General features: G+C 43.4%; 1 protein-coding gene across 2 annotated transcripts; it reads right to left on the bottom strand.

The window, feature by feature from the left end:
• Nucleotides 1-6,906: 6,906 nt before the first annotated feature.
• LOC141105286 (uncharacterized) lies at nt 6,907-60,595 on the bottom strand. Of its 2 annotated transcripts, none has more exons than XM_073595169.1 (5): nt 60,426-60,595; nt 21,018-21,227; nt 15,908-15,979; nt 11,093-11,380; nt 6,907-7,624 (listed from the first exon to the last, which is right to left on the bottom strand). In XM_073595169.1, the coding sequence occupies exons 2-5, from the start codon at nt 21,151-21,153 to the stop codon at nt 6,978-6,980; spliced, it is 1,143 nt and encodes a 380-aa protein (XP_073451270.1). In that variant the 5' UTR covers nt 21,154-21,227; nt 60,426-60,595; the 3' UTR covers nt 6,907-6,977. The 2 variants fall into 2 exon arrangements, with proteins under 2 accessions (XP_073451270.1, XP_073451269.1); XM_073595168.1 differs by lacking the exon at nt 60,426-60,595 and adding an exon at nt 26,247-26,354.
• Nucleotides 60,596-60,948: the final 353 nt, after the last annotated feature.

The raw sequence follows: 60,948 nt of genomic DNA, 5'->3' as shown, positions 1-60,948 counted from the left end.
TCATGGCCAAGACCGACATTGAGTCGGCTTTTCGCCTATTGCTGGTTCATCCGGATAGTGTGTGTTTGTTGGGTTGTTGCTGGGAGGGTCAGTTTTTCGTGGACAGGTGCCTTCCTATGGGTTGCGCTATCTCTTGCTCGTACTTTGAGTTGTTCAGTACCTTCCTTGAATGGGTCATCAAGGACTTGTCCGGCCTTAGTTCAGTCTTGCACTATCTGGACGATTTCTTGGTGATAGGTCCGCCAAGAGAGCGGGCTTGTTCCATTTTGTTTGTACAGGAGAGTGGGGAAATGGCGCTACCCTATATGGCACAGGATGTTTAAATGTGAAATGATAAGGTTAATTCTATTTAAGCATACAAGGTAAAAGATAAATAAAATCCCAGTGTACATATTCCTGAAAAGTGCATATAAATCTATAAAAAGTGTACAGGTCTTCTACCAATCGGTATATTAATTATTATAAAGTGAATAAGTGTTGTGGGTAGATGTGATTGGGCAGGGGTGCAATCCAACTGCATAGAATTCTGAAAAGCACGTCTGCCCTCATCCGTTCCATTTTGTTGGCCACGTTGCAACATGTCTTTCAGGTTTTTGGGGTTTCCCTGGCTAGAGAAAAAACGGAGGGCCCAACTACAGTCCTGAAGTTTTTGGGTATCATAATTGATACTACACTGATGGAGTGCAGGTTACCTAGTGATAAGCTGGAGGATCTTCGATCGACAGTAGCTGCGGTGGCTAGGCGTTATAAGGTTCAGCTGAAGGAGCTGCAGTCCTTACTGGGAAAACTGAACTTTGCGTGTAAAATTATGGCAATGGGGAGGGTCTTTTTGTAGGCGCCTGGCAGCCGCGACTGCGGGAGTCAAGGCGCAACATCATTTCATTCGGTTAAGTCAAGAGCATCGGGCGGATCTGCAGGTTTGGAATTCCTTCTTAGAGCAGTATAATGGTAGGTCTTTTTGGTTGGGGATGACGGTTCAGGCGGCTGAGCTGGAGTTGTTCACGGATGCGGCGGGGTCGGTAGGCTATGCTGCTTATTTCAATGGGAAATGATGCGCGGACCGGTGGCCGGTGGAGTTAGTGGGGTCGGCGCTAGTGCGTAACCTCATGCTGTTGGAGTTGTTTCCAATAGTGCTTGCGGTGGAACTGTGGGGCACGGAATTCACCAACCGGAGGGTTTGTTTTCATTGCGATAACTTAGGTGTGGTACAGGCCATCAATTCCCTGTCGGCTTCTTCTTTGCCAGTGGTGCGCCTGCTGCGACATCTGGTGTTAATATGTTTGTAATTGAATATTTGTGTGTCTGCTGTACACATCCCTTGGGTGGAGAATGAGGTGGCTGATGCACTTTCTCGTTTACAGTGGGAGGGGTTCCGTCAATTGACGCAGGGAGCGGAGCAGCTGGGAGTCCCGTGCCCCAGGCACATGTGGGAACTTGATACCGTGATGGCTTTGGTGCGTCGCTCGGTAGCAGATGCTACGTGGCGAGGGTATGAGCAGGTATGGCAGGAATGGCTGGAGTTGGTGAGTGATGTCGGCGGTTGTTCCAACAAAGAGGAAAGGCTTCAGGTACTTTTGTATTTGCTGGGTAAGAATTGCGAAGAAGGGGTGTCGGTTGCCGAGGTTAATAGGAAGATGTCGGGCCTTGCGTTCATGTTCCAGCTGAATGGGGTGGAGGATGTCACGAAGGCGTTTATAGTGCGGAAGGCTTTGAGGGGTTACAGACAGGGGCGAAGTAAGCCGGATTCAAGGAGGCCAGTGTCGTGGGGGATGTTAACTGCCCCTGGTTTGTTTTTCTTCATTTGAAGCACAGCTGTTCAGGACAGCTTTTGTGTTGGCCTTTTTTGGGGCCTTGAGGGTGGATGAATTGGTGAGCCCCTCGAAGTCGGTGGTTGGGGGTCTGGCACTGTCGGATGTATCAGTAGCGAACGATTCAATTACGTTGGTCATCCCTAGATCAAAAACTGATCAGTTGGGTAAAGGGGCTAAGGTGGTGTTGGGTGCAGTGACTGGGCTGGAGTTATGCCTGGTAAGGGTTATCCAGGAGTGGCTAGGAATACGGCCTTCCAGTGGGGTTTATCTTCTGGTACATGACAATGGTTCGCAGTTGTCGCAATATCAATTTGTGTCCGTGTTCAGGAAGTGTTTAGTGGCAGGGGGTTTCTGCCCTTGCGACTACTCATCTCATTCATTTAGGATTGGGGTGGCTACGGAGGCGGCAAGGTGGGGTGTCAGTGACCAGATCTTGCAACGGATTGGTCGCTGGGAATCTCAACGATTCCGACTCTATGTTCACCCTCATTTACTTTGAAGGGTTGTGGGGAAGGGTCTTTGGGTGGAGCCCGGATAGACGGGTTTTGTCTGGTGTTGTTTGTAATGTCTTTATGTGGTGTGGTATGGTAATAATGGGGTGGTATGAATGAAGATTGGTGTGTGTGTCTGTTTCCCTTTGTGTCTTTCTGTCTTTCAGGCCCGGTGTGCCTGATATGGATCATGGGGCACTCATATGTCTGTTGGGGAGCAAGAAAGGCCTTGGTCAGACGGGAAGGAAGGCAGTTGGGTTTCCCAAGGGAGGAAGCTTCGGTGCGGTGGATTGGGATTCCGGGCATGCTGTGGGCCCGCATCCCTCCTGAAGTGCAGCGGTACGCAAGGCTGGATAGGCCCCCGGATGTGCTGTTTATGCACATAGTGGGTAATGATTTGAGTATCAGGGCCTCGAGGGATCTTATTTGGGATGTAAAATAGGATTTCTTACGTTTAAGGTTAGCATTTCCGGAGACAGTGGTGGTGTGGTCAGATATGATTGGCAGGGCAACTTGGAGGGGTGCCCGGTCTGTTGAGCGAATCAACAAGACCAGGATATAGGTTAACAAGGCTGTGGCCAAATTTGTGGTTCGCAATGGTGGATTGGTGGTCCGCCATTTTGAGTTGGAACAGGACATCGGTCTGTAATTAAGGGCCGATGGGGTACATTTGTCAGCCGTCGGGATTGCCATGTGGTTCCTGGGGCTCCAGGATGGGCTGCAGCAGGCCTGTCGGCTGTGGCGGGCCTCCCACGTGTGAGGTGGTCACCGGTGGGAGTCTGTGGCATGAGTTTCTGGTTCATGTAGGTTGGAATGGTGGAAGGTAAACAGGATATGGTGTGGGGAGGGTTGGACCTATCTTGGTATGGTACCCTCCCTAGCTGAAAATAATGGGCTACCGGTCATCGGGCTGCAGTGGTATGAAGGTGGCAATGGTGCGTCCCTGTGCTAGTAGGATCATGGCTAAAGACCAAGGATACTGTGGTGGTGGTGGTGCAGCCGATGCGGTAGATATACCTTCCTTCACGAACCTCAGACAGAGCAGGAGTTTAAAAAAGTTGGGGTTTATTATAAGTGTTATATATATATAGTTCTGTTTTATATATACATTTATATATATGGTTATATATATTTAAATTGAGTTTATTTTTATAAAAATTGTTATTTGTTAATAAAGAAGGTGTGTGGTGATCATTTTAATAAGTAAGGTAAGGCAAGTAGTGGAATGGGTTTTGGTTAAGGGGAGCACACGAAAATCAGCTATACACCAGTCATGACTCTTATGCCCTGTACACACGGTCGGATTTTCCGATGGAAAAAGTGCGATCGGATTGTGTTGTCAGAAATTCCGTTCATGCGTGGGCCCCATCGGACTTTTTCCATCGGAGTTTCCGACACACAAAGTTTGAGAACAGGCTATAAAATTTTCCGACAACAAAATCCGATCGGTTAAATTCCGATCGCGTGTACACAAATCCGACGCACAAAGTGCCACGCATGCTCAGAATTAATTAAGAGATGAAAGCTATTGGCTACTGCCCCGTTTATAGTCCCGACGTGCGTGTTTTACGTCACCGCGTTCAGATCGATCGGATTTTCCGACAACTTTGTGTGACCATGTGTATGCAAGACAAGTTTGAGCCAACATCCGTCTGAAAAAGTCCATGGATTTTGTTGTCGGAATGTCCAATCAATGTCCGATCGTGTGTACAGGGCATTACAGTGCCTTGAAAACGTATTCATACCCCTTGAAATTTTCCACATTTTGTCATGTTACAACCAAAAATGTAAATGTATTTTATTTAAATTTTGTGTGATAGACCACACAAAGTGGCACATAATTTTGAAGTGGAAGGAAAATGATAAATGGTTTTCCAAATTTTTTACAAATAAATACCTGAAAAAGTGTGGTGTGCATTTGTATTCAGTCCCCTTTACTCTGATACCCCTAACTAAAATCTAGTGGAACAATTGCCTTCAGAAGTCACCTAATTAGTAAACAGAGTCCACCTGTGTGTAATTTAATCTCAGTATAAATACAGCTGTTCTGTGAAGCCATCAGAGGTTTGTTAGAGAACCTTAGTGAACAAATAGCATCATGAAGGCCAAGGAACACACCAAAGTTGTGGAGAAGTTTAAAGCAGAGTTAAAAAAATATCCCAAGCTTTGAACATCTCATGGAGCACTGTTCAATCCATCTTGAAAATGGAAAGAGTATGGTACAACTGCAAACCTACCAAGACATGGTTGTCCACCTAAACTGACAAGCCGGGCAAGGAGAACATTAATCAGAGAAGCAGCCAAGAGGCCCATGGTAACTCTGGAGGAGCTGCAGAGATCCACAGCTCAGGTGGGAGAATCTGTCCACAGGACAACTATTAGTCGTGCACTCTACAGATCTGTCCTTTATGGAAGAGTGACAAGAAGAAAGCCATTGGTGAAAGAAAGCCATAAGAAGTCCCATTTGCATTTTCAAGAAGCCATATGGGGGACGCAGCAAACATGTGGAAGAAGGTGCTCTTGTCAGATGGGACCAAAATTGAACTTTTTGGCCTAAAAGCAAAGCGCTATGTGTGGCAGAAAACTAATGCTGCACATCACACTGAACACACCAGCAGGGACAGGGAAGCTGGTCAGAGTTAATGGGAAGATGGATGGTCCAAATACAGGGCAATCTTAGAAGAAAACCTGTTAGAGTCTGCAAAAGAATTGAGAATGGGGCAAAGGTTCACCTTCCAGCAGGACAAGGACCCTAAACATACAACCAGAACTCCAATGGAATGGTTTAGATCAAAGAATATTCATGTGTTAGAATGGCCCAGTCAAAGTCTAGACCTAAATCCAATTGAGAGTCTGTGGCAAGACTTTAAAATTGCTGTTCATAGACTGATCCAATCTGACAGAGCTTGAGCTATTTTGTAAAGAAGAATGGGCAAACATTTCACTTTCTAGATGTGCAAAGTTGGTAGAGACATATCCAAAAAGACTTGCAGTTGTATTTGTAATTGCAGCGAAAGGTGGTTCTACAAGGTATTGACTCAGGGGGGCTGAATACAAATGTCAGCCACACTTTTCACATATTTATTTGTAAAAAAAAATGAAAACCATTTATCATTTTCCTTCCACTTCACAATTATGTGCCACTTTGTATTAGTTTTCTTTTTTTCTTTATTTTCACCTGGTGATCTAGCCAGTAAATCTGTTATTTATTTTTTTCAACCTCTTTTAAGAGACCAAACCCTCCAGACAAAGTGGCAGTAAGGCTCGGTTCACACTGGGGCGACTTGTCAGGCGACCTAGTCGCCTGACAAGTCGCCTCCCGTTCTGTGCTATGGAACCGTTCTAATTGGAGCGACGCAAGTCGCTCCGACTTAGAAAAAGGTTCCTGTATTACTTTGGGGGCGACTTGGGGCGACTTGCATAGACTTCTATGCAGAAGTCGTCTCGCAAGTCGCCCCGGCAGTCGTTTGCAGGTCGCCTCGCTGAGGCGACCTGCAAGTCGTGCCGCCCATGTGTGAACCGAGCCTTAGAAGGTTGAGACAAACCATCTAACATTAATTGGGTGCTTACAATGGTAAACGTTTATTTATTTATGTAGAAATTTCCTAAAGCATGAAAAAAACTTCCAAAAAGGAAACAAAATGATTGCAATAGCTGCTTTAAAAGTGTTAAATAGAATTTGACTTTAATTTGTTAAGTCCATCCAAATCTGCTAGTGCATCTAACACTACCCTCTAGACAGACAATGTTGCTGTCAAAAAGATGTCTCCAGTGGACTTCCATCCACCCTCCAGACACCCTAAGACATGAAAGTGTGTTACTGGTAGGATCACCAGGTGAAAATAAAGGAAAAAAAACCCTAACAAAGAAAATGAATGCAGCCACCAAATATAAGGATTGGTAAAAGCCGTATTATATTACATTTTTGCTTTGGGTTTAGTACCTCTTTAAATTATTTTTCTCAAAATAATTGTTTATTATAGTGGCTGTTGTATGTAATGGAAAGGTCATTTTAATAACTCTAAACTACAAAATGGTTTGAATAGCAGGTATTTTACAGTCCGTTTAATATGGGTAAATTGTTCAAAAGAGAACTTCAAGCAATAAACATGCAAAGGCAATGTCTATTAGTTTCTGCTTGATATTGGATGCAGCTTCTTGAAGAAAAAGTTGCAAACTGGACCTATGCAAGCCTATTATTATTATTATATTTATTATTATATACAGTTCCACCAGTGAGCCTCTTCTCATCAAAAATTAGCAGTCCGGAGTTATAACATGGACTGTGATCTTCATTGTGCAAGTACTGTTGCATCTAAAAGTAAACCAACAGGAACTCTTTTTACCTGCCTAAATATCCATAACTCTGTTTAGCCATCCTTCTGATTCACACTGCTGCTGCTCTTTGGTTGTGTTGTTTAATGAAGTCTGGAGTTTAGTTTCACTTATAATGCAAACTAATCTATAAGAAACAGATATGGCATGTATACAATTTAGCAATGCTGAACGTGTTATTAAACATTTACTATGATATGACAGGTGGTTATATAATAAGCAATAAAAGGACAAACATTGATGCTTTCAAAATTTTAATGCTTGCATTTTTTTCTACATATAACTAAGTTGTGGCCTGTGCTACATATCTTTAGGACAAATATTATTCCTCAGATTAATATTACTCTTCATCTTCTTTTTTTCCTTTTCCTTCTCCTCTGCCTCTTCCTTTGCCTTTCCCTCTTTTATTCTTTTTCCCTTTGCCCTTTTTTTTGCCTTTACAGTTTCCTTTTCCCTCTGCATTTGTTGGTCTGTGTTCATTTCCATTGTTTTGTTCATCTGATCCAAATTTAGCAAGCCGTTTTTCTCTTACGGTTTCAGCGCCCTCTTCAACCTCACCTTTATTTTCATGGCTTTCTGAGTCGTCATCATCATTCTCTAGTCCTTTACCATGACCCTTGCCATGCTTACGTCCTTTTCCATGGCACTTGCCATGCTTACGTCCTTTGCCCTCTTGTAACCCTTTCCCTTTGCCCTTGCCATGTTCTTTTCCTTTGTTGCAACCCTTACCATGCTTTGGTCCTTTGCCATGTTCACTTCCTTTCCCATGGCCCCTGCCATGTTCATCTCCTTCCTCAGATTCTTCTTCGTTGTCCCTATTATGGCCCTGACGTTTCTTATGGCATTTGCCATGTTTACATTTGCTGTGATCATGATCCAGTTCCTCTCCAGGAGGGCTGCCAGGTTTTTCTTCTTGCGTTTCTAGATCTCGTTTCTGCTTGTTCTCATACTTATCTCCAAACATTGACTTCTTATAATCTTCTTCAGCTGAAAAATTCAAAGAAACAAGTCCATTTCTTGTATCAGAATACAAATAAAATGTACTTTGACAACAGGAACACTGTAACAAGCTATTATGAAAGAACATATTTTGTGTTGATTTTTACAGCTTCTGAAGGAATTCTGTAACCTCTCTTGATTATTGGTTTAGAAGAAAGTGGTAGCAGATGCATGCAGCAGTCTTCATTCACCCAGTAGCTGATTGGCAGCAGTTGGTTAAGATTTACAGGGAACTGCCCTTTTACCATTCTAGGAGGATTTGTAATATTTAGGACTTTGTCAAACAGGGACTATGGTATAGAGCTATAGATAGAGATGTAATACCAGCAATCAACAACATTTGCCCACAGCTATGTGGTGTGACCATCCATCTGATTGCATTTATTACATTGATCTGCCAAGTCAAATGTCAAACAAAATCATTTTTTTAGGTAAATGGTAACTCCACTTTGTGGGGAAAAAATAGTAAGAGTAACATAGTAACTAAATAAATACTATCACATATACAATTGCTACACAGGCCATATTGAATGTTTTTAAAAATAACCTTTCCTGTAATTTTCTGTAAAATTCAAGGCAATATGGCAACCTGGAGGCACTCTGTACACAGTTGGGGTAGGGAATGCCCCCAGAAATGTGTGAATGGCTCACTTTTTTTCCAACAAGTCTGCACTAGGATACAAATCAGATTTTGGGCATCCTCTGTATTAAAAATTCAGTTTTGGTGAGATACTCCCAAAGGATTAATCACTTCTAAAGGAATGCAGACCCTGCCACTTTCTTATTTAGAACCATGCAAATGCAATAGCTGATCAATAATCAAAAAAGTTGCTTACATTTACACTGTACATATACAAAAAAACAACTTTTTCTTCAGAGCCAAAACAGGTAGGAATCTGCAACAAAATTAGTTAAAAGCCTTGCACATTGTTCACCCAGAGGTGAATGCTTCTTTCTCAGCAAAAGTGGAGTTACTATTTAATATTTGCATTGTGTGATTATTCTCCTTTAACGTAGCATCACATATGGGTCTATTTATAAAACATTTGTAGGATGAATATCACACATATTTGTGCAGGTTGCTTGAATTTTGGTGGTCATTTCTGAAATAGATTAATTTTTATGATAGTCATCTCCATCTGGTGGCCAAAATGAGGTATTAAGGAAAACTATATTGATTTTGACCACTAGATGAAGCTGACAATTATAAAAATACATCTATTACATAAATTACGGCCAAAATTCATGCAGCCTGCACAAATATGTACGATATTCATTTTGCAAATGTTTTATAAAATGACCCTATAATGAAGAAAACAGCAGATATTTTACATAGAACCAGGGCTGTTACAGTACAATACAAAGAAATCCCATATACATACATACAGTATATACACAGAACGAATGCACATGCACTTTCACTGGGTGAATTGCTATGTAAATGTTTTTATAAATACATCCCTAAATGCAAGGTGTCCTTAAAGGTCTAGGAAATTCCTTTTATATTAATTCATGAGGTTAATTAAAGTGATTGTAAAGCTTGAAATGTTATACTTACCTGCTCTGTGCAATGGTTTTGCACTGAGCAGCGCGGATGACCCCCTTCTTGGATTCCCACCGGTGCTTCTGGATCCTCCCCCACTGCGAGTGCCTCATAGGAAGCTGCTTTCCATGGGGGCACTCGTACGTGCTTGATCCCAAGCTGGGCTGTTTGTGTCTATTCAGACACACAGCCTGGCTCGGCTCCACACCCAGCTTTCTGCTCATAGGTTTTGAAGGACAGCAGTAGGAGCCAATGGCTCCCACATCTCTCAGCCAAGTCTGTGAGAGCAGGAGAGTGGAGAAGAGCTGCTGCAGATGTGCACAGCGCTGGACCAAAATCTGGTTTAGTTGAGTATTTGGAGGGGCTGGGGAGCCACCTTTTAAAAGGTTTTTTGCCTTAAAGCGGAGTTCAACCCAAAAGTAAAAGCTCCGCTTATCTGACTCCTCCCCCCCTCTGGTGCCACATTTGCCATCTTTCAGGGAGAGTGGGGAGTGGGTACCTGCTTTTGACAGGTACTTGTCCCCATTTCCAAGAGATCTCTCCGTGGCGAGATCTCACGGAAGTTTGGCCCCTCCCTCACCCCCCCTCCGGGCCATTGGGAAAGTGCAGCTCGCTATGCACATGTGTAGTAGGGAACCGGCTGTGAAGTCAAAAGGCTTCAATGCCGGGTTCCCTTACTATGAATGGCAGCGGAAAGATGGAAACATTGGCTGGGGGGCTGACATTGCTGGTAATCGCTGGATTCCAGGACAGGTAAGTGGCCTAGTATTTAAAGTCAGCAGCTACAGAGTATGTGTAGCTGCTGACTTTTATTTTATTGCTGGTGGGGGGGGGGGGGGGGGTGCAGAACTCCGCTTTAATGCAGTTTTTTTCCTTTTTCCTTTAGAACCACTTTAAATTGTGCATTGATAGATATCTGTGGTTATGAGGGCTGTGCTGTAAAATAACCTATGAGGAGTATAGTAAGATGGGACATTTTTATCTTGTATGTCAAAAGACAGGGCATACTGTACTGATGTAGGGCAAAGCAGAGGAGATGGGACAGATTGAAGTAGATGCTTTTAGTAGGTACGGTGCCAGTGGATCACATGTGGTACTCAGGGTGATGCTGCATCACATGTGATATTAAAGTATAACTAAAGGCAAAAACTTGTTAAGTTTTGAATAGAGTGGAGAGGAATTAGAACACCTGTTAAGGAGATTCACCCTATTTGTCCTGTTTACCATGTTCACCGAAAGCAAAAGTAAAAGAAAATCAAAAATTTTGTGTTGTCCCCAGAAAAGTAAAAGAGGAGAAATCTTCCAATGGGGGCACTAGTTCTGGTGGCCTGGGGGTCCCGAAAGAATTCCCTTAATTTGCAGGGATTTCCTCTCACTTCCTGTTTGGCTATGGGACAGGAAGTGAAGGGAAATCTCTGCAACGGGACATACATAACGGGAAAAAAAAATCTGACTCTATCCAAAATTTAAAAAAAGTTTTGCCTATAGTTCTACTTTAATGCTTCACACCCTGGTATTTTTTATTTCAGTAGTTACCACAAATCTTCTGTGACAAAATGATGACAAACCACATGGGGCTTATTTTCTCGAGCCAGTCCTGTATATTGAGGGGATAGGGTTGGGGACAGGCTATAATGATTGGTAAGGCCACCTGCTCTACAGTACATCAAATACATCAAATACAGTAGTACCATCAAATAAACGGACCTCTACTACAGCATACTAAGATTAATAGTATGCATTTTTGGCCTGTACTGGTTTACACTTCCTGTGGGAGAGGACAGTCACATCAGCTGGTTTTGTTGTTACTGTGTGATCTACTCCCAAATCCAGAACTGCGATTTTTGAATACAGCCTTTTAGAAAAGCCATTTTTAGCCACATTTGTTATATTAATTTCTACTAAATACTTACTGAACACTGGTTTCATGCACTTCTTCCCACATATGGTCCTGCAGCACCTCATTTGATCAGAACAGTCTCCATCCACGCTACAGTCAGCCTTGGCAGAAAATTTGTGAAAATGCTTTTGATATTTTTCTTTGTGCTTTTCAGAACAATCTGTGCCATTACACTGGCCATCATGTTGGTGCTGCTTGTGTTTTTTGAGGAATTTATTGTGCATTTTTTCTTTAAACTCTGGGTGTGTTCTGAGATAATTTTCGGGACACATCCCAAATTTCTTGTCATCTTCAGTCTCCTCTGGTGAAACAAAACCATAAAAAAGTAATATGACCATATTCTTGTATTTTTTAAACCTCTTAAATTATTTGCTTTCACAAATGATCAATAACCTAGTTGGCATAATGTAAACTTTATGAATACATTACAGATTAATCGAAAACTTACCTAATCAAATATTATAAACTCTAGATGAAGAAAAGCATACATGACTGACTGGGTTGGAATTTTTTGTCACATCTATAGATACCAGTCTGGTAGTTGTATAATACAGTAAGGAAAGATCCATATGTAGTTCTTGCATTTAGAACACACACATTTTTTTGCATGTGTTTCATGCACTGACGTGCATTAACGGGTGTTCCTGCGTTTTAAGATTAGATTAAATGTTGAAAGTTTAAAGTTAAGGATATCTAAACCCAAAAACAAAAAAATGTATTGCAACCTAAGAGCCCATTCACACAGGGGCAACTTTTGATCCGACTTCAAGTCGCCTCTAGTCGCCTCAAGTCGCGCTACATGAATAAATCAATGTAAGTGAATGGATTTGTCTTAATGCACACTACTGCAGTCGCTCCGACTTCAGAAAAGGTTCCTGTACTACTTCAATCCGACTTGAAGGCAACTTGTACCCATTGATTTCAATGGAAGTTGCCTCCAAGTCTGATCACTGTTCATACTGAGGCAACTTTACAGGAAGCAGAAAGGAAACAGAAAGTAATTTCCTCCACTAAACAGCCAGCCTCCTCCTTCTCACACACAGTTGATAAGCTCTGATTGGCCACTTGTAAAGTTCCCTGTCCCGGAGGCGACTTCAAGTTGTGTTGTGAGTTGCCCCAAGTCGTGCTGTGATTCATACTCAAGTCGTGTCCAAGTTGCTTCCCAAAGTCGTGCTGGAAGTCGTGTTGCCCCTGTGTGAATGGGCTCTAAGGCTCGATTCACACAGGGGCAACACGACTTTAACGCGACTTTGCACGGCGACTTCAATGCGGCTTCAACGCGACTTCGGCGCGACTTCAGCGCGACTTTAGCAAATTACAACGCGACTTCAAGGACAGGCGACTTTGGCTGTGGCCAATCACAGGACAATCAGCTCTCTGGGAGGGAGGGGTTTTCCCTGCAAAGTCGCTTGACTTTGAGAGAGAGATCCGACTTGGAGGCGACTTCCATTGATTTCTATGGTACAGGTCGCCTACCAAGTCGGATCCAAGTAGTACAGGGAGTACGCTCTGAAGTCGGAGCGACTTCAGTAGTGTCTATTAAGACGCTCCCATTCACTTAAATGTGAATCTCTTTCTGGGGCGACTTGGGGCGACTTGAGGGCGTACAAGTCGGATCCCAAGTCGTCCCAGTGTGAACCGACCCTAACTGTTTATAGAGGAGCGACTGCATTCGTTTTAATTTTTCAAGCTAACAGACAAGGAGTATAGAAAATACCTTTAAGGCTAGGTTCACACTTCTATGTGTGGCTGTGGGTGCAGGAATTGCAACCCCCGCAGTAAAAACACACTGCTCTACGAAAATGCGTGGGGCTGTCATTCATTCTGAATCACATGTAAAATCACAGTACATGTGCGGGAACCGCAAGGAAATCACATGGTCAAAAAGACTATGCGATTTCCCTGTGGATGCGTTTTTGAAAAAATTGCATGTAACTTTTTTTGTTGCTGAAACGCAGGCACAGCAGCCCATTCATTTGAATGGGCTGCCGTGCCTGCGCAAATGTGGTTTGCACAAAAATGCATAGGTGCGAACCTAGCGTTAATCCTGCCAGGATACAGTGTCCTTATTATTTCCTGTGAGCTGAACTGAAAACACAAACAATGTTATCTTCCTTCCAAGCTACCCATGGGCTTCCATTTCCTATCAATTGTCGACACTCCCTCCTCTCCCCTGCAGCCTTTGCTGGCTGACACAGAGGAGCCAAATCACGTGACTGGACTGCTGCGGGCTGAAAATAAATTAATATATACATCTTTCTTTCACAAGTTAGGCTAGGCTAGACTAGTTAGGTTTAGCCTGGTATTCTATGGTAAGAAGATTGTAGACACTTAGTGCACTTGAAACAAATTCCTTACCGAAGTGCAACATTTTCCTCATATGGACAGCAGAGAGGGAGATTACTTAATACATTTCACCCATCAATCAACACAGTTTCCATCAGGGATGACAAACTGCAGCCCAAAATATACAGAAAACCCATCAACTAATGCAATGTTTCTCAATTCCAGTCCTCAAGGCGCACCAACAGGTCATGTTTTCAGGATTTCCCTCAGATGACAGCTGTGGTAATTACTAAGGCAGTGAAACTGATCAAATCTTCTGTGCAAAATAATGGAAGGCCTGAAAACATGACCTGTTGGTGTGCCTTGAGAACTGGAGTTGAGAAACACTGGACTAATGCAATCTGCATGGTTCCAGCTTCCACCAAACCCACCAAATGAGTCATCATACACAGCCAGGCCATTAGACACCACTACATGTGATCTGACCCAGAAGACAAAAGTAAACAGTTCAGAGTATTAGCAGAATGCTACCATAAGAAAGATTACAGCAAAAAATCAGTAAAAGCATAAATGCTGCCTTGAAAACCCAAAGAGAATATTTCCTACAATACAAAGAGAAAAAAAAAAATGTGTATCTCTCTAGTAACCACATACTATCCAGAACTAGAAGGGATAAGAAAGATAATCAAATTGCTGCAATCCATCATCATAACAGAAGATGAGACCATGAAAGTCCAACAAACCCCAATGCAAGCCGTCATGTAACCACCCAATCCCAGACATAAACTAATCAGCAAGAAACTTTATTCTGATTACAGGCATGAAAACAAGGGGATAAAACCTTGCAACAACAATTGTCACATCAATTCTTTATTAAGTATCACACACAGAAAAGAACCTTCAATATTACAGAATCATACAACTATACTTCCAGTAATGTGAAGAACAATTCAACGTGACAAGGGCAACCAGGAATGTTACATTGGTGAAACAGGACAGAAATTACAAAAGAGAATCAATCAACATAGTCTCACCCGTGGGACATTATTTCTCACAATGAAACCATTCTATGGAAGACATCAATATTTTTGTTCTTAAAAGGGGATTTTAAAAATATTTAGGAAAGGAAAATCTTTAGTCTACAAATGATGATTTTGTTTGACACAAAAGATAATGGACTGAATAGTGGTTTTTAAACCAGTATTACACTGTTTTTATGACGATTCTTATCCCTGTAATTCTTACTTCCCCCCTTCCATTCCATAGCACAATCTTTTCCTCATATGACCAAAGCTGGCCATACATGGATTCGTTTTTTTTGTTTCCCACTGATTCCCACATCCTCACATTCAAGGTGGATTCAGGAATTCACCCTGCTGTGCTATTGTATTCTGACAACAGGACAGAATACACCTATTAACGCTGCAGCTGATTGGCTGCCTCTGCTGATTGAAGCAAATTTTTCCAACAAGCACATTCATGGGAAGTTGATTGTAGGTCTTTAGTGGTTCACTCTTATATCTATCGATTACTTTCATCATATAACTGTGTTTATTATGTACATCATGCAGCAAATAAACACTATGGCCCTGTGAAAAAAAGTGAAACTTCCAAAAAAATTGGTGGTGTTATTGCCCATAGAAATTATTTTTCTATAGTCAGCCAAAATGCTGATCCACACATATGGATCCCTTTACAACTTTTCCTCTGCATTAATTTAATTTGTTTTATATACCGTATTTATCGGCGTATAACATGCGCCGGCGTATAACATGCACCCCAAGTTTAGGAGGGCATTTTAAGGAAAAAACTTTTAGGAGGGAAGTTTAAGGAAAAAAATCTACATTTAAATGCCCGTCAATCCAGCCTCATCGGTGTTCATCTGCAGCCTTGTCCATCATTGCAGAATGAACAGTGTCCATTTGCAGCCTTGCCCATTGTCATATGCAGCCTTGCCCAGTGCAGCCTTGCCCAGTGCAGCCTTGCCCAGTGTCGTGTGCTGTTTGCAACATTTAATGTTTAAATTTGGCGCCGAGATAGCCTGTGTACTTGTTGTGACGCCGCCCCGCCTCCCTGCTGTTTCAGAGAGGATGAAAGGAGCCAGCTCTGCTGAAAAAGACCGAGCAGAGTGTACTGTGTACTCGGCTCGCAGTCCTGCCATTGGACCTGTGTTATGTCCATCAAAGGAGCTGGGCAGGACTGTGAGCGGAGCGGAGCCGAGTACACAGTACACTCGGCTCAGTCTTTTTTGGCAGCACTTGCTCCTCTCATCCTCTCTGAATCAGCAGGGAGGCATGACTGCGAGTGGAGCCGAGCACGCGGCTCGGTCTTTTTCGGCGGCGCTCTGGTTTTTTCGGCGGCACTCGCTCTTTTTTCTTTTTTTTTTTACACAGCGTATAACACGCACCCACGATTTTCCCCTGATTTTAAGGGGAAAAAAGTGAGTGCTCTACACCGATAAATACGGTATATATATATATATATATATATATATATACACACACACACACACACAGTATTCATACATACAGTGTATTCTTACCATATGGTTCCAAGGATTCTTGTACTTCCACATCTTTTTGTATTAGATTCAGTACCTCCTCTGCATTTTCCTCTGAAGACAAAACACAAGACACATACTTTATGGTTACAAAATTACCCTTCATAGTTCCATCAAATCTATTTTGTAAAATTTGTTGCTAAAGTGTCATTCTACCCAAAATGCATATTTCACCTTCGCATTGATTATATCTATTTTATGCATGTTATTTACCTGTACAGGCCTACCATTTGTAGACATTCCTCTGGCTGATGCTGGACACTGCCCAAGTTATTGCCCAAGTAACACTCTAAGGCGGGCCATAGATGATGCTCATGATCCCCCTCAACACAGACAGTGCTGAGTGCTGACAGGGGAATACCTCCTGCCGAGACATTGTATTTACCTGGCAGGGGGGCACTAGCAGCCGCTAGCGATCACTGCAAGTAATTCCGGCAGGCTGGTTGTACACAAGTTGATCGATCAACTTGGCACATTTAGCCTGCCCATACACAGTTCGAATCTTGGCCAGTTCCTGCTTAACCGGCCAAGATTCAAACTGTCTGTGGCCAGCCTAAAGCAGCCTTTTTCAAACTTTTTTCAAACTTTTTTTAACCCTTGAAAAAGCTTTCTGGGCTCAAGGAACCTCTACGAATAATGACTATATCTAAAACTCACAGTAAATACATTAGCGTGATAGTCACTAGAAATAGCGCTCCATACATTTGTGTTCATTGGGAAAAATCTCCGCTTAATGCCTGTTACACACAATGAGATTATCGGACGAATGACCGTTCGTTGTTTTTTTTCGCATGCTAATCTTAGATCGAACCTGAAGAGTTTACTAAAGTTACGAAAATTCTCATACGATGTCATGTGTTGTAGTGTATTTGATTTGCATTTTCCAAAGACAACTGTACTGATTAAATGAAAATTGTATGATCTGGCATCGTACGAAAAAAAAAATTTTGTGCATGTCTGATCAAATAATATCGGATGAACTGTCCTGATCGGCTCTTGAAAGCTTTGTTCTAACGATCAGATTATCGTACGATCGCTCCGAAATCTGTATTTTTCGTACGATTTTCTGATCGTGTGTACGGGGGCTTAGCAGTTCGTTAAAAAGATTATCTAAGATTATCTCATTACAGCTATACTTTCCATACCCTGCTTGTTCTGTCCCTGGGACTTGTTCTCTCCGCTACTGGTCTGGTCCCCACAGTCCTATGGGGGTTTACGCTGTGCTCTCTGGCGTCCTTCCGTCCTACCTTGATGTGCGCATGCATATCTACACGTTTACTATATTGCAATGTACTGTGTTGTCTATATGCATATATATAGGCATAATTATGTGTTTTTTTCATTTTGTTTAGAATATTTGTATCTTAAAGTGCTTGTAAACGATCACCTTGTAAAACAACCCATTCAGTTTAAAATAGAAATGAAAGGCAAAACATTTTTGTGTATATATATATATATATATATATATATATATATATACTTTTTTGAAGTGATTACAGCCCTGTTCTCAGTTGCATAAGAGATAGGGGAGGAGACACAGCAGCACACTGAGCTTCACAGTAAATGGCTGTGCAGTGGGGGCATGTCAGGACAAGTCTGATCATTGGAGAGTACACTAGCTAGAGAAACTGACCACGCTGTGCTCTCCTGCTTAGTGTGGTCAGTTTGTCATCAGGGATTTCACATAAAGGAAGTAATACAAAGAGAACATGATACTTTCCCATACAAGTACATGGTACAGCTGGCACATATCAGGAATATGAAGTGTTGGAGTACCAAACGCTTTAAGCTCCTGAAGAAGCGATAATTTGCGAAACATGTAGAGCGAGTCCAATCATCCATAGCCTTAACACATCAAGTTACCCTGCCGTGGTCCTCATCCATACTTTCCATGCACAGGGTCTTGTTTGTGATGGTATAGGGTAAATTTCATTATGCATTTTTTAGATATATGTCTCTTTTTTAAAATTAACAGATTTTGAATAAATAAATTTAGTTTTACCAATATGTTTGTCGTCACTTTTCAGGTAATTTGGGATGTGGAATTTTTAGTACCTTATAGGCACCCACTGTGGCCACCCTATGATGGTGCATTTATTCTAGTCCTCATGGCCAACAACCTACCATTGTCTGTGACTTGGCAGTGAAGTGGCAGTACACTAATGAGATCATCACTCTGCTCTCTCCTCCTCACATTGTTAAACTATAGAATACTAATTATCTTATATTGTTTCCTTTTTCAATGTTCCTGTGCACATCAAGACAGCTTTGTGTATTGCATGCTAAAAAAAAAAAGTACTAAATGTTGTATGAATGCATAACTGGATTTTCAAGGTGGCTTTTTTCATATCTGCCTAGAGCTCAGCTTTCTTTACCTTCACTGACTTACATAGCTGCTTAAAGGGAACATATCGCTGCAGAGTAAAAATAAAAAAAAACATGACTGTAAAAGAAGCTGCTATACTTATCTTTCTGGCGGCTTTAATGTTAAATTGCACTGAGTTTCTGATCCTTAACTTTGTGCACGTGAATACCTGCTCTATGTGCCACATGCTGAGGTTCCTCCAGCCAGCTACAGTATTCAATTCACCCATCTAATACATGCAGCAGTCAGGGTTCAGCAATGTGGCAGCGTTTCAACATAAGGATTGCTGGCAAGGTAAGCATAGAGCATTTTATTATACAGGCATTGCCTCTTTAAACTTTAACCCTGTATTGACAGGGTTACGTTAAGGCATGGGAGAGATGCTTACCTAGGTTATTTAGTAAAACTGGGAGAGTGCAAAATTTGGTGCAACTCTGCATAAAAAACAATCAGCTTCCAGGTTTTATTGCCAAAGCTAAAATTGAACAAGCTGAAGTTAGAAGCTAATTGGCTACCATGCACAGCTACACCAGATTTTGAGTGCCCCAATTTTAGTAAATCTACCCCAATGTTCAACAGAACACACACATATATATAGAGATAGATAGATAGATAGATAGATAGATAGATAGATAGATAGATAGATAGATAGATAGATAGATAGATAGATAGATAGATAGATAGATAGATAGATAGATAGATAGATAGATAGATAGATAGATAGATAGATAGATAGGAGGGAGAGAGAGGAGGGGAGAGAGAGAGCGAGGGGGAGAGAGGGGAGAGAGAGAGAGACTATAGGGTAATTTTGTAAATACAATAAGCCTTTAGTGAAGCATAAGCACAGCTCCACTTAAAGCGGTAGTAAACCCTGCAAGGTAAAGGCATGATGTGCTAGTATGCATCACATACTAGCACATTATGAAATACTTACCTTTAGAACGAAGCCCTCTAGTGCCATGCTGTCACCTGGTCTTCCTTTCGGGTTCTCTTCTTCCGGCCGTCTAATTGGCCGAGCCCTGATGATGTCACTCCCGCGCATGGAGCTCTGAAGGGGTGCCATGGGTATACCGTCCCTTCAGAGCGCATGTGCCAGTTGATATCACCGGCTGCATGCAGTGTGAATTACTTTGATATCATGCAGGTTTAGGAGATATTCACTATACCTACAGGTAAGTAGAAATAGGCTGAACACCCCCCCTGTTCGGTTCGCACTAGAACTCCCAAACAGGGAAAAGTTTGGCCCTGAGCCGCGAACTCCATTGAAGTCTATAGGACCCGAACATGAAGAACCAAAAGTCCCCATGCAAGTTATTTGCCATAAAAAGGGTATGGGGTCCTGGGTACTGCCCTGGTGGACATGCATCAATGCAATAGTTTTTAAAGGAGCAGTGATTTTAATGATGCCTAAAGTGAAACAATAAAAATGAATTCCTTTAAATATAGTGCCTAGGGGGTCCCCTTAGTCTGCCTGTAAAGTGGCGAATCTGTACAGCATATAGAAGCTGCTTCAGGAAAACTGACATTTCTAAAGAAAAAAACATGCATTTAAATGTACTTCGTGGCTGCAAGCTATTGCCGAATCCTGGCAATACAAATAAACCCCCCCAGCATGCAACGGTCAGGGACGTCACAAGGGTGTGGTACCACCAGGTGATGTCGCCAGGTGGCTCTGCCCCTTACCTATATAAGAACTGTCAAAAGACGAAGCCTGCAGTAGGTGGTAAGCCTTCGTTGTGTGCAAAGCATTTTTATTTTGTTCGGGTCCAGCAGTGGCGTCGGCATCGTGATTGACGATGGGTCTATGTCGGGGGACATTGTTTTTTTATTTTTTTCATAAAGGACAAAAACCTGTGTACTGTTTTTATTTATTTTTTACACTTTTTTTGGTGAATGAGTAGGGGTACAATGTACCCCTACTCATTCACATACAGAGAGGGTGGGATCTGGGGCCCCATTGTTCAAGAGGGGTTCCAGATTCCGATAAGCCCCCCGCCCGCAGACCCCCACAACCACAGCCCAGGGTTGTGGGAAGAGGCCCTCGTCCCCATCAACATGAACCCTCCTCAGAGCACCCCCTGATGTTGGGGGCATATGGCCTGGTATGGTTAAGGATGGGGGTGGGGCACTCGCTTGTCCCACCTTTCTGGCCTGCCAGGCTGCATGCTCGGATAGGGGACTGGTATAGATTTCAGGGGGGGGGACCCCACGCCGTTTTTTTAAAACTTTTTTTATTGCCAGCAATGTTTTTTTTCATTCAGCTGTCAGAGGGGAAGCCCATTGACATCTGATGACTCATCTGTTGTAAAGGACGCAGCAGCCAGCTTCCCAGCCCCGCTCCTTAACAGCTATTCACTGTGCCCTGATTGGGAAAAGCTTTTCCCAATGAGGACTTAGAATGCACTGTGCAGCGCACAGTGCATTGTGGGGCGCTCAGCGGGCGAACATCCTGCAGAGCGCCCTGCAAATTCGGGTGTTTGCCGAAGAAATTGAGTTATTATATATAGTTATTTATTTATTATATATGAGTTATTTACAGAAATGTAAATGTAGCAGGTACTCGCACTTTCTAGAAAATGCTTGTAAAAAGGCATAAAAAAAGTGTATAAAAAAGGCATGCAAATTAGAGTCATAAGAAGAAACGGTATGCATTGTAAAATAAATAGTGTAATTTAGCTTTATAATGGGAAACCCACTTTGGATATACCCCAGGACTCTGGCACTTACCAGTAACTGCCCTCATACATTTCATTCCACAAGGAGACTGGCAGCATAACCTATTTTCTGGACATTTTTGATTTTCTGAGCAGCTTTGAAGTTTACTGAAATCGAGGGCAATTCCCTTTTCTTTTATCATCTTCATTGTCTTTTGAAAGGCTTCAGGATGCTTTTTGTAGTATTCATGTGGGCAGATCTGGTCACCATCATCAGCACTTACTAGAATATGAAACAAAAAAAATGTATGTATTGTTATGTCACCCCAAAAAAAATCTTTTTTTTTTTTTTTTTTTTAGCTTTAAAACCTTAACCCTTCCCAACTTTATGTAAACGTGATTTTATTATTTGTTTTATTTGTCTGTGTCCTTATTGAAAAGATTGCCCTTCATTCTCCCACTTCATAACCACCAACACTGGGGTGATTTACTACAGGCAAATACACTGTTCACTTTTCAAGGGAAGTTGCACTGTGCAAAGGGATTTGTCCCAGAGCTTAGTGTAAGTGGTGAAATTCCACTTTGTAAAACCCAATCACGTACGTAAGGAAAACCCCTAAAAGATACATTTTTGTGTACACATGCATCTGCAACCCCATTCACTAATCTCTGGGGCAAATTTCCTTGAAAGTGCATTTTTTTTTTAAAGTGAACTGTATGTTTGCCTTAAAGGAGGAGTGATCCATGCTGCAGCATCTCTGTGATGCTGAAGCTGTCTGTCACGGGCATGGCCAGAGCGGAGGCTGTTGGAGAGGACTGTGTGCAAGCCTGTTGCCCACCGATTATGGGCCCTAGCATTTGAGGTGAATGAGAAATCCAGTCTGAACTGTATTAATCGGACTCAGTCATGTATATATTGTATGGGGACTCCTTACTGTATATTTGTGTCCCTGAAGAGGAAGGGGGGATTCCTCCAGCAGCCCCCTGCTGATAAGACTGATTCATTCTGCTGGGACACATCCTGTGAGGAGATGCTGGTGTTATCAACATGTGTTTATGTTAATTGAGAGAGCTGATCACATTAGCCACCAGCCCTGGCTAATAGACGAATGGTCTAGGCTGAGGAGGGGGGAGATTGTTGTTTGTTTTGTTAATTGTATTAATGTGTGAAGCCCGGTGCCCACAAGACTGTCATCTGGTCTGGGTACATTTTGTAGTAAATTAGGTCATGTTAATTAGGTTAGCTTTGAGTCATCCCTGATATAAAAAGGTCTGTGAGATCTCAAAATAAAGGCAGTTCTGATGTACTCCAAGACTGGTGTTGTCTAGTTCTTGGGGTTTCTATAGCCAGATCCATTGGACTCGTGTTCCAGAACTTAGGAAGCGGTATACAGACGGAAGCACTCAAGCGGAGTGTGGGGCGTTCCGTGACATTGGTGGCAAGCAGCGGGAAAGCTTCCTGAAGTCTGAAGTCTGGGACATCCAAACCTCCAACTGGATCCAAGATCAGCATAGCAGACTTCAGTCACCCCAGCGGAGATATGGACCTGGCATCAGAATTCCCGGGGCTGCTGCGGATCATCCTTTCAACGTACACCAGGACTGTGTCTGAGGATGAATACCTGGAGCTCAGGCAGCTGATTCGGGTGGAGCTCTGGAATGCAGCCCTCCGTCTCGCTGGTATAAAACAGGGCAAGTGCTTTCAAACCCAAGAGCAACGGGCCAGTGACCAACGGGCATTGCGGATGGCATTCCTGGGAGAGCAGCCCCAGGAGCAATGGGTGACTGAGTTGGACAGGTTGGTCCAGCAGGAGATAGAGCTGGACAATCGTTATCGGGCTCTGCAATGGCACGCAGAGGAGGGATATTTAGGGGAGACAACAGAATGCTCTCCGGAGGGATATGACTTTGGCGGCCCTGGATTGCTGTGGGAGAACCTTACAGATCTTTTTATGTTTGGCGATGAGGGGGAACCTGACCTTGAGGACATGAGAGACTATAGAGAGTCTATGCTCGGTCTTGCAGGGGTCTCAGAGCTCAAACCTGATCTGGACCATTTGCTAAGGAAGGAACAGCATCTGGAAAGGGCATACAGGAAACTGCTAGAACAAGTTCAGCAGCATGCCAGAGAATCGGCAGTGGAAAATCCGGAGATTGCCGTCCCCAAACCTGAAGTGCTGACAACAGGGCAGAGCTCTGCTAACCTCTGTCCAGAAATGATAACATCTTCTGGGTTCCATGGACAGGAGATGGTGAACCCCTATTCCCCGACATCAGTTGCAGAGACATGGGATTTGATAGACTTTTCTGCTGAGGAAGAACAACCTGATGAGCCTCCAGCAGAAGAGCTGCTATCAGGGCCAAAGTTCACTGTGTTCTGCCCAGCACCAACAGTGGCTTCGGCCTTCCTGAGAGAAGAGGTAGTCGGCCTTTCTCCCACAACACTGACAGGGACATGTGATTTTCTGCCAGCAGCATCTATGGAGTTAAAACAAACTTCTCCAGCTGAAGATCTGGTAACTGAACAGAGGGTCCAAGACCTCTGTCCCACACTTTTACCACTTCCAGAGACTGGGGATTTAATAGACATTTCTGTAGAGGAAGAACCACCTAGCAAACCCCCAGCAGAAGTGCTGGCAACCGGACAGAGGGTCCAAGACCTCTGCCCCACACCTGCAGCAATTGTGGAGGCTCAGGGTGAGAAGATGGCAATCACTTCCCAGCAGCAGATACAGGGGGAGAAGGGAGAGGAGGTGTGTGTTGTCCCTCCCCAACAGTTGGCCAGGGTGGAGGAAGTGGGCTTTCCTCCCCAGCAAAGATCCGTGTACCTGGGAGACAGTACCATCGACATGTCGTCCCAGCAGCCAGATGAGGGAATGGAAAAGGAAGCAGCCGGCTCACCTCCCCAATGGCAGCTACACAGTTTGGGAGTGGAGGAAGCCAGCTGCCTGCCCCAACAGTTAGCCAGAGCAGAGGATGCGGAGTCCCCAGCAGAAGTGCTGGCAACAGGGCAGAGTGCTACCAACCTCTGCCCAGCACCGGCAACAACTACAGAGTTCCAGGGAGGCGGGGCAGTCGGCCTCCCTCTCCAACAGTTAGCCGGAACAGATGGTGTGGGGTTTCCAGCAGAAGGGCTGGCAACAGGGCCGAGGACTGCTGGACTCTGCCCTCAACTAACAGAGGATGGATTTCCTGTGAAGGTGGATGGAACTTCAGTCTCCACCTGTATACCCCAGGGATGCTGGGCAGTGGGCCCAGATCCCCAACAGCATGACAGAGTGAGCCCAGTCACCCTGTCTTCTCTCCAGCGGCAGATATGTTCTCTGAGAGAGGCAGAGGATGGCTGGGTGAGTAATGCACTGTTTGGGATAATTTGTTTGGGGTACTGGGTGGGTACAGGCAGTAGAGGACTGGAGCTGTTTACTAACTTCGGAGTCAACCCGTCTGGGGTCTCCTCCTGTGTTAGTCTCCTGCCGAAAGGGGAGAAATGTCACGGGCATGGCCAGAGCGGAGGCTGTTGGAGAGGACTGTGTGCAAGCCTGTTGCCCACCGATTATGGGCCCTAGCATTTGAGGTGAATGAGAAATCCAGTCTGAACTGTATTAATCGGACTCAGTCATGTATATATTGTATGGGGACTCCTTACTGTATATTTGTGTCCCTGAAGAGGAAGGGGGGATTCCTCCAGCAGCCCCCTGCTGATAAGACTGATTCATTCTGCTGGGACACATCCTGTGAGGAGATGCTGGTGTTATCAACATGTGTTTATGTTAATTGAGAGAGCTGATCACATTAGCCACCAGCCCTGGCTAATAGACGAATGGTCTAGGCTGAGGAGGGGGGAGATTGTTGTTTGTTTTGTTAATTGTATTAATGTGTGAAGCCCGGTGCCCACAAGACTGTCATCTGGTCTGGGTACATTTTGTAGTAAATTAGGTCATGTTAATTAGGTTAGCTTTGAGTCATCCCTGATATAAAAAGGTCTGTGAGATCTCAAAATAAAGGCAGTTCTGATGTACTCCAAGACTGGTGTTGTCTAGTTCTTGGGGTTTCTATAGCCAGATCCATTGGACTCGTGTTCCAGAACTTAGGAAGCGGTATACAGACGGAAGCACTCAAGCGGAGTGTGGGGCGTTCCGTGACACTGTCCCACATCGGTTCTAAGCCCGAGAACTGAGCACTCACATGACCACTGATTGCTCAGTTCTCGGTCTGCTTAGAGCGGAGAGCAGTGACTATGAGTCACTGCTCTCTACTCTGCTCTTCCAGCACTCGCTGGAGTATTGAGCCAGAGAGAGGGTGGGAGCAGCTGGCTACGGCTCTCAGCTTATAGCAGGCAATGGCTGCTATAATCTGACTGGGTCACAGGAGAAAAAAGTAATGGTACTCCTGTGAACAATCATGAAATTATGTTTCTTCATATGATCTGGGCCAGTCCAGCCACAATTGATACTCTAGATATGTGTGGAATATAGTGGGCAGGGTTAGCTCCCCCAACTTCCTATATGTCTTGCATACTCCAACAACAAGATCTCTTTGCCATGATTCCTGACTTTGTTCATGTTACCTGGAAGTTTTGGGTGTTCTTGCCATCTTTGTGTGTTTTAGCTCTTCTTGCAACATTTTCAATAATATAGGTTAAATTTAAAAAATTCAAAAGAGAGCGAGAGAGAAAGAGAGAGAGAGAGAGAGAGAGGGGCATCTGTTATAACTCCAGCAAATCAAGTACACGTACCCCACAAAGAAAGTCACCTAGAGCTATTAGAAACTGTCTAGTGGTTTAATTCTCTAGCCTTTGCCAAAAAATAATATCAAGGGTGAGCTGACCCTAGATACTCGCATTGAGATTGCTCATTACTTACATACGCAGGCTGTGCTTCTTGCTTAGTAGCACTGCACAATAATAAATAGCTTGCTGATCCTCTCTCCAGTGCATATTCATCACTCTGCTCAATTCAATTAAAACCCAAGAATGGCTGTATGATTAGCATATAGCAACGTTGCTAAGTGAATCACTTTAAAGTTGGTCAATAGAATGAGACTCTATAAATTGACGGATCAAACCATGTAACATCAGGCATGTACAAAAATGACAGCCCTATCAAAATGTTGAATATATACTTATTGATAATACCTTAATATTTCCGTTAGTTTGCAAGTGCAGAGGCATTCAGAATAATGTTTAAAATGAATTGGCAAAATCCCTATTTTTCAGTTTCAGTTATGTATTCTATACTATAATCAGCTATATAAGCGTCTATATAATGCTCTGGTTTTCATAAAAATATAGCAATCTTCATACCTTCCGCAAGTAAACTGGCAGCAGCTATGAACATCAGCGTAGCAAGATTTCCAGTCTTCATGGTGGACTGCACATAAGTCGTCAGCCCAGAGAAAAGTTGTGTTCTGCAGTCCTTAGATTTTGCCTGAGCTCTTTTTATACAGAATGAAGATTGCTGAATCAAGGATCTGATCATTAGCCCTATACCATACAATTATTCCACTTCACAGGTTTTCAAATGAAGACATTGTTTGTAACCTTTTAAGTTAATTGTTATCCTTATGTGCAATGTGATAAGCTTTGTGGACCTGTAACAAAACACCTCTCTAAAGAAGATTATGAAAATTTTAGTGTTCAATACAGCTTTTCTAGCTTCCAGTCAATGTCTTTATTGACGCAAAATGATGCTTACATTATACATTAATTTTCACATACATGTATTGTAATTATACCTGGTGCATGTGCACACCTTCTCCTTATTCTTTTATTAAAAGACAAAGTATGCCATATGTAGTAAAGTCCCGGGCCCCTTTAGGCCTAATGGTGACATCCAGAGTCAGGGACAGCTGACATCCTTCTGTGTAAAGTGGGTTACAAAACATGGTGGGTGTAATGCAAGATGAAACGGTGGGTGACAGACACTTTTTGAATGCAAAGAGATTTATTGTCTCAAACAGAATTGGGGGAGAGAGGGTTGGGGCCAGGACACCCTTAGGTAGATGCAATGTTAATTGGCAGACTCCGAGACTTCTATAGGCAGACAGCTATATAGGTGAAGGCCTCCAGTCGGACACCACTTCTGTATAGGTAGGACGCTGTCTCCCATGGCAACAGTCTTGTAGAAGTTAATAATTTTAATTGTATCCAACTATTTGAAACATGAACAGTTCTCAGCTTACCCCACAATCACTCACTGTGAGTCTTCACTCAATGAGCTCCCAGTCTCTCTCATTAGTCTTCAGATCCAATAGCCACTGGATCCCCTGAGCTCTTCCACTGTTAGCACTCAGTTACTTCCTCAAGCATCACCCCCACTTCCCTGCTGGGTCCCTGGCTTGGCACTCACAGATACCCTTCAATCGTCAACCCCGCTGACATGCTAGGTCCATGGCTTGACACTCACTGATGCTCCACAAGCGTCACCTCTGCTTTCTCGCTGGGTCCCTGACTTGGCACTTGCTGAAGTTTTCCCACTTCTTCACCGTCCCCAGCTGGTGAGAAGTCTGCTCTGATACTGGCCTCAACTTACTCACAGTGGTCTCCGGTAACAAGGTGGATGGTCCCTTGGTGGCGACAGTGTCCCCTTTACGTCCCCAAAGTAATTTCTGATGTGTGTATTTTATTAAATAGCATCTCTAGATTGGCTACAAGGGGGAGCAATCACTCAGTTTCCAATGAGTCTGCCTCCTGTCTTCAAGGATAAGTTCACCCTTACATGTTACACCTGTAACAATTAACATGGTACTGTTGCAGCAGCCCTGCACCTTCCATTCTCCATCCCCTTAACCTACTGTCACTATTTAACCTCCCTGGCGGTAATCCTGAACGTGACTCGGGGTTGATTCTCTCTGCCAGGAGCGGTAACCCCGATTCACGCTTGGGGTAATGTTGCAGAGCCTTCAGCGGAGTCCCCTTACCTTCTCCTGTCGATCCAGCGACGTCCTCCACTGTGATCGCCGGCGAGATCACCACCGAGAGATCCGAACGGCAACTGACTTCCTAGTTCCATTCCCTGCGAGCAGCAGCGGTGCATGGGAGCGGAACTGGGCGGGAAATTCAAAAGTGACACACACATAAAAGAGGTGATTCATTGTAATCTGAGAGGATTACATTGTATCATCTCAGATCTGACACAAGATTACTATACAGTGCCCCTTGCCTGCCATTTTCCTGTCCTTTGTGCCCATAAAATTTTTGTAACATGGCATCAAAGCGCCACCTTACTAAAAAAGCGCTTTTGGACCAGTTGAGTGACAGCGACACGGAGTTGCTCGCAGAACTGAGCGATAGTGAGTCGTGGGGAGATTTGTCGTCTGACACTGATCTGTCAAGTGGCAACGGTGATGATCCTGCACCTGACCTCAGCGATGTGCGCACTTGGTGCATTCCAGGTTTTCCAGAAGCAGAAGGTTGAAACCGGTGACCAAAGAGGACATCTGGCAGTTTCTGGGACTCATCATTCTTCAGGGGGTGGTGGGGAAACCGCTCCAGAAATAGTACTGGACCACCAATAAGTTACTGGCCACTCCGTTTGTTGGCACCGTGATGTCAGAATACCGGTTTTCCCTCATCATGAAGTATTTCCACTTCACTAACAATGAAGAATTTGATGAGGCCACGCATCCAGCGCCCAAACTAAAAAAAATCTGGGAGGTATGCCAAATTATTGTGACGAATTTCCAGCGGACCTACGTGCCAGAAAGGGACGTCAGTGTGGATGAAAGTTTGATGGCCTACAAAGGACGCCTAAGCTGGATACAGTTTATTGCATCCAAAAGAGCGCGGTTTGGCATCAAATCCTATATGCTCTGCGAATCATCCACTGGGTACATCTGGAATTCGGTCATTTACACCGGTAAAGGCACGAAGTTCAACCCCAGGTACAGTGGCTATGGGATGGCCACATCATCTGTCCTTACACTGCTGGAGCCATTGCTGAACCAGGGATATTGTGTGACCATGGACAATTTCTACACGTCTACGGAACTGTATGAGGTTTTGCTACAAAACAAGACTGATGCATATGGTACCGTTAGGCCTAAACGACGTGACATGCCATCTATGTTTGCCAAGAAAAAACTAAAAACCGGAGAAATGGTTGCCTGGCAGAAGGGTAAGATGATGGCAATGCGATGGCGAGACAAGAAGGACGTGTGTCTCAAGAGTACTGTGCACAATACTTCCACTGCCATGGTCCACACAAAAGGTGGGAAAGATGTTCTGAAGCCGCAAGTCGTGATAGACTATAACAATACAATGGGAGGTGTCGACAGAGTCGATCAGGCAATGACATTTTATCCGGCTCTGCGCAAACAGCAAAAAAAATATTATAAAGATTTTTAGGCATCTTCTGGAACAATGCCTTTGGAACGCATATATCCTGTACAGAGCAAAGAGTGACAATTGTCTCGTTCATTCAGATTTTATCTGGAAGGTGGCTGAGCAGATTTTTGTCAACCACCAAACGCCATCAGTAGCTGTGAACAGACCAGGACAACGTGCTGTTGACGTTGCCAACCCAGAACGCCTGACTGGTCATCACTTTATGGACTACATACCGCCAACCGCAAAAAAGGCAGCACCTACCAGGATGTGCGTGGTTTGCTGTTCAAAGAGAGATGGCAATGGAAAGAAAGTCTGAAAAGAAAGCAGGTTCCATTGTCCTGATTGTGACGTCGGACTTTGTGCTGTACCTTGTTTCAAAATTTATCACACTCAGGATGTTTATTGAATTTTCTTTGTTTGACAAATTTCATTATTTTGTAATACATTATTGAATAAAATTATATTATTTATTAGATTATAATTCATGATTTTGTGTTTCAAACTTTATCATATCTGGGATGTCTACTAGAGTCTTGTTTGGTCAGGTTTAAGTAAGTAATTACTAAGAATTGCAGACCTACAATACATAACACCAAATTTCCATGCAAAAAATTGTACCGCTTTTGGTACAAAATTCCTGACATAATCATACCGCCAGGGAGGTTAAAGAAAATGCGGCTCCACTTACCAAGCCGCGTCACTCATTCACAGAGTTCTGTGAATGGAAGGGGCGGCACAGTGGTGTAGTGGGTAGCACTCTCGCCTAGCAGTAAGAAGGGTCGCTGGTTCGAATCCCGACCATGACACTACCTGCCTGGAGTTTGCATGTTCTCCCTGTGCCTGCGTGGGTTTCCTCCCACACTCCAAAGACATGCTGGTAGGTTAATTGGATCCTGTCTAAATTGTCCCTAGTATGTATGAATGTGAGTTAGGGACCTTAGATTGTAAGCTCCTTGAGGGTATAGGGACTGATGTGAATGTATAATATATATGTAAAGCGCTGCGTAAATTGACAGCGCTATATATAAGTACCTGAAATAAATAAAATAAATAAGTACAACTACCGTCAGCCATTGCAGCTTGTAGTTCTCAATCAACTACCAGGGCGCTGATGAGTGCCCTAGGTAGTTCATTGATGCTTTCTGTCATGCAATAGCTGCCTGCCCGTATGAGGTATGGGCAGACAGCTACACTGACAGTCTGCAGGAGCCTGAGATTGCGGGTACAATGCTTTACAGGATCCTAATAACAGAAATAATAAATGCATATTTTTTACCTGCAAAAAGATGTGCATTTATTTATCTATTTTTACAAAGATGAACGTATCCTTTAAAGCCTATCTCCAGGTTTATTATAACTTTAAAGGGTTTTTTTAGGCCAAGCTGATCCAAACAAATTATTTCCTTCAGTAACAGATTCTAGGAGCATTGTATCAATTGTATCTAGGATCAGCTTCAAACAGTGGGGTTTATTTACTAAAACTAGAAAGTGCAAATTCTGGTGCATCTCTGTATAGAAACCAATCAGCTTCCAGTATTATTTTGTCAAAGCTTAATTGAACACGCTGAAGTTAGAAGCTGATTAGCTACCATGCACAGCTGCACCAGATTTTGCATGCTCCAGTTTTAGTAAATGAACCCTATGATGCAGTGCTGTGCTCTGGCAGTGGGATTAGGACCTTGTGTGCTGTTCTGGAACAAAATTGTATCGGGCTGAGCGCTACTCAGTCATTCACAGGAAGCCTTGTATTTTATGAATGAATGCAAGGGTTACTCTGATTGACTGAGGCGGAGATTGTGACATCATCTGCCCACCTTTCCACCTGAGCTAATCATAGGAAGCCTTGTACTCATTCATAAAATGTAAGGCTTCCTGATAATGGCTGAGCAGTGTTCAACCTGACCAGATTTTCTTTCGGGAATGGGACAGGAAGTCCGGGTACCACTGTCTGAATACTGTGCTGTATACTGTATTTAGCTGGTGCTACATACATTTTATACGACAATCCCTGTGGGCACATGTATTAGTGATGGAAATAGATTGATTGGGTCAGCTTGGACCAAACATATTATGTAAAGTCACATTAAACTAGGAGTTAGGCTTTAAAGTATAACTAAAGGCAACATTTTTAGTTTTGGATAGGGTAGAGAGGGATCATACCGTAACACCTGTCAGTTTTTTTTTATTGCTGTCTCTGTCCCCATTAAAGGAGATTCACCCTCTCTTTCTCTTTATCCTGCTATGATTCACTGAAAGTGAAATAAAATCCCAATTTTTGGGTTGTCATCAGAACAGGAATAGAGGGGATAGCATCCAATGGGAACACTAGTTCTGGTGACCCTGGTAGCAACCAGGAGACAGGAGCAGTGGCATAGCGTGGGTTGCCAGCACCCGGGGCAAGGCAAATAATTTGCGCCCCCCTAACCTGCGGACTTTTAGCACTCCCCGAGTCCCTTCAAATAAAATGGTACTGACCTACCCGATTCCTATACTGACCACTACACTAACCTACTTGATTTCAACACTGACCAACCTGATTCCTTTACTGACCATTACACACTACACTGACCACTATACTACACTAACTGACCCACCATACTACACTAACTACCCACCATACTACACTAACTGACCCACCATACTACACTAACTACCCACCATACTACACTAACTGACCCACCATACTACACTAACTACCCACCATACTACACTAACTGACCCACCATACTACACTAACTGACCACCATACTACACTAACTACCCACCATACTACACTAACTGACCCACCATACTACACTAACTGACCACCATACTAGACTAACTACCCACCATACTACACTAACTGACCCACCATACTACACTAACTACCCACCATACTACACTAACTGACCCACCATACTACACTAACTTACCACCATACTACACTAACTGACCACCATACTACACTAACTGACCGCCATACTACACTAACTACCCACCATACTACACTAACTGACCCACCATACTACACTAACTGACCCACCATATTACACTAACTGACCCACCATACTACACTAACTGACCACCATACTACACTAACTGACCACCATACTACACTAACTACCCACCATACTACACCAACTGACCCACCATACTACACTAACTGACCCACCATACTACACTGACTGACCACCATACTACACTAACTACCCACCATAAAAAATCTAAAAAGAAAGACTTCTGCGCTACTACCTGAAACTAAGTGAAATAATGAAATGAAATGATAGTGGTGATGTATTCTTAGTGATGCTGCAAAATCAAATAGTGAACACCTTACACTACTAATAAACTAAAAAGGGCACAATCGTATTGGATTGTGTAAGTGATTCTGCGCAACACAAAATGAAGTAAATGAATAAATGCATAAACTACACACCTTAAAAATGAAATAACAATCCCCTAATGGGGTAGAGCAATATGTGCAGATTAAAAAACATATAGCAGGTGTATCATAGTGACTAAGTGCTAATCAATAAAAGTCACTCAGTAAAAGCACAAAACATAAACTGTGACTGGTGGGTGAACATGCGTTGCTAGGTGATCTGGTGACTGTTCGTGGTAACGGATACCCACTCGGGGCTCCCAGAACTCTCACCTCTATGGCACAATAAAAGTGCCTGTGTGCTTCCAATGGGTCTGTGGTCACTCTGGTGCAGTGATGACAATGGCGTCCTACTCCTTCTGGAGGGAGGGGGGCGTCACTTCCTCCACTTGGCAGGGCCTCTATTCCACAGTAGGGGTGCCTATGTACTTCCAATGGGTCTGTAGTCACTCTCGTGCAGTGATGGTGATGGTGTCCTAATCCTTCTGGGGGAGGGGGCCGTCACTTCCTCCGACTGTTAAGCTCCATATAGGGGTAATTGAAAAGACTCCAATAGTGTAATAAAGTTAAAGCCAATGGATTTATTAAAGGTAAAAAATCAGCTTACATAAACGTAAACAAAAAAACGCCAAACAGCGATGGGAACAGCGTTATAGCGATACTCGCTGCGTCACTTCCGGTCCGCACTAACGTATTTCCGGTTGCGTACCTACGCGTTGCGTCATATCACGTGACTTCTTCAGGGCCCTGAATAATAATCCATTGGCTTTAACTTTATTACACTATTGGAGTCTTTTCAATTACCCCTATATGGAGCTTAACAGTCGGAGGAAGTGACGGCCCCCTCCCCCAGAAGGATTAGGACGCCATCACCATCACTGCACGAGAGTGACTACAGACCCATTGGAAGTACATAGGCACCCCTACTGTGGAATAGAGGCCCTGCCAAGTGGAGGAAGTGACGCCCCCCTCCCTCCAGAAGGAGTAGGACGCCATTGTCATCACTGCACCAGAGTGACCACAGACCCATTGGAAGCACACAGGCACTTTTATTGTGCCATAGAGGTGAGAGTTCTGGGAGCCCCGAGTGGGTATCCGTTACCACGAACAGTCACCAGATCACCTAGCAACGCATGTTCACCCACCAGTCACAGTTTATGTTTTGTGCTTTTACTGAGTGACTTTTATTGATTAGCACTTAGTCACTATGATACACCTGCTATATGTTTTTTAATCTGCACATATTGCTCTACCCCATTAGGGGATTGTTATTGCATTTTTAAGGTGTGTAGTTTATGCATTTATTCATTTACTTCATTTTGTGTTGCGCAGAATCACTTACACAATCCAATACACTAACTGACTTTCTCCCCCCCCCCCCTCCGGGGCCAGTAACATGACTCTCATGAGGGAGTCTCACTCACCTTCGTGTCTGGCTGGCCTGCATCAGTCCGGAGGAGGAGGAGGAGGAGGAGAAGAAGACAGCGGCGGCTCTGCAGCTCACATTGCTTCTCTCCTCCGCGCCCTAGCTGCCATATTCAGTGTCTGGCGCAGTGCACTGTGATTGGGCGTTATGGGGGTCATGTGCAGAGGCGGGACTTCAGGAGTGATCGAGGATAGGCCAGCTCTACGCCTCACATGACCCCCATACGCCCAATCACAGGGCGCCGGACACTGAACATGGCGGCCGGAGCCCGGGGACACAGGAATTTAAAATTAGGAGGAGGCAGCCAGTGTCACATACTGGCGCCCCCCTAAATGTCGCGCCCGGGGCCACGGCACCCCCTGCACCCCCCACGCTACGCCACTGGACAGGAGTTCCTTCACTTTGGAGAGATTTTTCCCTCACTCTTGTTTTAGCTATGGGATAAAAGTGAAGGTAAATCACCTCAATGGGGCACAGAGGCCAAAATGAAACTGACAGGTGCTATAATCCATCTTTACTCTAACCAAAATTGAAAAAAAAAAATTTTGCCCTTAGTTCTACTGTAGCTTCCCTGGCGGTATGATTATGTCAGATTTTTGAATTTCAAAGTTACACATTGTTTTGCATAGAAATTTGGCGTTTTATATTGTAGGCTTGTAATTCAGTAATAACACACTTAAATCTGTCCAAACAAGAGTCTAGTAGACATCCCAGGAATGATAAAGTTTGAAACAGGAAATAATACATTTTAATATAATAAATAACTAGAAATAATTATAAAAAATAATAATATAATAATAATAACATTAATTTCCCCACGATTAACTATCGCTCAATTCTGAAAGTGTTCTAATTTACTATCGCTGTTTTCTAGCTGGTCTAAAACCACTTTTGACGTAAAGGGAAACTTTTTGGATGCCGTGGACGTTCTCAAGTTTCCAGGCAGAAAGAACACTATATATTATATAAAAGTGCATGCAAGGCACTGGACAAAGCACTAGGGACAAAAGGGAGGTGAAATGATTTGATACAGTAATGTAACCTGTTAGATTACATTGTACTGTATGTGTTATGTTCTTTTGTACTTTTTGAATTTGCCGCCGGGCTCTGCCCCCATGCATTGCGATGCTCGTAGGGAATGGAACCCGGAACACAGACCATCGGGTGGATGATCCGGCGGAGGACACAACAGAGGGACATTGCAGGATCCTGGTGACAAGGTAAGTACGCTGTACAAGGATTATGCAATGCAATTCTGAGTGTGGCTCGGGGTTACCGCTAATGGTACTCAAATTTAACCCCGAGCCACACTCAGGAATACCGCCAGGAGGTTTAAGAAATGTTGTGATAAGTAATCAGTGGCTGAGAAAGTCTACATAGGGGCTTGATTTACTAAAGCAAATAGGCCGTTCACTTAGCAAGGGAATATTCCTCCCTTTGCTTAGTAATAGAGGTGCTGACTACCCACATACAATAATGTGCAAAAAAAAAAAAAATAGTATATACTATATATATATATATATATATATATATATATATATCAATATCACTTTCCTTCCACGTGATTGGGCATTCTTTGCAAGTGTATTTTTACCACATTCAATAAAGCAAGGGAAAATTGGCTTGCAAAGTAAAAATTATTTTGAAGAGTGAACAGCATATTTGCCTTTAAACATCAACCTGATACATTTGTGCTGTGAGCAGGAGCCTTGAAGCAGTTGTAAAATTACATATTTTAAATTAAAATAGTAAACATGTTATACTCTAAGGGTATTGCACAGATCAGCACCTTAAAGCCCCTTATAGGGTCCCCCGCAGGTGCTCCCGGTTCCTTCTTATCTGTGTGCACCCATAGCAAGCCGCCCACTCCCTCCTCACAATAGTTGACTGACAGCAGCAGAAATCAATGACTTCCTTAGCTTTCAACAAAGCCTGTGAGAGCAGGGAGAGTGGAGGGATGACCTGCTGCCAGACACAGCACTGACATGATGGAGGAGTAAGGTAAGTATTGGGGAAACAGACACTGGAAGGTATTTTTATCTACAAATCTACAAGGCTAAGCACCTGCCAGCATCCCCCCCCTCAATGCCCCTCATGATAGCAGTTGGGGGATATTCTCCCCACCCACTATTACATATTAAAATCAGCATGGCTATTTAGGGCTCTGCCCACACAGCCGCGTCATTCATTCACAGAAATCTGTGAATAAATTAACTACAAGCCCTGTCTGCCACTGCGAGGGCTCTTTCTTCAAACAGAAAGCCGTACAGAGTTACAGTTACAAAAATAATAAATGCTTCATGTTGATCCTAATATAAGATTGCCTTCAGAAAAGAAGACACTATCAGTTGGGTGGAGCAAAACATCATTGCATCTAAAAGATACAATACCCCAAGGGGGCACGTAGAAATAGTTACAATTTTTTATTGTTTTGTTTATAATTAAATCAAACAGGATTAACAGCTACATGGATTAAACTAATTCAGCCAATATCCAAAAGATGTATACCTTTTACTGTTACTAATATATCTATACCAGTTATCCTGGACTCAGTCAACTAATTCCAAAGTTCTTTTCCCCCCTATCTCTGAGGGTGGTTTATACAAAACAAAACCCAAGGACCAATCCTCAGGTGTACAATAAGATACAGAGTGCACATACTGTACAGTATATGTATATAGACTATGAGACCCTTGACCCATCCTGAACTTTAAGGATTTATGCTTGTTCCTCTGATAAGCCAATTAATACTTCCATAACCCAAAATACATCACATGCTTCCTACCAATGATTGTTCCTCTCCAGATAAGGGTTACGAGGTAGGGGGTCACAATAATCCATCACTATACAAATTCCAAATATTGGAAATCTTCCAAACTTTGGAACTTTATGGCCTCACTTCTGACGTAGCCTTAAGAGTTAATGCCTGCTTCTATTCATACCAAAGCTTGGCAAACAAAAAACAATATGTTTTCTAATGTACGTCTGTTTAAGTTTAATGTTTACCTACCCTTTACAAATCAGCACAATCTATTTTCATGAACTTTTTCTAAGATTAACAATATCCTGTCCCGTCAACTTTGGATTATTGATGGATAGGTATAATTAACTTTTCTAATGTCAGAGTTCATATGATTACCACAAAGCTGAATAATATATTTATTTATTTAATTATAATTTTTTAATTTTTTTTTACAGGATGATAGAAAAAAAATCACAACTAGAGAAAAATTGTGATCACTGTTCCATTTACATAGATATGCTCGTCTCTAGGACTTCTCCAGAGCCTCTTCCATCCTCTGGAACTCACTACCCCCACTATCTCCTACTTTCTGCACTTTTATGCAATATCTGAAAACTCATCTCTTTAAGGAAACCTATCCTGCCTTCAGCTAATGACCAGATCTTCTATTTCTCCCATCAATTCATCCCTCACAGTTATTAACTTTTGTTCCACCAGCCTGTCCCTATTAGATTGTAAGCTTGCAGGAGCAGGGGCCTCCTAAACCCTATTATATTGAATTGTATTGTTGCTGTATTGTCTCACTTCCATATTGTAAAGCGCTGCGCAAACTGTTGGTGCCATATAAATTCTGTATAATCATAATAATAATGGGATGCCATCTGATCCCATCAGTTCTCTCTGCTCTCACACAGGTCAGCTGTGAGAGCAGAGAGAACCAATGCAGCAGCCTGTGAGTGTACAGCACCCTGTCAGGCTGCAGTGCCAGCCCGCCCCAGTGTCCCTGACCATTGGCCCCAGTGTCCCCAGTATAACAACAATAAATTGTGTAGCCAGCCCCTGTCACCTGTCCCATTGTCCCCAGTGTTCAAGCCATACACCATACCATTGTCCTTTTCACCACCATACCAGCGTCCTGATCACCGCCATACCAGTGTCCAGATCACCGCCATATGCCACACCAGCACCATGATCACTGTCATACCCCATACCAGCACCATGATCGCTGCCATTCGCAATACCAGCACCCTGATCACCGCCATAGCTCATAAAAGCATCCTGTTCACCACAAAAAACCATACCAGCACCACGATCATTGACATATGCCATATCAGCGTGCTGATCACCGTCATACACCATACCAGTGCCCTGATCACCACCACAACATACCAGTCCCCTGATCACCACCACAACATACCAACATCCTGATCACCGCAATACCCCATACCAGCACCATGATCACTGCCATTCGCCATACCTGCACCCTGATCACCGCCATACCTCATAAAAGCACCCTGTTCACCACAATAAACCATACCAGCACAACGATCACCGATATATGCCATATCAGCGTGCTGATCACCGTCATACACCATACCAGTGCCCTGATCACCACCACAACATTCTAGCCCCCTGATCACCATCACAACATACTAGCATCCTGATCACCACAATATGCCATACCAGCGTCCTGATCACCGCTATTTGCCATACCAGTGTCCTGATCACCGCCATATCCAACACCAGCACCCTGACCACTGTCATACCCCATACCAGCATCCTGATCACCGTCACACCACATGCCAGCACCCTGATCACCGCCATACCCCATACCAGCACTCTGATCACAGTCATACCCCATACCAGAACCTTGATCATCGCCATACCAGCATCCTGATCATTGCCATATGCCATACCAGCGTTCTGACCACCATCATATGTCATACCAGCATCCTGATCACCGCCATAACCCATACCAGCATCCTGATTACCGTCATAATCCATACCAACGTCCTTATTACCACATTACACCATACCAGCTTCCTGATCACCACCACTCACCATACCAGTGTCCTGATTACCGTCATATCCCAAATCAACGTCTTTTAACACCGTCAAACCCCATACCAGTGTCCTGATCATTGCCATACCAGTTTCCTGATCACAGCCATACCCCATACCAGTGTCCTGATCGCCACCATACCCCATACCAGTGTCCTAATTACTGCCATACCAGTGTCCTGATCACCAACATATCAGTACCAGTGTCAACAGGGCCAGTGTTCTCAATTGTTTCCACTGTCCTGGTTCTCTCTGTCCTCCTCAACTGTCTCACTCACCAGTCACCCGGCTGTCTTGTCCCTGGAGACCCCATGGATGTGCTTGCTGGCTTCTCCTGTCATCACACCTGCTCCCCTGCCACTGGAAAGGACCCCTCCTCGTTAGATGAGAGGATCTCTCCTGAACCCAAGCCCAGACCCGAGGTCACCCACCAGACCAGGGGGCCACCCCCAAGGGCCTCTGACAGCCCCCTCAGCACTCCATCTCCAGCTTACACCCGAACTCCCCTGCCCCTGCTGGCCTGACCCTGAGTATTTAAGAGGTCCCTCTCCTGCTAGCCCATTTGGCGGAGGATTGGTTGGGGCCCTCATCAATACTCCAGGCAGCTCGTCCTAACCTCCTTCCCATTCTTCTGGAAGTTTCTACAAAGTTCCAGCAAGTAGGGGGTGGTATCAGTGATGCTGCCTGATGAGTCATTCCAGCCTCCCTGGGTGACTCACCCTGACGCAGATTCAAAAACACAGGCTTGGCTGCCAGCCAAGCCAAACAATTTACCTACACTACAGAAAAAAGCACTAAGCTAAAGGGTGCTCCAAGTACAACTGTCAGATGTGCAATTTTATAATGAAAGTAACAGGTTTGAATACTATTATGGTTATGGCTATACTGTAAGATGATTCAGGTGGAACCGAGACATACTATATGCTCCCCAAACATGTGACCCTACTACTTGTTAACATATAGTCTGCAAAAATAACATAATGGGGCTGTTTTTCTATGCAAAGGAAAGAAAAACAGTGTTATTGAATGATGAAAGTCAGCAGAGCTTCACCTGATTCACAAGCTAGTGGGAAATTCCCTTGTAGAGGTGAAATTCCCTTGCAAAGTTTGCTAGATGGACATGGGCCTATCTCATGGAAATTTTGAGTAACCGACAAATCCCATAGTTTTCTATTTTAAGCTTTTTCAACTTGTTTGCTTTTAATAAAGCTGATATGCCTGTGTAGATGCAGTGTGATCGTATGATATTATTGTTTTCTGAAAAGACAGAAACACATGGGCTGCCACTGATGACCTACTTCAGTAAATGCTAGTTGCCACATTGGGCATGATAAACTATACATGGTGCACTGTGTCATGTACGTTTGTGTGCACAAAAATGCACACAGAGTGCCTAATAAAGAGAGGTTCCTCCATTCCAATTGAGCATCTATGGGGATGTACTGGAAAAACAAGTCCAATCCATGTAAGCCCCACCTCACAACTTACAGGACTTAACCACATCAATACCGGGCTCTTTTACCCACTTCCTGCCCAGGCCAATTTTCAGCTTTTAGTGCATGCAACACTGTACCCATAAGAAATTGTTAGCATTTTTTTCACAGAAATAAAGCTTTCTTTTGGTGGTATTTAATCACAACTGGATTTTTTTATTTTTTGCTAAATACATGAAAAAAAGCCTGAAAATTTTGAAAAAAATCTTCTTTCTTTCTTTCATTTTTGTTATAAAATTTTGCAAATAAATAATCTTTCTTGATACGTTTAGGTCACAAATGTATTCTGCTACATTTCTTCGGTGAAAATAACCCAAAAAGTGTATATTATTTAGACTGTAGGAAAGTTATAGAGTCTACAAACTATGTTATATACAGTATTATCTGAAAACTAGGGATGAGCTTCGAGTTCGAATCGAACCCATGTTTGACTAGAACATCGCATGTTCGCTCGTTCGTCGTATTTCGAACGTTATGGGCCGTTCTCGCCAAATTCGAGTGGCGCGTCACGGCCCATAATTCACTGCGGCATCGCAGTGCATTGCTGGCTGATGATTGGCCAAGAATGCACTACGACCCGCATGCTTGGCCAATCACAGCGCCGTCTGTACAGAGAGCCGTAATTGGGCAAAGCCAGGGTAGCTTTGGCCAATTATGGCTCACGGGGTTTAGTACACGCCCCATACTATATAAGGCCGCCTGCGTGGCGGCCTTGTGTAGTGTGTTGCGGCGGCGGAGAGATAGACAGAGAGACAGTGTCATTTGATTTAAGTTAGATAGAGTAGGCAGGCGAGTCAGTTAGCTGCACTTACAGTGTATTGTGTATATATATGCATCCTAGGTGTTGTATATACAGTGGGGACGGAAAGTATTCAGACCCCCTTAAATTTTTCACTCTTTGTTATATTGCAGACATGCTAAAATTATTTGACTATTTTTCCTCCTTAATGTACACACAGCACCCCATATTGACAGAAAAACACAGAATTGTTGACATTTTTGCAGATTTATTAAAAAAGAAAAACTGAAATATCACACGGTCCTAAGTATTCAGACCCTTTGCTGTGACACTCATATATTTAACTCAGGTGCTGTCCATTTCTTCTGATCATCCTTGAGATGGTTCTACACCTTCATTTGAGTCCAGCTGTGTTTGATTACTCTGATTGGACTTGATTAGGAAAGCTACACACCTGTCTATATAAGACCTTACAGCTCACAGTGCATGTCAGAGCAAATGAGAATCATGAGGTCAAAGGAACTGCCTGAAGAGCTCAGAAGCAGAATTGTGGCAAGGCACAGATCTGGCCAAGGTTACAAAAAAATTTCTGCTGCACTTAAGGTTCCTAAGAGCACAGTGGCCTCCATAATCCTTAAATGGAAGACGTTTGAGATGACCAGAACCCTTCCTAGAGCTGGCCGTCCGGCCAAACTGAGCTATCAGGGGAGAAGAGCCTTGGTGAGAGAGTTAAAGAAGAACCCAAAGATCACTGTGGCTGAGCTCGAGAGATGCAGTTGGGAGATGGGAGAAAGTTGTAGAAAGTCAATCATCACTGCAGCCCTCCACCAGTCGGGACGTTATGGCAGAGTGGCCCGACGGAAGCCTCTCCTCAGTGCAAGACACATGAAAGCCCGCATGGAGTTTGCTAAAAAACACCTGAAGGACTCCAAGATAGTGAGAAATAAGATTCTTTGGTCTGATGAGAACAATATAGAACTTTTTGGCCTTAATTCTAAGCAGTATGTGTGGAGAAAACCAGGCATTCCTCATCACCTGTCCAATACAGTCCCAACAGTGAAGCATGGTGGTGGCAGCATCATGCTGTGGGGGTGTTTTTCAGCTGCAGGGACAGAACGACTGGTTGCAATCGAGGGAAAGATGAATGCAGCCAAGTTCAGGGATATCCTCGACGAAAAACCTTCTCCAGAGTGCTTAGGACCTCAGACTGGGCTGAAGGTTTACCTTCCAACAAGACAATGACCCTAAGCACACAGCTAAAATAAGGAAGGAGTGGCTTCACAACAACTCCATGACTGTTCTTGAATGGCCCAGCCAGAGCCCTGACTTAAACCCAATTGAGCATCTCTGGAGAGACTTAAAAATGGCTGTCCACCAACGTTTACCATCCAACCTGACAGGTCTGGAGAGGATCTGCAAGGAGGAATGGCAGAGGATCCCCAAATCCAGGTGTGAAAAACATGTTGCGTCCTTCCCAAAAAGACTCATGGCTGTATTAGACCAAAAGGGTGCTTCTACTAAATACTGAGCAAAGGGTCTGAATACTTAAGACCATGTGATATTTCAGTTTTTCCTTTTAATAAATCTGCAAAAATGTCAACAATTCTGTGTTTTTCTGTCAATATGGGGTGCTGTGTGTACATCAATGAGGAAAAAAATGAACTTAAATGATTTTAGCAAATGGCTGCAATATAACAAAGGGTGAAAAATTTAAGGGAGTCTGAATACTTTCTGCCCCCACTGTGTATATATATATATATATATATATATATATATATATATATATATATATATAATTTTTCACCCTTTGTTGTCAGTAAGAAGAGAATAAAAGGAACGCATCTAGCTAAACTGAATACAGTGTATATATATATATATACACTGTATTCAGTTTAGCTAGATGCGTTCCTTTTATTCTCTTCTTACTGACAGGCAGGCAGGTGTTTTTACAGTATTTACAGCTACCTGAAGAAAATTGCTGGTGTTCTTCTGATCCTATTAGTCCTATTAACTACAGTTAGTGTAGTGCGTCCTCTGCACAGTGTGCATCTAAAGCTACCTGAAGAAAATGGGTGGTATTCTTCTGATCCTATTAGTACTGCAGGCAGCTGCAGTATTTACAGTTAGTGTAGTGCCTCCTCTGCACAGTGTGCACCTAAAGCTACCTGAAGAAAGTTGGTGGTGTTTTTCTGATCCTATTAGTACCGCAGGCAGCTGCAGTATTTACAGTTAGTGTAGTGTGTCCTCTGCACAGTGTGCACCTAAAGCTACCTGAAGAAAATTGGTGGTGTTCTTCTGATCTTATTAGTACCGCAGGCAGCTGAAGTATTTACAGTTAGTGTAGTGCGTCCTCTGCACAGTGTGCACCTAAAGCTACCTGAAGAAAATTGGTGGTGTTCTTCTGATCCTATTAGTACCGCAGGCAGCTGCAGTATTTACAGTTAGTGTAGTGAGTCTTCTGCACAGTGTGCACCTAAAGCTACCTGAAGAAAATTGGTGGTGTTCTTCTGATCCTATTAGTACCACAGGCAGCTGCAGTATTAACAGTTAGTGTAGTGGGTCCTCTGCACAGTGTGCACCTAAAGCTACCTGAAGACAATTGCTGTTGTTCTGATCCTATTAATACCACAGGCAGGCAGCTACAGTATTTACAGTTAGTGTAGTGCGTCCTCTGCACAGTGTGCACCTAAAGCTATCTGAAGACAATTGGTGGTGTTCTTCTGATCCTATTAGTACCACAGGCAGCTGCAGTATTTACAGTTAGTGTAGTGCGCCCTCTGCACAGTGTGCACCTAAAGTTACCTGAAGAAAATGGGTGGTGTTCTTCTGATTCTATTAGTACCGCAGGCAGCTGCAGTATTTACAGTTTTGTAACCGATCACAGGGTGCACCTGTCCACCGAATCGGTCGATCGGCTGACCTTCATAAAAATGAATCAGTCTTGGATCACCAGCTACCAAGCACCTGATGCTGATGTAACCGATTGATTTTTTTTTAATGTGAGATCCCTTCAAGACTGCCTATGCTGATGCTGAGTGACTATCCTGTTATGCTAAGTTACAATCCTCTTCCTCCTCAATTTTCATGCTGATAGCTTCTAAGAACATTTTTGTTTCTGGCACCGCCACCAGTGGCCAAGGTCTGATTTTTCTGCCCCTGTTTAACAGGGGCGTATAATTACAATTTTTGATGCAATGCTTTGCAGCAGGGCTCATTCCTGCGCTCCAACTATAGTATCTGTGAGGGGTTGCAGTGTTGTGGCACCAGCACCAGTGCGCAAGGCCCAATTTTTCAGCCCCTGTTTAACAGGGGCATATAATTACAATTTTTGATGCAATACTTTGCAGCAGGGCTCATTCCTGCACACCAACTATAGCATCTGTGAGGGGTTGCAGTATTGTGGCAATTTTTCTGCCCTTGTTTAACAGGGGCGTATAATTACAATTTTTGATGCAATACTTTGCAGCGGGGCTCATTCCTGCGCTCCAACTATAGCATCTGTGAGGGGTTGCAGTGTTGTGGCAATTTTTCTGCCCTGTTTAACAGGGGCGTGTAATTACAATTTTTGATGCAATTCTTTGCAGCAAGGCTCATTCCTGTGCTCCAACTAGAGTATCTGTGAGGGGTTGCAGTGTTGTGGCACCAGCACCAGTGCCCAAGGCCCAATTTTTTCAGCCCCTGTTTAACAGGGGCATATAATTACAATTTTTGATGCAATACTTTGCAGCAGGGCTCATTCCTGCACTCCAACGATAGCATCTGTGAGGGGTTGCAGTGTTGTGGCACCAGTGCCTAAGGCCCAATTTTTCTGCCCCTGTTCAACAGGGACATGTAATTACAATTTTTGATCTAATATTTCACAGCAGGGCCCATTCCTGCGCCCACCAAGAGTAACTGTGAGGGCTTACAGTGTTGTGGCAACACCACCACCAAAGGCCCAATTTTTCTGCCCCTGTTCAACAGGTGCATGTAATTACAATTCTTGATATAATATTTCACAGCAGGGCCCGTTCCAGTGCCCACTAAGAGTAACTGTGAGGACTTACAGTGTTGTGGCACCAGTACCACCACCATCACCACCACCACCACCAAAGGCCCAATTTTTCTACCACTGTTCAACAATGGCATGTAATTACAATTCTTGATCTAATATTTCACAGCAGGGCCCGTTCCTGCGCCCACCAAGAGTAACTGTGAGGGCTTACAGTGTTGTGGCAACACCAACATCTAAGGCCCCAATTTCTGCAGAGTATATAGGGCAGGCCCCTACTTTCAAACATCCAACTTACAAACGACTCCTACTTGCAAGCGGAAGGCGACAACAGAAAGTGAGATAAAATCTACCCCTAGGAAGGGAAATTCTCTCCTGTAAGAGTTAATATGGGAAAAACATGTCTCCTCTTTACTGATGCTTTATCACTAATCCTTGTTTCACTAAAAACCCCAAATTTTCAAAAAACATTTGTCATTAGAACAGAAAGTGAGGTGAAATTTTCTGAAGAGGTGCACAGACAGCAAAACAAATGTTACAGGTGTGATAACCCTTCCCTATGTTTTCCAAAAAGCTTAAAAATTGATTTTTTGGCTGGAGCTACACTTTAAAAGTGTACCAGTTCAAAATTACAAACAGATTGTACTTAACAACAAACCTACAGTCCCTGTCTTGTTTGCACCGCTGTATACTGCTGTTCAGAGTATATAGGGCCTGGGGGACCCACGCCTTTCCTTTTTTTAATTTGGGTGCAGGGTTCACCTTAATATCCATACAAGACTCAAAGGGCCAGGTAATGGAACGGGGGGGGGGGGGCGGGGTACCCATGTCGTTTGTCTCACTGATTTTCATCCATATTGCCGGGACCCGACATTACATTAAAGCCGCAAGCAGTTTTAAATGACTTTTATTCCTTTAAAAATGGCATACTATAGACACCCCCCAGGTACGATATTTAAAGCAATATTTCACTTTTTTTTTTACTTTAAGCATCATTAAAATCACCCCAAACCCTTTTTAGCACAATAACTTGCATATTAGCCTTTAAAATTATCACTTTTGATTTTGAACGTTCGAGTCCCATAGACTTTAATGGGGTTCTAAAGTTCGCGCAAACTAACGGTCCGTTCGCAGGTTCTGGTGCGAACCGAACCGGGTAGTCTTCGGCTCATCCCTACTGAAAACTCCTCAGTCTTGATCTACTGAAACCCTATCTGGTGACAGCATATTGAAGCCTAAAAATGCCAAGACAGTACAAATACCCCCAAATTACCCCTTTTTGAAAAGTAGACAGTCCAAAGTATTTAGTAAGAGGCATGGAGAGTTTCTTGAAGTTGTATTTTTTTTGTGGAAAATGAAAAAAAAATTATATAAAATTTTTACATGCTGTCACCAGTGCAGTACATATAATATAACTGGGATGGCGGTGATCAGGGACACTGACTGGTGACAGTATGTAAAAAAAAAATGTATATATTTTTTTCTTTTTAATTACATTTTGTTCTTGTTTTATAATTTTTTTACTAACACACTGTGACCTGAGCAATACAGTGTTAGGAAGACTGTACTACTCTGGAGAAGTGATCAGGATTTTTTTCCCCACATTATTTTTTTGGTATTAAACTTTTTGCCGCATTTAGAAGTACCGGAGTTAGAGATACATTATACTTGCTAATATGACCTTCAGTCCCATGGAACAAACACACCCAAGGGTCCTCCTTAATCTCAGTACCCATTATCTCCTGTATTATCTTTAGCACATCCTGCCAGAATTTTTTAATAATTAGGCACTCCCACCAGAGGTGGGCCATTGTTCCCCTGATGGAGCACCCCCTCCAACAGTTTCCAGAAATTTCCGGTTGCATCTTATTTATTCTATCTGGTGTCATGTACCATCTGGCTAGGCGTTTGAAATTTGATTCTATCATTCTCGTGTCTACTGCTGATTTATGTGTTGCGTTTAGGATGGCCTCCCAAGTCACTCCGCTGGATATAGATCCCAATTCGGATTCCCATTTATTGAAATATAACAGTTTCGCTGCTTCACCCTCATCCCGCACTATTTTGTATAATTGTTTTGTTTTCCTTATAACTCTATTCTTCAAGAACAATTTCTACAAAGACCTGAGGTTCTTCTTATCTCTAATGGGACCTGGGAGGCTTTTAATAAAGAGCGCAAGCTGGTTATATCGCCATGTGTCTATTTTCATTAGGTCCTTGAGTAGGTTTAACTCCTGAAAACGTATTATCTTTTAAATAAATAAATGGTGAATTAAACTCCCAAGCATTTTGTTTATGTAACTGGTCCCAAATCTTTAAAGCAGGGGTCTCAAACTGGTGGCCCTCCAGCTGTTGCGAAACTACAAGTCCCATGAGGCATTGCAAGGCTGACAGTTACAAGCATGACTCCCACAGGCAGAGGTATGATGGGACTTGTAGTTTTGCAACAGCTGGAGGGCCATCAGTTTGAGACCCCTGCTTTAAAGTGTAGCGTGTTATGTTATGTGTATTAGGGCCTAGCTTCCTAAAGTGTGGGGGATTCCAAATTAATTGGTGTAGTTTTGCATTACTCATATCTTTTTCTAAGTTTACCCATCTTTTATCTATCGGTTCCTTTCCCCAATCTAACACCCGTGAAAGTGCTATCGCTCTGTGGTATTTTTTAAAGTCTGTAAGAGCCAGACCACCCTGAGCTTTATCACTACTCAGGACCTTGTAGGCAATCCGTGGCTTCTTATTTTTCCATATAAATCTAGTAAGAATATTGTTCAATACCCTGAAAAAAGTCTGCGCTAACGGGATTGGGAGTAGCTGCATTTTATACAGGATCTTCGGGGCCAGGGTCATTTTAACAGTATTTACTCGTCCGATCCAAGAGATCGGAAGATGCATACATTTTCTCGTTTCCTGCTTGATCTCGTCGAGGAGAGGAATGAAGTTTAAGTCCTCATGCACACGGACGTTTTTACAGCTGCTTTTTTGAGCTTTTTTTGCAGCTTAAAAAGGCCTGTCTATGTTAGTCTATGGTTTCATGCCCACCTAGGCGTTTTTGAGCTGCAAGTGGCATAGGCGTTTTTAAGCTGTAAAAAAAACCCAGGACCAGTGGGTTCTGAGAGACGTTTTTCAGCTGTAAAAACGCTCTAACGCTGAAAAACGCTCAAAAACATCATTCACCAACGTTTTTTAGCGTTTTTGATCCATTGAAAAAAAAAAAAAAAGAAAAATTTGAAAAAAAAAAAAACTCTCAATAACGCTAACGCGGAAAAACGCTCAAAAACGATCAAAAACGCTAAAAAACGCTATTGCAAAAATGCTGAAAAAAGCTGAAAAAAGTTAAAAAAAATCACTGCAAAGATACTGGCGTTTTCATAACGTTTTTTTAACAGCCTGTGTGCATGAGGGCTAAGAGGTACAATTTCCTTAAGGAATTTGCTAATGTAACTCCCAGATAACTAATTTTTTTGCTCCACGGAAAATGGAAATTTTCCTTAAGTTTAGTTGCTTCTCGTCCATCAATATTGATGTTTAGAACAACTGATTTACTAAGGTTGACCTCATAATTTGATAGCTCCCCGTATCTCCTCAGAGTAGCCAGAAGGTTGGGGAGTGAAATCCTCGGTAACGATGTAGAACAAAACATCAGTGGAGAACGCTGAGAGCCTGTGTACGTCTCCCTCCACCACGCATCCGCATATATCCAGATTCTTTCGAATCGAGGCTAGTAAGGGTTCCAGAGTTAAAACAAACAGAAGGGGGGACAGGGGGCAGCCCTGCCTGGTCCCGTTTTCCATCCTGAACTCCGCCGATGGTGTACCATTCACCCTGACAAATGCCGAGGAAGATTTATACAATGCTTTAATCCAGTTAAACATGGTACCACCCAAACCGACTTCCCTCAACGTCCTCAACATGAACCCCCGGTCTACTCTGTCGAAGGCTTTCTCTGCGTCAATCGACAGAAGTAGACTGGGGGTCCCCTTCGTTTTCATAGCATCCTTTACCAGGAGCGACCTAATGCCATTGTCCCTCCCCTTTCTCCCTGGTATAAGACCCGTCTGATCTGGATGAATCCAGTACGACATTTTATCCTTTAATCTACTGGCTAATACCTTGGCGTATAATTTAATATCTGCATTGAGCAATGCTATCGGCCTATAGCTCGAACACAGCAAGCTATCTTTCCCTTCCTTTGGTATTAGTGTTACTGACGCCGTCAGTGCCCCCTCGCATAACTCTTCCTGACCCCGTACCCTATTCCAAATCTGACAAAGCTTGGGGCTCAGGGACTCCTTAATTTTTTTGTAGAAATAGCAGTAAAACCATCTGGCCCTGGACTCTTTCCAGAGGGAGATGCTTTCAAGGCCCTCTCGATCTCTTCTACAGTGATCGGACCATCTAGTTCTTTTGCATCACTGTCCGAGAGGCTTGGTAAACCTGCCTCCCTTATAAACTCATCCATTTTTTCCTCTCTTTCCAGGGTACCTACCCCGCCTTGCCTAACCTTGTAGAGGGATGCGTAGTAACTCCAAAATTCTTCAGCTTTGTCTCTGGAAGTATATTTTAGTACCCCCTTTTTATTTTGGATCCTACCTATAAAGTTGGCCCCCCCTTTCCTCTTCAATACTGTTGCCAGATGCTTCCCCACCTTATTACTCCATCTAAATCTATCTTTTAGGTTTTTATTTAGAATACGCTTAGAATCTATCTCCATTAAATCTTTTAGTTCTTCTCTTTTTATAATTAGTTGATGTAGGAGTAAGTTATGACTACCACTAGCGGCCTTATGTAACTGTTCAAGATGGTGAATTTCTTCTATAAGTTCTGTTTTCCTTTTTGTACTTTTTTTGGCCCCTATTGAAATCAGAATGCTCTTATATAAGCTTTTAGCGCCTCCCACAGGACTGATCCAGAAATCTCACCGGTATCGTTTATTGAGAAAAACCCATTGATTTCTTCCTGTATCTTACTGCTGACACTAGGATTCTCGATGAGCTTTTCATCTAAATACCATGAAAATGGGGACCTCCGGAGTCCCGGGATCCCCACCTTCATCAGGACTGGGGCGTGGTCAGACAGCGTGGTGACTCCAATCTTCGTATCCTTAACATGTTCTAATAATCTATGATCTACCAAAAAATAATCGAGCCTTGGACTGAAGAAAAGAAAGTATAGTCCCTGTCCTTCTCGTGTTGTACTCTCCATGCGTCAATCATATGGCAACTATGCAATTTCTGTCCTATTTTTTTAAGAGTTTCTTACCCACTCCCTGTGAACTAGATGTACTATCCAATGTTGGATCTAAGCAAAAATTAAGATCTCCTGCCAAAATCACCTCACCTGCCCTGAAATCCATCAACTTGTTCAGGACCTGAGACAGGAAATTGATTGGGTTTCTATTAGGGCAATAAACATTTGCTAGAGTACAAACCCTTTCTCCCACCCTCACCTTCAAGAAGAGGTAGCGGCCCTCCATATCTGCGCTCCTCTCCAAGAGCACAAACCTGGTCCTTTTTGAGAACCCAATTGCCACCCCTTTGGCCCTCTTGATAGGGGAGTCACTATAGAACCAATTGGGGAAGCAATTGGAAAATAATCTGACATGTGTGTCCGGTGAGAGGTGGGTCTCCTGAAGAAACACAACGTCTGCATTAAATTGCTCTAATTCTCTTAACACCTTGTGTCTCTTAAGAGGGGAGTTCAGCCCTTTAACGTTATATGTGAGACAAGTGAACTCTGTCATTTAATCTTTAAATAGAACTGCATTGTAATGGCGCATGTTGCTCTTTGAACCCCTATATGGAGCCTCTGCAGGACCAGATCCCCCCCTCCCCCCCAATCCACCCCCCCGACACCCACCCCATACCCTACCCCCCCTTCCCCCCTCTCCCTGCCAGCCAATCCCTGGCTACAAGACCGCAGCAGAGAGATACCATCGATCTCTGTCTACGACCAGCCAAATCATTGGGGTGCGACTCTGACAGCGGGTCGCCACATTCACCCTGCCCCCCCACTGGGTAAAGAAAGGGGGGGGCCAAGGCGAGTGGGCGGCCTGAGGACTGCCAGTCCCCCCCACACAGGGCACCGCCCCTCCCCCCAAACCCTCCCCCACCCCTCACCCCCCATCCTCCCCCCACTATTTCAAAATCACTGATTCAATTGCATCATCCAATGTCCTTAAAGCCCTGACCACAATCAGGAATATCTTCCTACTAATTAGACATAACTGGGACAGGGATGTCAAGTTCGCTACAAAAATCTTGCAAGTTCTCTATGTGTTTCAATCTGACTGTTCTGCCCGCTTTCACTACATTCAATGAAGTGGGGAAACCCCAACTGTATTTCATATTTGCCTTCCTCAGTTCTTCCAGCAGGGGTCATAGCTGGCGTCTCCTGGCTAGGGTCCCCGCTAAAATATCGGCAAAGATCTGAATCTCTGCCCCATCAAATTTTACAGGCTGAACTTTTCTAAGAATGCTCCAAATTCTTGCTTTATCCTCATAATGATGGAACCTAATGATCACGTCTCTAGGTGAATCTTCACTGACGCTTAGGGGTTTCCTCAACCTATGGACCCTATCAATCTTCAGTTCTTCATTTGGGCCTTTAAATAAGATTGGATTAAAGATAGCATTCATTTTGGTAGGCAGGTCTTTGCCATGTTGTTCTGGTAAGGCAGGCTGTCTCAAGTTTTGTCTGCGACTTTGGTTTTCTGGTTCTTCTAATTTATAGAGAATGTCTCGTTGGGCTAATTGCAGATTCCTTACTTGTTGTTTTAATTCGACTATTTCTCTGTTCTGTTTCTCAGAGACCTCCTCCACTATTTCTACTCGCTTCAGCAAATGGCCCATGTCAGTTCTAACGTTAAGGATTTCTGTTTTGATTACAGTTTCCAATTTGGCAAACATTTCCAGTAATTCGGTTTTTGTTGGAAGTGCTTCCATGGTACTATCTTCCACCATGCAGGTGGCTTTCCTTTCCTCCCCTGATGTTCCACCGTGAGCGCCTTGATCCTTCCCTGATTCTTTCTTCTTTTCCTTCCCACTTTGCTGTTTGCTTTCTTGGGCTGGATTCTTTGGGCTTCCCGGATTTGCCTCCTTCAGATACTTCTGGATGGAGCTAGAATTTAGGCTATCTCTCAGCTGCTTCACTTCCGCTCCTCTTTGAGGGCGACCTCTCATTTTCAACACACTCACGAACCTCTTCTCTCTCTCCCCACTTACTAAATTTATTTGCTTCTCTGTTGCTTGTCCCCACCGCACTCCATGCCACCCCGCCGATCCTTATTGCGTATTTTAACACAGGGCCCTGCAATCCCCAGCGATCTGTTATTCACTCTAAATCCTTTGGCGAACCAATTATTTAAGCTGTAAAAGATTCAAGACTGTCTGCACTAACACACCCCTTAAACGTTGATGCTCTAGCAGTAATCCAATCATTCAACCTACTATGATATATTGTTGTAGAATACAACAAAATTTTTTTCCTTTTAAGAAGTGACAAAACTTGGCATTAATTATAGCGGAGCCTCCTCCATAAACCTTTTAGGGCATTGATCTATGCAAGAACCAACCAGCACTTCACACATATTTGCACTGGTATCTGTGGACAATGCATATCTTCTTATAAGCCTGCTCACATTAAACAGTTCTCAAAACGTTACCTCTGAGACCAGTACTGTCTTCCCAGGGGTTACATCCGGGATCTCTCTGATGATACAGCTCTCGTCCGCTTCGCAGGTTGGAGTCCCACTGAGGCTTTTCAGCCAACCATCCACTCAGGCAAAGCCCAGGTATGGCTGGAAAATTGTGGGGTTGTCCTCCCGCAGGCCTCTGCAGCTCGTTTTACTTATCGAGCTGCAGTGAGGATGATGTGCTGACTGGCCTGTCGGCAATCCGGATGTAACGTAGGAGTGTCAAAGAGGCATACAAGGCTGGTGGGGGGATGACCCGGGAAAGGCTGTGGAGGGCGGCTCACACCCAGCACACGTCCGGTATGGCAGGTGGGGATCAGGGAGGAGAGCCCGCTCGGTACGCGCAGCGTCCCAGGCAACCCGGGATCCACCTTTCCCCACATTATGATTGCTTATACCAAGGAATTTCTTTAGCATAAGCAACCATTTTTACTGAATGAAACTGGTTCATTCAGTGTCTTTTGTTGTGATTAACTGTGCTTGGCCAAGCTAATCACATGGTAAAGATGGGCTGTGATTGGCTCTGTCTGTACCATGTGATGACTAAAACCAATCACAGCTAGCAACACAATTGTATACAATGGATGGCATGAATTTAAGTCATCCATTGTTTACAGTTGACATGTGATCTGCTGCTATTGGATACAACAATCACATGGTAGGGCAGCAGGCTGGTACACAGCCGGTGACAGATTGCGCCGCTGAGGTGCCCCGTGGCAGTGCAAGAGGTGAGTTCTGGGAGGATGCCATATGACATCTTCCCAGAACAACAGTGCTCCCGCCCGGCCGTCGTTCTACTATAGGCCAGGTGTGAAGGTGTTAAAGGAACTACTACTGATGGTTTGGTGCCAGATACCACAGCATATCTTCAGAGGTCTAGTGAAGGCTATGCCCCAATGAGTCAGGGCTGTTTTGGTGGCAAAAGGGAGACCTACTGAATATTAAGTGGGTGGTCATAAAGTTATCACAAGTTAAATGAAACTATATATATATATATATATATATATATATATATATATATATATATACATACACTGTATACAGTTTAGCTTCGTCTCACTGCAGACCGTTCCTGGTGTATATGGTATACCGTTTTGGTGATATATGCTGATATATGCTGTATATATAGATTTGCAAATTTTTTAGGAATAGCGCTGTTCCATTTTCATAACACAGTGTATTTTGAGGAAATCAAAAGTAGGACAGCAGTTGTTCCTTTTATTTAGCACTTTTTGTTTTTCTTGAGCTACCGTTCTGGCATTTCCTATTCACCATAACCATAATACCTGGCAAGGGACCCGAGAAGAGGAGGATCCGGGCTGCTTTGTGCAAAACCACGGCACAGAGCAGGCGAGTATGACATGTTTGCTATTTATTTAAAAAAAAAAAAAAAAAAGAAAGCCTTTAATATCACTTTTAACAAAAAGTGAACAGTGGGATGTGCTCAGACCGGCGCATCAGCACTGCAGCGATTCCACTGGACCACAGTGGCTGGTGTGAATTAATCCTACAGATGAATTATGTTATTATGTTATATATGTTATTATTATGTTAACTGGAGCCCAACTTTGAGTCTCATAAAGGTGATGAAATATTGCAAAACCAATGCTCATTGCATACGTGGAAAATGAGTCTGACACATATAAGCGCTCTACTGGGAAATTATTGCATGGTGTTTGCTTTGTGACCTCATATGTTGTCCTTCCATACATCTGTCATGAAGTCTTTCAATGTAAATGTCATACAAAGTAAACTGACTATGTGGAACTTAAAAAAAAATAAAAAAATAAATGGACCTGTCAATAAACACTACAGTAAACACTTGCAATTTCTCTACCCTATATGAAAGTTGTTATACAGTCAGGACCATAAATATTGGGACATCGACACAATTATAATCTTTTTGGATCTCTACAGCACCACACTGAATTTGAAATGAACAAGATGCATTTCAGCTGCAGACTTACATCTTTAATTTGAGGGTATTTACATCCAAATCAGGATGACACTGTGTATTAGTACAGCAGTCAGTGTCTCTGATCAAGAACCACAGCAGTACAATCTCACCATAGTGACACTGTACTGTTCTGGTGATGGTATGCAAAAAAATGTTTCTACTGTCACTAGAGCAAGTTCAGTGTCACTATGGTGACAGCCAACATCCATTGTCTCTGATCACCAACACTAATGTGTAACACAGCATGTGTAAACCCCTGGCCACTGCCTCTGTAACTGAAGGGTGTAGCGATTGGGGGGTGGTATAACTTACAAGGTTTTACCACCCCCAACCTCTAATGTAGACAAGCCCTAATAATGCAGCCAGTTTCAGTGCCTTCAATCACCATTACACCAGTTACAATGTCACCACAGGGAGGTAGCTAGAAGCAGTGCTACTGATACTGATTGCCACTACACCAAACCAATGCAGCCAGCAACTGTTTCCTGATCATTGCCTCACCAGTCCATGTGTAAACCAGCAACAGTGTTCCTGATAGCCACTACACATATTCCAGTGTATCCCGACCAGTGTACGCTATCAACAGTGTCTCTGATCACTGCCGCACCAGTCCCAGTGTTACCAGACCAGTGTAAGCCATCAACAGCATTCCTGAAAGCCACTACACATGTCCCAGAGTAAACAGACCAGTGTAAGCCAGCAAAAATGGATCTGATTGCTGCCACACCAGTCCTAATGTTGCCAGACCAGTGTAGGCCAGTAACAGTGTTGTAATCACTTCCTCACCAGTCCCAGTGTCCCTAGACCAGTGCAGCTAGTAAGAGTGTTCCTGACTGCTGCCACACCAGAGCAATGTTGCCTCTGCCTGCCACCTGTACTGACCATGGCCTGTTTATTGACCATGTTTCTGCCTGGACTCATTCTTTGCCTGTTTGCTGACTATGTCTGCCTTCCCCCTGAACTGAACCATTTGCACGTCACACTGACTACATTTCAATCCCAGGTATCACCTACAGATAACTGCACCCCTGGAACCACAGAAACTCTTTGTACTTCCTTTCTTCAGTCTCCTGTACTTCCTGGCCAGTGAACATGGCATTTCTGGGGACAGCTACATACCAGGCTAAGCTTGCTTGACTTATAGGAACAGGGACTGCTGCAGATGATGCTACACTTAGCTATATTCCCTCATCACTTGTACAGAGTTGACAATTACAGTATACTGTTTTTGATACGATAGGTTGATTTGTGTGTTACACAAGATGCAATCTCCAGTACATAAAGTCTAAACACTGAAAAAGTCTCACACATGTAGTATTACCATACTGAGGAGAAGTAGCAAAATGTGTTTTGGGGTGTAATTCTAAGTATGTCCATGCAGTGTGTTAAAAATATCTTATTGAATTTTCAAAAACTTGTGGCAAAAAATGAAGTCTTCAAAAGACTCACCATGCCTCTTAAAAATCTCTTGGGGTGTTTACTTTCCAAATTGTAGTCATTTTGAGGGTGCTTCTACTGTCTTGATGCTCCAGGGCCTCCATAATATGTGAAAGGCAGTCAGGAAATTAGAAATGTCATTTATGCCCCAAGAAGGTGCTCCTTGGATTTTGGGTCTCTCTCTGTTAGGCTGTGAAAGAATTCACACATGTGGTATCACCATACTCAAGAGGAGTAGCAGAATGTGTTTTGGGGTGTAGTTCTAAGTATGCCAATGCTGCGTTTTAGAAATATCGTCTTAATTGGCAACTTTGTGTAAAAAAAAAAAATACAATTTAATTTTCTTTCCTGCATTTACTAAAAATGTGTGGCAAAGAAATTACGTTTCCAAAAGACTCACTATGCCTTTTAGAATATACCTTGGAGTGTTTGCTTTTCAAACTATGGTCATTTTGGGGGCATTTCTTCTGTACTGAAATTTCAGGGACTCAAGAAATATTATAGATATTCAGGAAATTAGACTCGTAATTTATGCTTCTTGTATACCCAAGGGTGCGCTCTGGATTTTGGGCCCTTCTCTGTGTTTAGGCTGTGAAAAAGTCTCACACGTAGCATCCCCATACTTGGGAGGAGTATCAGAATGTTGTAAGTGTGCCTGTAGACAGGTGCAGTCTATTTTCTCCACTGCAGGTGGCTCTCAGCCGCAGCTGCATTGCAGGGGAGAAGAAGTCAAGAGGAACATGGGTCCTCTATGATTTCCTAGGTCACTGGAAAGTATCTGGCTGGATGCTACCACCACGTGTGACTCTGGGCTGGGTGTGCATTTCACATGTGGGTAGTGTAGTGGCAGGTTAACCATTTGACAGGGACAGTGATTGGCAGCAGAGAAAGGTTCCAGATGAGTAGGGAAAGGATAGGGACACGCCTTCCTTTGTAGAAACCTCCCCATATGAGTACAGACCAGCCAGGACACATTATACCCCTCAAGACAGATGCTGTTTGCGCATCTGAGACCTATTGTGCTACTTATTGCTGTTGTATACCGTGAGTGTTCGGATGCTTTCCCATTGGGTTTGTAGCAAAGTACTGAATACTACAGCAAAGTAAAAGTTCTGTTCTCTGCGACTTAAATGTCTGTACCCATCAGGATGCTTACCCATTACCCAGGGTAGAGGAGTCACTTATGGCATTGGGTCAGGCCAAGTACTTCCCCACCCTTGACTTGGCCAGCGGCTATAGGCAAGTCCCAGTGAGGGATCAAGATCGCCAAACTACTACCTTTTTAATAACCCTGGGACTGTTCAAATTTAAAGTGTTACCAAACCCACAACAGTAAAACCCTAAGGGGTTAATCTTCTGCATTGTGTAAAAAAGGCTGCTTGAGCTTGTATGCACAGATCCTCCTCCACTTCCACTTATTCCAGAACATGTCTGGATAGAACAGAGCCTTTGGAGTCAGGCTGCATGTGCTCAGTTTGGTGTGCATTGCTAAAGAGTTTTTTTTATCTTGGGAGAGTGCATGTGATCAGCACAGGGCCAATCAGCACTATACAGACAGAGGGTCAGGGGTCCTGGATCCTGATAGGACAGCTCAATGCAGTATGAAAACTCCACTCACAAGTTTAACCAGAAACTGATAGAAGTCGCAAGACTGCAATATACTGCTGATGAGAAAAAGCATTTAGCAGTTTATATTTACTAAAAAAAATGCATTTCCATGTTCTGTGTACTGTGGGAGACCAGATATAGTGAATGCAGGGTCCTGGGTTTAGTAACACTTTAACCGTATTCCCTTTGAATTATTCACCCAGCACATTTCAGCGCTTGGTGAAGGGATGCCTGGAAGACTTCCACTTCAAGACTGTGCTAGTGTCAGAAACCATTAAATCAAACCGAGACAGAAGTACAGTTAAATCACACTTGTTTAATAATAAAAGTAAATAGAACAATACGTAGTTAAAACATAGCCAGAGTTCAGGAACCGGAACGCATAGTCAGACAAGCCAAACATCAGGGAGCCGTAGATGAGCGTAGTAAAACAACAAGCAGGATCTGGAGCCAGAAGGGATGTCAGCCAAGCAAGTCTTTTAACAGGAATGCAGGAGAGCGTCAGAGTGTCTCTGTGATGTTGACTAAGGTGAAGGCAGAGATCCTCTGGGCTGGACGGCTTAAGTAGGCAGGACTGACGAGCAGGATATCATCAACAGCTGAGTAACTGTGGAGAAATAGGAGCTGGCAATTAGCCGACAGCTGAGCGGCCAGCTCAGAGAAGGAAGGGCTGAGCCCAGCCCTGACAGTACTCCCTCCTCCAAGACATCTCCCCTTCAGAGGACCACCAGGCTTGAGGGGAAAACGTCTAAGGAAATCACGGAGGAGGACAGGGGCATGTACGTTCCAGGATGGGATCCAAGAGCGTTCCTCCGGACCGTACCCCTTCCAATGCACCAGATACTGTATGCGCCCACGGAACCTACGGGAGTCAACAACGGACTGTACTTCATACTCTTCATGGTTCTCAACCTGTACAGGGTGAGGACATGGCACGGAGTTGGTAAAGCGGTTGCAGACCAAAGGTTTTAATAAGGAGACATGAAATACATTCAAAATACGCATGTTAGAAGGAAGGTCTAATGCGTAGGCCACTGGGTTAATCCTGCGAAGAATACGGAAAGGCCCAATAAACCGAGGTGTGAACTTCAGTGAAGGAACACGAAGTCGGATGTTGCGAGATGAAGCCAGACCCTGTCCCCAACCTGGTAGGAAGGCGCGGGCAGGCGTCTGCGGTCAGCATGGACTCTGTACCTATCATTAGCATGCCACAAAGCCTCCTGGACTTGTGCCCAAGTGGAACGAAGACCACGGAGATGCTCCTCTAATGCAGGAATACTCTGCGGAACAAACGAGTCAGGCAACATGAAAGGTTGGAAACCATAGTTCGTCATAAACAGGGACAATCGTGAAGCAGAATTCAAGGCACTATTGTGAGCAAACTCTGCCCACGGTAATAGGTCTGACCAGTTGTTATGATGGTCAGAAATATAGCAACGTAGGAATTGCTTCAAGGACTGACTGGCTCATTCTGCGGCCCCTTTAGACTGCGGGTGATATGCAGAGGAAAAAGCAAGCTGAATTCCCAAGTGTGCACAAAAGGCTCACCAGAACCAGGACAAAAACTGACTACCCCTGTCCGAGACAATAACCTTGGGTAATGTAAACTGAAAGGTAACCAGGAGAGTCCACCTAAACCTGCACTACCACCTCCACGCTAGATGAAATAGAGAGCACAAAATAGAGCTGCCACTTAAATATCAAATCATATATAAACAGAATCCACCCTCCAATGGTGCAGATGGATAGCGGCGCTAACTATAACAATGATGGGAAAAAAAAAAATTTGCTTGAAACTCCACCGTTCTTAGTACCTTGGGGTGAGTTAGAGATGTGCTGAATCTCAAAGGTGATGCATCATAACTTAGCACTCACTCTTATAACACATATAGTATTAGTGATCTAAATGAATAGAACACTCCCGTGTGTACAACAAAATGAATGCCCCCCAATATTCCAACTAATATGTGATGAATATATATTACCATACACCACGTGAAAAAATACAAATAGTTCCTACAATATATAATCACTTGAAAAATATATAAAAAAAAATATATAAAAACTAAAAATAAAATAGTATATGGAAACTAAAAGTAAAAATAAAATAATATAATAAATAAATAAAGTCCAAAGTGAAATAAAAAAAATCCAAAAATAATTCACAAAAACAGTGATGATAATGTAATGAAAACACCACTCCAAGAAGAAAGTGCAGGTGTCCTCAAAATCGTTCTGCAAATTTCACCACACCTCAGTGACATGATTCCACTCCCTTCTGAAATTCAAACTCACCAGCTATTAAGGCCTCCCACTGTCGTGTTTGGCCGAACAGAGCCTCAACCCACTCTCATGGGGGTTAGCATGCGTTCCAGATCTCCACTGCTACACACTGGCTTTCCTCCTCATAATCGTGAATTCATATATGAGATAAAAGAAATGCTCCAATAGTGTAGTATCGTTAAAAAAATCAATTTATTCTCACTAAAACTGCCTCAAATGAACTCACATTCAAATAAAAACTGGTAGGCAAAACACACTTTACAGTGGCATGGAAAACAGCACGGCACACTGAACAGGATACAAAGCGAAACCACAACACACAGCCACGGCGGACCCAGGGAGTATGGAAGCTGGAGTACGTCTCACCCGTCTGCAGCGACCCGTCCCTCGGCCGATCCCCGCTCCGTCACCCGTCACTTCTTCCTCTAATCTAAGTGTTAGATTGCCAGACAGCTACGCCCCGACATGTTTCGTGACCAGCACTTATTCATGCGTTTGGCTTTCTGGCAAGGCAATCACTACTTTATGCAAATTGAATGGGCGGGGCGCAGATTACTCTGCGTCCACACCCTTCCTGTGTCCCCGTGACCGAGATATATGCAATTTCCCCATAGAATATGACTAATACAAGGTGAGTACATTTAGATTGCGTTCTAAAAGTAGCAAAAAAGGTCACCATCCATGTTCACCTTCTATAACATGGAGAACAATCTCTCTTTAAAGTGCTTTATAACTTATGTTAATATCTTGTGACAAAAATATAAAATAATACATCAACATATATAATTTTACTCAAACTAAATGGAATATGACATTACCTCCTAGTGTCCACAAAAGAATTACATAAATACTACAAATATTATATAGTGCCAAAAAATTTCATTTTTTA

This window comes from Aquarana catesbeiana, linkage group LG08 (assembly GCF_042186555.1).
Source record: "Aquarana catesbeiana isolate 2022-GZ linkage group LG08, ASM4218655v1, whole genome shotgun sequence".
NCBI classification, from domain to species: domain Eukaryota; kingdom Metazoa; phylum Chordata; class Amphibia; order Anura; family Ranidae; genus Aquarana; species Aquarana catesbeiana.
This window is presented reverse-complemented; position numbering and strand designations above follow the sequence as displayed.

Coding starts and splice junctions, on each gene's coding strand:
- LOC141105286 (XM_073595168.1), bottom strand. CDS start 26,307: ATGAAGACTGGAAATCTTGCTACGCTGATGTTCATAGCTGCTGCCAGT. Junction 11,381..15,907: donor AGAATCCTTGGAACCATATG/GTAAGAATACAC, acceptor TTGTTTCACCAG/AGGAGACTGAAGATGACAAG. Junction 7,625..11,092: donor GTGCATGAAACCAGTGTTCA/GTAAGTATTTAG, acceptor TGAATTTTTCAG/CTGAAGAAGATTATAAGAAG.